At 45.3% G+C, this 71467-nt stretch overlaps 2 protein-coding genes and 1 pseudogene across 5 annotated transcripts in view; all 3 read right to left on the reverse strand.

Moving 5' to 3' along the window:
- Positions 1-2807: 2807 nt before the first annotated feature.
- Positions 2808-42658, reverse strand: Cndp1 (carnosine dipeptidase 1 (metallopeptidase M20 family)). Of its 2 annotated transcripts, XR_386374.3 has the most exons (13): positions 42326-42658; positions 32625-32779; positions 30239-30388; positions 28471-28633; positions 26976-27064; positions 24310-24510; positions 21220-21304; positions 14576-14736; positions 11940-12104; positions 10578-10719; positions 5175-5322; positions 3803-4108; positions 2808-2903 (listed from the first exon to the last, which is right to left on the reverse strand). XR_386374.3 is itself a non-coding variant. In NM_177450.4 (12 exons), the coding sequence occupies exons 2-12, from the start codon at positions 32700-32702 to the stop codon at positions 4012-4014; spliced, it is 1479 nt and encodes a 492-aa protein (NP_803233.2). In that variant the 5' UTR covers positions 32703-32779; positions 42326-42519; the 3' UTR covers positions 2933-4011. The 2 variants fall into 2 exon arrangements, 1 of the variants encoding a protein (NP_803233.2); NM_177450.4 differs by lacking the exon at positions 2808-2903 and having other exon boundaries at positions 2933-4108; positions 42326-42519.
- Gm7289 (predicted gene 7289) lies at positions 51350-52268 on the reverse strand (annotated as a pseudogene).
- The window catches only part of Cndp2 (CNDP dipeptidase 2 (metallopeptidase M20 family)), an 18238-nt gene continuing 6659 nt past the window's right edge, over positions 59889-71467 (reverse strand). For 2 of the 3 annotated variants that reach the window (NM_023149.3, NM_001289531.1), the window contains 9 exons: positions 71132-71294; positions 69743-69831; positions 67401-67601; positions 64498-64582; positions 63177-63337; positions 62221-62385; positions 61355-61496; positions 60962-61109; positions 59889-60524 (listed from right to left, as the gene is read on the reverse strand). In NM_023149.3, the coding sequence (NP_075638.2) occupies positions 60455-60524; positions 60962-61109; positions 61355-61496; positions 62221-62385; positions 63177-63337; positions 64498-64582; positions 67401-67601; positions 69743-69831; positions 71132-71294 (1224 nt within the window). In that variant the 3' untranslated portion in view covers positions 59889-60454. The remainder of the gene's footprint in view (positions 60525-60961; positions 61110-61354; positions 61497-62220; positions 62386-63176; positions 63338-64497; positions 64583-67400; positions 67602-69742; positions 69832-71131; positions 71295-71467) is intronic. The other variant, XM_030250570.1, reaches the window with a different exon arrangement.

The following is a 71467-nucleotide window of genomic DNA, read 5'->3' on the forward strand; positions in this document are numbered from 1 at the left end:
AGAAGAGTGTTATTCAGTTTCCACGTGAATGTTGGCTTTCCATTATTTATGTTGTTATTGAAGATCAGTCTTAGGCCATGGTGGTCTGATAGGATACATGGGACAATTTCAATATTTTTGTATCTATTGAGGCCTGTTTTGTGACCAATTATATGGTCAATTTTGGAGAAGGTCCCGTGAGGTGCTGAGAAGAAGGTATATCCTTTTGTTTTAGGATAAAATGTTCTGTAGATATCTGTCAGGTCCATTTGTTTCATAACTTCTGTTAGTTTCACTGTGCCCCTGTTTAGTTTCTGTTTCCACGATCTGTCCTTTGAAGAAAGTGGTGTGTTGAAGTCTCCCACTATTATTGTGTGAGGTGCAATGTATGCTTTGAGCTTTACTAAAGTGTCTCTAATGAATGTGGCTGCCCTTGCATTTGGTGCGTAGATATTCAGAATTGAGAGTTCCTCTTGGAGGATTTTACCTTTGATGAGTATGAAGTGTCCCTCCTTGTCTTTTTTGATAACTTTGGGTTGGAAGTCGATTTTATCCGATATTAAAATGGCTACTCCAGCTTGTTTCTTCAGTCCATTTGCTTGGAAAATTGTTTTCCAGCCTTTCACTCTGAGGTAGTGTCTGTCTTTTTCCCTGAGATGGGTTTCCTGTAAGCAGCAGAATGTTGGGTCCTGTTTGTGTAGCCAGTCTGTTAGTCTATGTCTTTTTATTGGGGAATTGAGTCCATTGATATTAAGAGATATTAAGGAAAAGTAATTGTTGCTCCCTTTTATTTTTGTTGTTAGAGTTGGCATTCTGTTCTTGTGGCTGTCTTCTTTTTGGTTTGTTGAATGATTACTTTCTTGGTTGTTCTAGGGCGTGATTTCCGTCCTTGTATTGCTTCTTTTCTGTTATTATCCTTTGAAGGGCTGGATTCGTGGAAAGATATTGTGTGAACTTGGTTTTGTCGTGGAATACTTTGGTTTCTCCATCTATGGTAATTGAGAGTTTGGCCGGGTATAGTAGCCTGGGCTGGCATTTGTGTTCTCTTAGTGTCTGTATAACATCTGTCCAGGCTCTTCTGGCTTTCATAGTCTCTGGTGAAGAGTCTGGTGTAATTCTGATAGGCCTTCCTTTATATGTTACTTGACCTTTCTCCCTTACTGCTTTTAATATTCTATCTTTATTTAGTGCATTTGTTGTTCTGATTATTATGTGTCGGGAGGAATTTCTTTTCTGGTCCAGTCTATTTGGAGTTCTGTATGCTTCTTGTATGATCATGGGCATCTCTTTTTTTATGTTTGGGAAGTTTTCTTCTATTATTTTGTTGAAGATATTAGCTGGCCCTTTAAGTTGAAAATCTTCATTCTCATCAATTCCTATTATCCGTAGGTTTGGTCTTCTCATTGTGTCCTGGATTACCTGGATGTTTTGAGTTAGGATCCTTTTGCATTTTGTATTTTCTTTGACTGTTGTGTCGATGTTCTCTATGGAATCTTCTGCACCTGAGATTCTCTCTTCCATTTCTTGTATTCTGTTGCTGATGCTCGCATCTATGGTTCCAGATCTCTTTCCTAGGGTTTCTATCTCCAGCGTTGCCTCGCTTTGGGTTTTCTTTATTGTGTCTACTTCCCCTTTTAGTTCTAGTATGGTTTTGTTCATTTCCATCACCTGTTTGGCTGTGTTTTCCTGCTTTTCTTTAAGAGCCTGTAACTCTTTAGCAGTGCTCTCCTGTAAATCTTTAAGTGACTTATGAAAGTCCTTCTTGATGTCCTCTATCATCATCATGAGAAATGTTTTTAAATCTGGGTCTAGATTTTCGGTTGTGTTGGGGTGCCCAGGACTAGGTGGGGTGGGAGTGCTGCGTTCTGATGATGGTGAGTGGTCTTGATTTCTGTTAGTAGGATTCTTACGTTTGCCTTTCGCCATCTGGTAATCTCTGAAGCTAGCTGTTTTAGTTGTCACTGTTAAGAGCTTGTTCTTCAGGTGACTCTGTTAGCCTCTATGAGCAGACCTGGAGGGTAGCACTCTCCTTAGTTTCAGTGGGCAGAGTATTCTCTGCAGGCAAGCTCTCTTCTTGCAAGGCAGGTACCCAGATATCTGGTGTTCGAACCAGACTCCTGGCAGAAGTTGTGTTCCACTCACTAGAGGTCTTAGGATCACGTGTGGAATCCTGTGTGGGCCCTTGCGGGTGTCAGGCGACTCAGCTGGCAAGGTAGCCGGGGCTTGAGTGGAGTGGAAGGGGTTTGTGCCCCAGATCAAGCCCGGGTAGCCTGCTTCCCTATGTACCGCAGTCTCAAGTTCCACGCGATTGGATTGGGGTAGGCGCTGTGTTCCACTCACCAGAGGTCTTAGGGTCCCGTGGGGAGTCCCGTGTGGGCCCTTGCGGGTGTTGGGCAAGACTCTGCTGTCAAGGTAGCCCGGGGCTCGAGTCTCGAGTCGAGCGGAAGGGACTTGTGCCCCAGATCAGGCCCGGGTAGCCTGCTTCCCTATGTACCGCAGTCTCAAGTTCCGCGCGATTGGATTGGGGCAGGCACTGTGATCCACTCACCAGAGGTCTTAGGGTCCCGTGGGGAGTCCCGTGTGGACCCTTGCGGGTGTTGGGCAAGACTCTGCTGGCAAGGTAGCCCGGGGCTCGAGTCTCGAGTCGAGCGGAAGGGACTTGTGCCCCAGATCAGGCCCGGGTAGCCTGCTTCCCTATGTACCGCAGTCTCGAGTTCCGCGCGATTGGATTGGGGCAGGCACTGTGATCCACTCACCAGAGGTCTTAGGGTCCCGTGGGGAGTCCCATGTGGACCCTTGCGGGTGTTGGGCAAGACTCTGCTGGCAAGGTAGCCCGGGGCTCGAGTCTCGAGTCGAGCGGAAGGGACTTGTCAGCCAGCCGCTTTTAATGAGAGACGCAGATCTGAAAAGTGACACTCCGACAGCTAGCAGATGGAAGAAAGATGAAGGAAAACAAGTTATGGAATGTTTTTATTTGGAACCATAAGAGAAGCATTTAAAATAAACCTTCAAAGTCTTTTCTATTAGCATGATTTGAGTAACCAATTTATAAGAATTGGATTATTTATATACACTTGACTGTAAAAAACAAAATACCTCTTTGTAATGTTCACACCATCAAGCTCAATCAAGCCAAACAAGATAGTTAACTAAAATGATTAATGGATGCAGATTTAGCTGAGAGCTTTAAATCAAGAATGTCTTGCTGATGTCAGGGTTGATTAGCTCTCCATCTGATGCTGGCGCTGTTAAAAGCCTTAAGCAATTCAGATAAACTCATTGAGCAAAATTCCAAAGGGGTGAGAGAAATTCCATGAGGGTGCATTTTTTCTGGTAGAGTGGCGGGTGCACAAGTTTGCAGGAAGGGGGCTTTCCTGATGGGGTGGAAGAATGAGAGTCAGAGGGGCTGAGCAGGTGGCATCGATCACGGCAAAGCTGAAGATGTTTGGAATTAAAGAAAAAAATCATCTTTGCACAAGGATTCCAAATGGTGTGAGGCTATGAATATTGATCATTTAGCTTCAGAGTGTTCAGGAATCCGGGGGGGGGGTGTGTGTCGGGGAACAAATGAAGGAGAGGCAAGAAGTTATTACAGAGACATGCCCTAGTAACTCTTCTAAAAGTGAATCCACAAGGAAATCACTGTAGCCGGTTGTTGAAGCCACACTTCCATTATTAAGAGAACAGAGGTGAAGATGACTCGGGTCCTGAGACCCTGGGTCCGATGATTGGGAACCACAGTTCTTGGGACTGGAAAGTGAACTGGAGTGTTAAGCCAATGGAATTGAAAGTGAGAATCTAATTGACTAAAGAGACACCCCACCTGTATTAGAAGGTTACCCCAGCCTGTTGCAGTAGATTCAGGAACTAACGGTCTCGGTAGCTGTGACTTGTGGAAGTTAAGTGACGGAGGGACTGTTAAAACATCTCCAATATCTGTCTGTGCCTTCGAAACCTTTCATTTTCCATATTTCCTGAATTTTCCCAACTCCTGCTTTGTCCAGCGTCTGAGGTGGGAGTGCTGCCCGTGGATCAGTAGACACTGGAAGGCATCTGGTGTCCTGAATGCTGTTTTGACAACTCCAGGAAAAAGGCAGCGAATAATTTCGACCCCTGTATGTAGTTCCACCTAACAAAAAGTAAGAACAAGGAAACACATTTCCATTCACATGAAGAAGGAAAAGCACACAACCATGTCCACAGAAAAACTGTACCTGCTATAAATCTTATCAATCTAAAGTACTTAGCATGCTTCTGAGAGTCCTAGAATCAAAGTCATGCACAGAAGAAAAATGGCATCATCATCATCATCATCATTATTATTATTATTATTATTATTATTATTGTTATATTATTATCATTATTAAGACGATGATATCCAGATGTGGTATCCAATGACAAATCCCAGCATTTGGGAAACAGAGGTAAAAGGATCATTGCAAGCTCAAAGCCAGCCTGGTCTGCATAGATATTTCCAGGTCAGGTATAGGGTGAGATTCTGTCTCAGAAAATAGAGAGGAAGGAAAAGAAAAAGGAAGAGGAGGGGGAAGAGGAAGAGGAAGAAGAAGGAAGAGAGAAACAAGAAGGAGAAGGAAGAGAGGCCAATTAATCCTGGACTCAGCCCCCCAAATCTCCATCACATTTGTTACCCCCCTGCCTTTGCCTCTTTGGGTGACAGGATTCCTGCCTTTCCTTTCTCACCTTTGACATGGCAGGGATTGAAGACTCAAACATTTCTGTTTATTCCTCCTTAGGAGTTTTATATAATCCAAATCCATACATTGAAGCCCTCACTCACCATGGGACAACATTGGACAGAGGGTCTTCCAATGAGAAGATAATTACAAATAAGCGATCTTTGGGGATGTCTCATAATCCCATGGGCTTGATGAACTTATAGGGGAAGAAGAACTGGAGGCCCTCACTTGCCTCTTGCAGGACCATCCCTTCCTCTTCTTCTTCCTCCTCCTCCTCCTCCATTCCTCTCTCTCCACCTCAGCTCGAGTCCTGCCACACAGGACACACAAGGACGGCAGTGGTCTGAAAATAGGCTTAACCTGGTGTTCCCAACCTAAGGAACTGTGGGGAGCTAAGCCTCCGGCTTTAAGACACCAGGTCTGTTATTGTCCAGTCTCACACAAGGTTAGCGAACAGGCCCACGTGGAGCTCCCCCCGCCCTCACAGGGTCCGCTCACCTGTTGATCTTCTCATTCTGAGAGTGCTCTCCATCGTCCACAGCTCCCAGTGGGAGCATCATCACACTCTTTTGTGTGATAGCCTGGAATATTTTGGCAATTGGAATGGTTGACCCATCCCGGATCATGTCAGGATTAACTCCAAACACTAAAACACAGGCAAAAAAGGGCACTAGAATAAATCATGACAAGACTACGAGTATAGTACTGTGTGCTTTTCTTTATTTCTTTGAGGTCTTGTTAAGTAGCCCAAGCTGGCATGCAATTCACTATATAGCCCAGACTTCTGTCAAACTCAAAGTCCCCTGCTTCCCAGGTGCTGGACTTGTATGTGGTCACACTTGGCTTAAAATTTTAATTTTGAAGCAAGGTAAAAAATTTTTAGAAATTGCAAACGTAGCCCACACAGCATTTCTGTATAGCACCAACTCTGCTTTCTTTATATAAACATCTTATGTAACTATTGTACAACAACCAAGAGTCAGAAAGTAACAGTAGAATATTTTATATTTTTCTTTTTCCTTTTCCTTTTCCTTTTGTGTTTCTTTGTTTGATTGATTTTTTGTTTTTGTTTGTTTGTTTGTTTGTTTTGGGGTTTTTTTCTTTTTTTTCTCTTGTTTTGGATAGGCACCAAAATTACATTTATTTTAAAATCACTTTATATCCTGATCTCTGTCCCTCCCCCAACCCTCTTCCCTCCTCCTCTAAGAGAACGGAGACATCCCCCCCACCCCCCAGGTATCCTCCACCCTTGCACATCAAGTCTCTGTAGGGCTTGGTGCTTCTTCCCCCACTGAGGCCAGACAAGACAACAGAGTTGGTGAAATGGACCCCATAGACAGGCAATAGCTTTAGGGACAGCCCCTCCCACCCCCCAGTTGTACAGGACCCACCCGAAAGCTGAGCAGCATATCTGCTACATATGTGAGGGCAGAGGGGGTAGGGTGGCTAGGTCCAACCCATCTGTGGTCTTTGATTAGTGGTTCAGTCTCTGAAGGCCCTCAAGGGTCCAGGTTAGTTGACTCTGTTGATCTTCCTGTGGAGTTCCTATCTCCTTTGGGGCCCTCATTTCTTCCCCCAACTCTTCTATAAGAGTTCACAAGCTCCATCCTATGTTTGGCTGTGGATCTCTGCATCTGTCTAAGTCAACTGCTCGGTGAAGCCTCTTAGAGGACAGCCATGGTCTCATGGACGGCTCATGAGTCCAAGCATAACAGAGTATCATTAATAGTGTCAGGGATTTGTACTTGCCCATGGGATGGGTCTCTGGTTAGGCCGGTCATTGCTTGCATTCCTTGTAGGCAGGACAAATTTTGAACCCAAAATTTTGTGGGTGGGTTGATGTCCCTATTACTTCACTGGGTTTCCTGCTTGGCTATAGGAGGTAGCTTCTTCAGGTTCCATATTCCCACTGCTGTGAATCTCAGCTAAGGTCACCCCTATAGGTTCTTTGGAGCCTCTCCTATCCTAGGTCTCTGGAATATCCTCAAGACACTCCCCACCCCCGGGCATCTACAGATTTCCATTCATTTTATGGCCATCTACCTGAGATGGGGTTTCTTTATGTAGCCTTGGATGTCCTGGAATGAGCTCTATAGACCACCTGGTTAATCCTTGAACTCACAGAGATCTGACTGCCTCTGCCTCAAGAATGCTGGGATTAAAGGCATGCACTAGCACTCCCTGGCTTAACAGTGGTACTATTTATCTACTAATGTTGTAAGACTTTTCCTGGTCAGGGGTGAACAAACATTTGCTCATTCTAACCCAAGGCACCAACACACCAGGAGGTGGGGTGGGGTAATCCTACCCAAGTCTAATTTGGTGCCCCAGTGACTTCAATTGGTGTTAGGTGCAAGAGCATGGACAACAAATGTCCCCTTACACCAGGAATTGTTAACCATTGCATCTATTTGTGGAGAAGTGTGGCCTCTTACCTCCACTGTGAAGGTTTCCTTGTGACCTGCCTTGTGCCACCTTTCCTTCTTTCACAAAGAAACATTAGTCTCCCTAATACTGCAAGGATCTTCTGCTAATAATTATAGTTGACTTTAAGGGAGGAACTATTGTGTCGGGCATGGAGGACAAAGTTTCCCAACAAATAACTGTACTCCAGAGTTAGCTAACATTTCATTCATCTTTCTTCCTCCCTATTCCTGGATCTGACAGAACCCCACCAGCCTTGTGTTGTTACAAGTTCCCTCAGTGTTCTCTCATCTTTCATGCCCTTGTCCCTTTTACAGGGTATCAATCAGCTGCTTTACAAGATGTACCTCAGTTTGATGAAGTATCCTGCTTTCCCATAACTGGAAGATGTTATGCACGTTTTGACAAGATTCAAAATGATATGCTTACATCTTATTGTTCTAGTTTCATTTCTGTGGTGATAATATTCCTGACAAAGACATCTTAGGGCAGACAGGATTATATCATCTCACAATTCCAGACTACAGACCATCACTGCGGGGGAAGTCAAGGCAGGAATTTCAAACAGATGGTTGTGTCCCATCCATGGTCAAGAGGTGGGATAAGTGTATGCACGCATGCTTGCTTGCTTGTTCAGGGCCGCTGCATATGGAGTGGTGCTACCCAAGGTGGATTGAGTCTTCTCATATCAATGAGCTTCATCAACACAATCCCCCATACTCATTCCCAAAGAGCAACCCAACCTAGGCAATTCTGTATTGAGACTTCTTGTCCAGGTGATTCTCGGTTGCATGAAGTTGACATGATTAAAGTTAATTGTCAGAATCATGAATTAAATATTATGGAAGTGGAGTTTTGTTGTCATCATCCTATGGTGATATATATAAATTTAGCTGTCTTTACCTATCAACTTAGTGTCATTATCTTTTTTTCTAGTTTTCAAGGTACCTCATGAAGTACTTTCAGCTGCTGCCCTTGGCACTAGATAGAGATTAACTCAACCTCTAGCTCTGAGAAAAAGTTGCCAGTGGAGAAGCAGAAATGGCAAATAAAGAAATGAAACAAAGCAGGCCACCTCCTCTTTTAAAAATTAGATCTATTTACTTATTTTATTTTATGTGCATGTGTGTCGTATCTGTTCCTCTGTGTGCATACGACAAACATGTCTTGTCCCTACAAAGTTCAGAAGAAGGTGTTGGATCCTCTGGACCTGGAGTTACTGATGGCTGTGAACCATCTTGTGGGTGTGGGGAATTGAACCTGGGTAGCTGCAAGAGCAAAAAGTGTTATAAACCACTGAGCCATCTCAGCAGCCCCATGTCCCCTCTCCTTACTCACAAAGGCAAGTGAGAATGTGGATAGAAGCCTTGTTGTTAGAGCAGATTTGCTCTCAGCGGCTAACACAGTGCTCTTTAGCAAATGTCTCTATAAACCTTCATTTCCCCTGCTACCTAAAGACTGTTGTGAGGACCACAGGAAGTACCAGCTAAGAAGCCCTCTGTGCACACAATACTGTGCCCTGTGTGGTGGTTAATTTTGGCCACTTGCCAGAGGCCAAAGAGTGTCCTATGCATTCCAGCCAAAGTGTTTCATAACTCTACATGGTATCTTCCTGTGCTGTTTCAAATGTGTCATTTCTCACTGGCATTCCAATTTGCCTTCCTGACTCTTCCGCTTTGACATATCACTAGTGAAATATCTGTTAACAATAGGATCGGCAGGAATGACACTATAGGAGAGCATGGCTCTAAATCTTGGATTCATTCTGTGTTTTTTCAGGTCTGTGTCCCTCAATCCCAGCAGAGAGTTTATGCTTCAAAAAGGTCTGGGCAAGGCTGGAGGGATGGCTCGGTGGGTAAAATACTTACTGCCCTTTCCAGAAGATCTTGGTTTATAATAATCACAAGATCTCACAGCTATCCATAACAGCAGCTCCAGGGGATCCAATTTCCTCTTTTGACCTCCAGTTGTTGCACATATGCAGATACAGGCAAAACACTCATAACACATAAAACAAAATAACTCTAAAGATTAATAGAAAAGGTCTGGGCTTCTCTATTTTGCTCAGTCCACAATGTTGGAGGTCTCAGTTCATCTTCCATATATGCAGGAATCTGTCTAGTAAGGTATTATTGCCATGGAAACAGAGACAGGCTATTCCAACTGAATGGACTTGTTAGTGTGGCAGAGAACAAGCTTCCTTCTTCTATATCCTTAGTATAGATTTCCAGTAGAAGGTCTAGCCCAGGATAAAGGTGGATCTTCCCACCTCAGATATGCCCAGACATTTGGGTTTTAATTAATTTCAGATAAAATCAACAACCAAGAATCGCCATCAAGCCCTTTTGTGGGAATGCCATATTTATGGTCACATGAACTAAGCAGTCCAGCTACAGACTCCGAATGTGATGAACTGTAACCAGAGCAGAAATTAGGGTATCAAACCTAAGTAAGGGTGTGTCCATGACTGTAAGTTATTAGAGAAAGTTGTATTCATTCAAAGCACAACAAAGATGGTGGATATCTCACTTTCTCACTGTCTATATCTCTGTCTGTCTGCCTCTGTTTATCTGTCTCTGTTTCCCTGTCTCTCTCTGAGTCTCTCTCTCTCTCTCTCTCTCTCTCTCTCTCTCTCTCTCTCTCTCTCACACACACACACACACACACACACACACACACTACATCAAGCAGTGCTCTCAGGAGACAACCACCTTCACATGGTTGGGTCTCATTTTGATCCCTGCTTCATACTGCCCAGAGGCCATTACAGCGTGTTTCCTTCTATGACCAAGATGAGATGCTCAGAGGGACAATCCTCCCACTAGACTACAGCTTCTCCATTTATAATCCCTAAGTGTCTCCCATGATATTTTTTATGTGTCGGCCAACATGTCTGTAAGTTTTCCTTCGGGAGAGTATTAAGTTTTCCTAATCTATCATTTTGCCTAAATCTTTGAATATGAACCCTGGCTTCACTGTTTAGTAGCTAAGTGCTCGTGATTGTTAATTGTCATTGTTAGCTTGCTTGATTGGATTTAGAATCACCTGGAAGCTCTGTGCCCATCTGGCAGTGTCTCCAAAGAGAACTAATTTGTAGGGAGAAGAGCTACCCTGAATGTGGAAGATAGCAGTCCATGGGTTGGGGCAATGAACTGGACAAAATGGAGGACCAAATGGAATAACCCCTGTGAAGTCCAGTAGTTCTCCAGGAATCTTCCAGGCCTTCTGCATCACGTTAGCACCCAGCCTCACCGAGCAAGCAGCTGTCTCACAATGTAATGCAGCCATTATTGCAATACCCAGACTGTCCCAGGAAAAGCAGTCAGATCAACTCCCTTTAAACACATACTCGTTCTATTGCTTCTGTCCTGCTAGAAAACTGTAACGAATGCACCACAGATAGAAGACAGCTGATATATGAGTTATAAAAGTGTCTTGTCCCCACTGCAAATGGGTGAATCAAAGCATAAGTCCCACCTGTTTTGATGGTTCTCTGTGCTGCAAGGTACTGAGTATCATTGACGTTTGCAGTCCATGGGTGGAGTCCTAGGACCATAGAAACGGCCATCTTGTTGAAACTATTCCTTTTAGAGAAGACAGCTTCGAGATGCTGAGTTACCTAGACGGTGACACAGTCGATAGTATTTGTTCATGCAGAGTGTATAGGGTTCTACCCAGAAACCTGTGAAAACCCTGACCTGATGAGTTGAGCATTGTGAGCCCTTAGTTACGCCACTGGGTGTGTGACAGTGAACAGGATCTTCCAAGGGCTTTACCCAGAGTGGGGAAATGGGCTCTAATTACCCATCAACCTATGTACCTCATCCATAGAGACAGCTCAGTGATGTTTGCTGCAAATTATGAAACACAGCAAAACACAGTTCCTTAGTCGCAACGTCTTTGGTTTTCTGATCTAGTAGCACTCTAATGAACATTTGGGGAACACTGCACATCCTGGGAAATTCTGCAAAGTGGAAGCCATTCCAAGCTAAACAGTGAGGGAGGCATTTCAACAATCTGCTCAACTCCTTCCCAGCGGCTGATGAGGGACTCCCCCCAGGAGACTCCAGCCTCCAGATGACTCTGCTTTCGTTCATCCCTTCAGCTAGAATTCATCAACCCCAGGGTGCTGGGGATATAGCCACAAATGAGACAAGGAAGGGCCTGCCCTTGTAGAATGTGTATTATAAGATAAAACAGCAGTGCTTCCAGAAGGAAGGAAAGCAGCAGGAGGGGAGCGCAGATGGAAGAGGGATGGAGACTTTTAGAAGTCGATTAGAGCCCAAGACCAAGACAGAGGACTGACAAGGCCGGAGACCACTCCCTGTGCTCCCTTATTCAAGAGTCTACACCCGTTAAAACACCTGGAGGTAAATTAATAATGGGCTGGTAATGTAGATGGATCACTCCTTGTGGATAGATAGCGCTTTCCTTACAATGGCTTTTTCAACACGCTGATTTCAAACATCATGAGTAAGAAATGCTTGGGCCTGAGAGTTTCTGGCTCCAGCCAAGCGTAGTCATCTGCCCACTCCATCTATGTGTAAAACCAATCTTCCTTTTATAGCTACTGTCTAATTTTTAAAAATCTCCCATCACCGCACCTCCAAATGGCTAGTTCTCTGACCTCTGTAATTGCATGTGTAATTGAGAGAAGAGGTTTGCACCAAGTAAGACTAATGGGGGCGGGGGGTCTCTGGACATTTGTTCCATTCTTTGTAGTGGAAAAAAAAAAAAAGAAAGAAACTTTAGTGATAACCACAGAACTGCTTAGTTTGCCATAGCGTATGGGACCCAGAAATGGTACTTTTGGGCCTAATGACAACCGGCACTTCTTACCTGTTTCTCCACCACAGACGGAGACATGGTAGGGACTAGACGGATTGAAAATTTCCCTAGGACTCGGCCGGGAATGACTGTTTTAGTTCCAGGCTCATCAAAGGCACCCTCGATGCCATGGATGGAGAGAGACGGATACCTCCACAGGTGCATCAGAAGTTCCTCCTAAACCATTCGAAGAACAACGTGTGACCCAAGCTCAGCTGAGGGCTGGGACTGCAGCCCAGTCAGGCAGAGTGCTTGCCTAGCACACACAAAGCTCAGTGTAGTCCCCAACACCACATCATCTGGGCCTGGGGGAAGATGACTTTGCTCCCAGCATTCGAGGTCACCCTTGGCTCCTTAGTGAGTATGAGACCAGCTTCAGCTGGAAGAGATCATACTTCAAAATCAGAAAGCAAGTCAGCTGTGGTTGCATACGCCTTTAACCCCAGCACAGAAACAGGAAGAGCTCTGTAAATTCAAGGCCAGCCTAGTCTACATAGTGAGTATCAGGCCAACCAGGGAAATACAATGAGTCTCAAAATAGCTAGACGATAAAGAGAGATAAGGAGAGGGAGAGAGAAGATATGATTAGGGGTATAGCTCAAGAGTAGAGTACTTGCTTAGCATGCACAGAGCCAGAAAGAACTTCTCCCTGTCAGGGGAGCTGGTTCAAAAATTGAATCCAGGGGGCTGGAGAGATGGCTCAGCGGTTAAAAGTGCTAACTGTTCTTCCAGAGGCCCAGAGTTCAATTCCCAGCAACCACATGGTGACTCACAACCATCTGAGATGAGATCTGATGCCCTCTTCTGGTGTGTCTGATGACAGCTACAATGTACTCATTTAAATAAATAAATAAACCTTTAAAAAAATTTGAATCTGGGATCAGTGAGATGACTCAGTGGGTACAAGCACTTTCCAGAAAGCCTGACAACCTGAATCTAAGGAAAAAAGTCATTTGTGGAAGCACGCATCTGTAATCCTAACACTCCTTCCATAGGAATAGAGGAAGGAGAGAACCAACTCCTGAATGTTATCCTCTGGCTCCATATGTGTCATACAAACACACCATACATTAATAACAACAACAGTAATAATAATAATAATAATAATAATAATAATAATAATGGAAAATAATTTTAAAAGAAACTGGATCCAATTATAAATTTCTAACCAGTGGTATGCACTAATAGAGAATGTACTAAATTTTATCCCTCAGAGCGCCTTAAATAAATCTTCAGAGTTTGAGCCAATTTCATTCTTGTGTAGTTTCACAAATTTAGTCTGTGAGAAGACATACACTCTCACAGAAAACACTAGCACTTACAATCAGCATAATTTGCCCTCTCTGGGCAGTTCCTAGGGAATCAACCACAGCTACCAACATCTGAGTGGGAAACTATGCTTCTAAGATTTAATTTTGCTAGTGTGTGTGTGTGTGTGTGTGTGTGTGTGTGTGTGTGTGTGTGAATTGTATGAGTGTGTGTATGTGCGTATGGGTGTGTGTGTGGTGCAGGTGTAGGGAGTTCTGTGCATATGAATGTAGTACAGGGCCCAAGGAGGGAAGAACAGGATGTCAGATCTTTTAGAACTAGAGTTACAGGTAGCCATGAGCCAACCAACATTAGAGCTGCAATCTGAACTCAGGTCCTCTGCAAGATCAATGCATGCTCTTGAGCTGGACAGATGGCTCAGTGGTTAAGAGCACTGACTGCTCTTTCTAGAGGTCCTGAGTTCAATTCCTAGCAACCACATGGTGGCTCACAACCATCTGTAATAGGATCCAATTTCCTCTTCTGGTATGTCTGAAGACAGCTACTCTGTACTCATATACATAAAATAAATAAATAAATAAATAAATCTTAAAAGAGAGAGAGAGAGAGCACTGACTGCTCTTCCAGAGGTCCTGAGTTCAAATCCCAGCAACCACCTGGTGGCCCACAACCATCTATAATAGGGATCTGATGCCCTCTTCTGGTGTGTCTGAAGACAGCAACAGTGTACCCACATACATGAAATAAATAAATAAATAAATAAATTCTAAAAAGAAAAAGAAAAAAAAACATGCCCTTAACTATTAAGTCATATCTCTTTAGCCCTCGGCAGGCAAAATATTCTTTAAGAAAGAAAAAGAAAAAAGAAAAAAAAAAGGAGAAAGCAAATGAACAGGAATTTTGAATTCTTTAGGGATTTCTGCTCCGAGTTTTAAGTATCTTTACAGCCCTTGGAAGGGGATGTTGTGGCTTGCCCATCAGCCCTGAAGGGTCTTGGTAATGCCTGAGAAGGTGAACGATTACACGTGTTGGAGCTGATGTCTCAGACAGTGACTCCTAATTTTTGAACATTCAGAAAGTTCAGCTCCCTGACAGAAAGTGGAATGGGATTTAAATTAATAAACTGCTGTGAAGAGACAGTGCTGCCGAATGAGTCATTATTCATGGTTAGATGCCGACTCCTGTACCAACTGCTCCCTAGGACAACGGATCCAGACCAGAGGAAAGTGGCCGTGAATGTCAAAACTAGCCTGCAATTTAACCTTTGCCTGTGGACTAAGATGCACAGACCCACACTGTGTGGTGCTGATTAGACACTTGGGAAACATGATTTGGGAGCAGCATCCTCATTTGGATCATGTGTGTAGTTATAGTTATACCTTGGTATCAAACAGAAATTTCTCAACTTGGTTGATGTTCTGGTATTCTTCTAGGTCCATATCAATGTTTTTATACATTGTCTTTTCTCCCTCTGTAATAGGTGCCATTTGATCATAGATTCCAGGAATTAGGATGTGGCCTGATGAATCCACCAGGCTACCTACAGAAGAGATGCAGAGATTACAAATGTGCCAATGCTGTGGTCCCAGAGCCAGGCCAAATTAAGACACCACCCTCCAGGTGGCAAAAGTACCCCCATGTCAGCTTCTGTCCCCTGGCCAGAACCAGTGGCAACAATTCCATTTAACCAAGAGGTTGTAGTACCAAGAAGGAACTGGTTACAAGGCGGACTCAGCCCGAGTCAGACTGCTCTGGTGGCTACCTTGCCAAGGGCAGAGCTGCATATTGAATACTGTTGTGCTTCCAGTCCTGGGTTACACCATCCCTTCATTAACCCAGGGAAGAGTACTGTGTGCTAAGTAATATGCTGTGGGTCATGAAAAAGAACACTGGGCTACAAAGAGAAGGTTTTTGCTTTTATCTCAACTGTGCCAAGTCAGCTGGAAGATGCAGGGCAGTTTCAGCTTCCTTGTTGTAACACAAGAAGGAAGGCCTAAGAATCCTAAATTCATTCAAAAATCCCTTGCCAAGATGGACCACAGGCTAGTCACAGTGCAGTTGGCAATGGCATACATTCCAGTATTCCAAACTTAGAGTAGCCACTAGCTGGGGATGAAGTGGCTTCTTCCTTTCCTCCTCCTCCTCTCCCTCCTCCCCCTCCCCCTCCCCTCCTCCTCCTCCTCTTCCTCCTCCTCTCCCCCTCCTCCTCCTCCTCTTCCTCTTCCTCCTCCTCCTCCTTCTTCTTCTTCCTCTCTCTCTCTCTCTCTCTCTCTCTCTCTCTCTCTCTCGCTTAGTTTGGTTTAGTTTGGTTTGGTTTGGTTTGGTTTGGTTTGAGTTTCCTCCCCACTGCTACCTTCTTAAGACTCAGAACACTGGCCCCTACACTTTCTCTTCCTTCTGGGTGTTGCAAATGGTGGGTGTCTATGGAGAAAGAACTTGGGATGACTGGTGTTTTAGTATTTAATAAACCAAATTCTGTTACCAAAACTTTATTTTCTGTAGGAAAAGGTGATGTTTTAAAAGATAGGATAGTTTAAATAGGATGGCTATTCAAACCACCACACAGCCCATCTCCAATGCAAGCTGACTAGTAAAAATGCTGAGTTAAAGAGCTCTGGGCACAAGAGACTGACAACAGATGTCAGTCTTTGGTATCCATATACATGTTCACGCACACACACACACACACACACACATACCCCTCACACAAATCAGAATATACATATGTACATATACCCCACATATATATGTATTAGGTAGATAGATAGATAGATAGATAGATAGATAGATAGATAGATAGAGGGATGGATGGATGGATAGATGGGTAAGTGGAGAGACAGACAAACAGATAGAGGGATGGATAGATGGATGAATGGATGTCAGACAGATGGACAGACAAATGGACAGGCAGATGCTGAAGGATTGAACCTGGCTAGTACCAATTTGTAATGTATTTTTACCAAAAACATAAAAACATCACCAATAATACAATCATAAAATCTTCCTTGAGCACGCACCTCTTTGTGTTTCCTCACAGTCTCAAATGCAAAGACAGGCGGGGAAATGTGTGACATGGGCCCTGTTATAACTCCAGCCAGATAAAAAAGCCAAGGAGTCAAGCAGTACGTATCAAGAAGATCTCTGATGAGGAATGATGACTCAGGAGGAGGGGACACAGGCAGCCAACGAGACCACATGGCCAGGTAGGGTAGCTGATCCAAGGAGATTGTGTGCAAGATGGATGCTAACTTGGCACTCAAGTTTATAGAACTTGGCAGGACTTTTGTTATTTTGGTACTTTTGACAAGTAGATCTGAGTACTCTAGGCATCAAAGGCAGACTAACTCAAAGAACCAGGATGCTGGACTTCATTCTTGATGAAGATGATGGTTACCCAGATGTCCTCAGTGGACTATGCTGGGGTTTGAGCATAACTAGATTTCTTGACACACACTGGATTTTAGAATTGTAATATTTGTTCTGCACTGCCATCTTCCCCACTACAGACTGAGAGAAATGCCTGTGAGCATAGATGTTGACTGAGGAAAGATGCTTTGCCCATCTTTTCCTCCCTTGTAGTTCACCCACAGTGAAATCTGATTAAGGAGATCATAGAGGTGCCCCCCCCCCCAGGGACCGTGGAATGTTCACATCTGCTAGTTAGAAGTAATCTTCCATTAGGGAAACTATATCCTTATTCACCACTGATACACTTGCTCCATTTAGAGGTCACCCCTCCCTTCCTTCTCACTTTCCATGGATATCATGATCCTGAGACCATAAAGTCACTTTGGAAAGCACACGGAAGAGAAAGGAGCTGTCTTGGAAGCATCATCGTTGCTCCCAGGAGAATTTTGACATTCTAAATGATATTAGATACTAGGTATCTATGATGCCTTTGACAACCAGGCATGGTGGCTCACACCTCCCTCAATCTCAGTACTTGGAAGGGGAAGGCAAGATGATTCAATATCTCATGGTCAATCCTGTCTCAAAAGATGAGAAAAACAGGGCTAGGGCTAGGGCTAGGGTTCAGTTGATACAGTGCTTCCCCAGCATTTCTGAAGCCCTGGGCTGCATCTCTAGTACTGCATGAGCCACGCGTGGCAGTGCATGTCCATCAACCCAGCTCTCAGGCAGGAGTATCAAGAGTTCAAAGCCATCTTTGATTTCATACTGAGTTTAAGGCCAACCTAAGCTACAAGGGACCCTGTCTGAACCATACCAAACAAAAACAAACAAAGGCAGTAGAAAGAAGAAAAACCGCTTTGGGGTCAATGGCCTTTCCACTGTCCTCATGGTCTTTAAAAATTGCACAGTAGAAAAACTGAAAAGGAGAAACTGCTGGTTGCTGGAGATTAATCTGTGAGCACAGTATTCCATTCTTCCCGCTCTCTGCCTACCCAACCTATGACTTTTTGAGGCAGGGAACTTATTTGATTCTATATTGTTCCCCATCTGGGGTTAGCATAGGCTTTACCCACTTGGTGTCCGGTGAGCATTTGTTACTGTTGCTCATCGTGATGCTCACCAGCATCCTGCCCCATGATGATGGCAGAGGATGATGAAGGCCAGAGACTTGCATTAAACCAGGATGGCTCTGGATTCTCAGCCTCTGGTGAATATGTGTTCATTACTGGTCAGTCATTGGGGAAGGACATAAGACAACCAGCTCCCCCAAGACATTGTGACCTGATGTAACCCTAAGCCAGTGCACTGGATTTAGTCTCCTGCTGAGGTTTCTCCACCACAGCCCAGCACAGCACAGCACAGCACAGCCCAGCCCAGCCCAGCCCAGCACAGCACAGCCCAGCACAGCCCAGCACAGCACAGCCCAGCCCAGCCCAGCCCAGCACAGCCCAGCCCAGCACAGCACAGCCCAGCCCAGCCCAGCCCAGCACAGCACAGCACAGCCCAGCCCAGCCCAGCCCAGCACAGCACAGCCCAGCCCAGCCCAGCACAGCCCAGCACAGCACAGCACAGCACAGCACAGCACAGCACAGCATGCCAGCAAGCAAAATTCCCCTTAGTTTAACTGACATTAGCAATCGACTTTGTATCCCCTTGATTCTGTGCAAAGCACTCAGAAAGCAGGCGTATGGAGAGCAAATCCAGAAGGTAAGTTATCGTGGACTGTTTGGGTTGCACCAAAAGCAGACAGAAGAATAACCTTTGGTTTTATTCCACTTAGGAGCTTTTCCTTGGCAAAGCAACACATATATATGAAGTTAAGTGTAACTCCGTGCCTGGCTTAAAGCTACAAGTCTAACATTCTAACGAGATGTTAGACTTCCCCTCAGGCTTCACATCTGAGGGAAAGCTTGAGATACATTGCTTGGGATTTAGCAATATGGAGGAATAGGATTTATTCTCAGCACCTTGGAGCTAAGACAGGAGGATTGTTATAAATTTTAGGCCAGCCTGGACTACAGTGTAACACTATGAAAAATAAATAAATATTTGATGATGATAAAAGGAAAGAGGAATTAATCTGGCAAAATGATTAACTATCCTTGCTCCAAAATATTAAGTTGCTTATCTGAATTCTTTAAAGGTAAAAATATTATTGTATTCTTGCTGAAGTTGTCAAACATGAGATATTGCCTATGTATATTACTGTCTTAGAAAAAATTAAAAATACATAGATAATAGGTATGTAGCCAGCTAAATAATGGATATATATAGATAAATAGATAGACATAGATTATAGATAGATAGATTGATTGATTGATAGATGATACATAGATAGGTAATTAAGATGTAGGTTGATTTCACTGTTTAATTTTAATTTGGGGTCATGATGGAGGAAATGCTATAAATAAAGATATTGATGAAGAACTTGATTAGACCCTCTAGCAGTTTGTCCATGCAAGCTGCTTATATTCTGTCTGGTACTAAGTAGGCCAGGGTAGGGGTTGACATGTAGGTTTTGGACAATTTATCTGTCCCAAAGGAAAAAGTTTGCATAGAGAACACAATCCCAGATGTAGCAAACTGAGGTATTGTGCAACTTGTGAACCTTGAAATCAAATCCATCAAGTGTGGCTACACCCCCGTGAAGATCCCCCACGAGGTCTGTGGAAGAGGCTTCTACAAGCAAGGCCCCTCAAGGGACTCTACTTAGGCAGCATTAGTGCTGACAAGAGCTACCAGATAGATCAAGCCTGAGAAAGTTGGATCTCTGAGAACACCTCTCTTTGCACAGGCTAGTCAGCCTTGCAGGAGGTCAGGAGCAGAGGTTTGGTGAACTTCAGTCGACAAACACAGTGGCATCTCTGTGCCAGTCAACCTTGGAAAGTGATGCCAAGTAGCATCCAGATATTTGGCACTATCATCTCTGGAGTCCTTGGTAAGATAAGAGCTGTTTTTCCTGGCCAGAGCAGACCATTGATCATCTCTGGATACTCCATACACATCCTACCATATCCTCAAAATAACACTTACGTGCTGGCTAGTTTTATGTCAACTTGACACAGCTGTGATCATCTGAGAGGAGGTATTCCCAATTAAGACAATGCCTAAATAAATCAAGCTACAGGCAAGCCTGTGGGGCATCTCCTTAATTGGTGATTGATGTGGGAGGGTCCATTCCATGGTGGGTGGGGCCACCCCTGGTCTGATGGTCCTGGCTGCTATAAGAAAACAGGCTAAGCAAGCCATGAAGAGCAAGCCCGTAAGCAACACCCTTCTATGGCCTATGCAACAGCTCCTGCTTCCAGTGTCCTGCCCTGTTTGAGTTTCTGTCCTGACTTCCTTCAACAATGAACAGTGATGTGGAAGCATAAGTCAAACAAACCCTTCCCTTCCCCCAGTTGCTATTGGTCATGGTTTTTCATGACACCAATAGTTAAGACTTATAGGTGAACATATAATGATGCCTACTTCCAACTGGGAAAACTCAAAACGAAATAATTGAGGTAACTCACTGAATTCCATGCAGCTGACCTGTGACAGTGCATGGCCACAGCTAGCTACTCCCACCAAGAACATACTTGATCCCTGGGTTCCGAGGGCTGGACTGTCATGGGTTCCACTTATGGCACAGAGGCTGCTGGGATAGGGCCTCACTCACAACATCACGTAACTCTGTTCTGAGTTGTTGTCATTTATCTGCAGTCAGAAAGTCCTCCTTTGCCTATGAAGATGGCATCTGTACTTCAACTGGCTTGGGGCTGTCATTTCTGTCCTCTTGCTCTAGAAGCACTGGAGGGAGTCAGGGGTGGCGCCTATAACTTCTTCAGGTCTCTATATCCCCTTATATTTGTGTATGGCCAGATATATTATAATACCCAATAAAAGGAGGTTTGGGGGCTGCAGAGATGGACCGGGCAGTAAGTGCTTGCCACGGAAGCATGGGGACTCGCATTTGATACCTTAGACCCATGTAAAAAAAATATGGACACTGTGCCAGGGAAAATGGCACACACCTTTAATTTAAAAAATCAAGAAGCTCAGGCAGACAGATCTCTATGAGTCTAAGATCAGTCTGGTCTCCATAGCAAGCTTCAGGCTAGCTAAGGCTGAAGCATGAAACCCTGTCTCAAAAGATAAAATTCTGGGCACAGTGACAAATTCAGCTCTGGGGATGCAGACATAAAAGTCTCTTGTAGCCTAGTCAGATTAGCCTACTTGGTAAGCTCTGCATTCTAATATCTCAATAATAAAAAGGACAACACCTGAGAAATGAGGAATCATGCCCAAGATTGACCTCTGGCCTCCACATGCATGCCCACATACATGCAATGTGCACACTGGTGAACCTGCACATATATACATGTATACAGAATGCACAACTTTTAAAAATAAATAAGTAAATAGAAAATAAATCAGAGCAGACTTATCAGTTCATGAAAAGAAATAACACACAGCGCGGGCTCATAACAAGCCTAGAAAGCACAAGGGAGGGAAGAAAAGATTAAGCATTAAGCATATAGTTTTACTATTACTATAAAGTTTTCCAGAGATGATCCAGAAACCAAGGAGAACAAAACAGAATTCTCTTTTGTGCAGAACGCATTACTACCTAGAAGAGCAACCAAGTCAGCCATTGGTTCGTTGAGGATGCCACCAAAGGTTCCTGAGTGGAAATCTTGATCTCTACACTTCACCTGTAAAGTAGATCGAAGAGAATAAATTTACCCACGCTGTGGTTCCTTTGTGCACGGTGGAAGGTATGCCTAGTGCTGTCCTTCAGGACTCAGGGGAGCAACCTCCAGACCTGACCTCACATCCTATGTTTCCCAGTCACATGACTTGGGGCTCTTTATTCCCCAGCTACTCTACCAGCACAGTTCTATCTAAGATGACCAAACCATCCTTGGGTGAAATACTGCTGTTCATATCGCTGGATGGCCCTTAGCTTTGTCTCATGCTCTTTAGGTCACGTCTTAGGAGGAGAATGCTTCCTCCTTGATTTCTGGGAAGTCTTTCTCTTTTTGCTCACAGTGGTTTCTTTCTCTTTTCAGTTGTACTCAATTCTTTGATACCTCCTTTAATAACTCTCTCTCTCTCTCTCTCTCTCTCTCTCTCTCTCTCTCTCTCTCTCTCTCTCCCTGTCTGAGTGAGTGTTTTTGGTATGGTGACTGTATGGGTGTGTATGTACCTATGTGCAAGGGTGTGTATTGTGTACAGAGAATTGTGTCAGAGAAGAATGTCATCAGGTGTCTCCCTTTACGCTCTCCACTTTAGTCCCTGGAGGTAGGATCTCTCACTGAACCCGAAGTTCACTGATTTGCCTATGGCAGCTGGCCAATCCCCCAGTGCTAGAGTTATAGACACCCATGGTCATATCCAGCTTTACACGGATAATGGCTAATTCAGACCCTGATGCGTGCACAGCAAGTACTCTTACCCAGAGTCATTTCCTTAGTTTTCCTCTCATGATTCTCTTCTGACTATCTCCCCTACAGCTTCCTCCATGACTGATTTTGTCTCAGAAGCTTGGAGTAGCTCACAGTGTCATTTACCACCTCCTACCTCTCAGTTGTCTTCCTCATAGCTCTGAACCTTTTGTCTAAACCCAGACCTAAAACTGCAGTTGGTCCGAGTGAACGCTCTTCCAGTTTCTGAAGACCTGGAGCGGAACTCAGCGTCTACAGTTACTTCATTCCAGCTTGAGCACATCCCCATTGGTTACCACGTAAGCCTTAAGTATGTCTCTGGTCCCTTTTCTCTTGCCATGCCTGCCCAGCAGTCTTTCCCTGCTCTCACACACCCTTTGTGGAAGGCAAGTCTCCCGTTTGGTCACTTCAGAGTGAAGGTTCACTTTATTAGCCACTCAGACTAACTAAATTGTGCTGGGTTGACAGCCTCACATCTGAAATCCTGAGTGACCTGTCCTGCTACTTCTCTGACCATTCTTGGTCCTCATTAGGATGTCCAGTTCTTTGGTTTTGTTTTCCTCCATTTGTGCTCATGACTGCCAGTGTTCTGTGGTCTCCGTAGGGATACATTTTCACTACTCTACATCACAACTAACAGTCTCATCGAGCTCTCGAACACAGAGCACAGTCATCCATCTACATGGACACACACAACGCCAAACCTTTAAGCCATGTGCTCTATGTTGGGTCTCTTATTCACAGCTATGCCCATGGCCATCATTTTGCTCTGTGTAAATCATTTTCCTGCCCAGCAGGGGGCGGTCGACAGCAAAACACACTGCTCCACCATCTTCACTCTTTGTCTACCTGACACTTTTCTCAAGAGAGGCTAATTCCTTCCCTTGGCAAAGATTTTATCTCTCACCACCTCCTCGGTGCCTCTGTTCTTCCTTTCCCCTGCCTCGGGAAGGTTTTCTGGCATCCGATCTGTGCTCCTTCCAGCCATGACCCCGTTGCTTCTTCTCACATTAGCTTTGTTGACAAACATTTCTACCGGGCATCTCAGCTTCTGCTTCCTGTTTTCCCAGCATTCTCACCTCATCCCTCTAGTCCCTGGGTCTCTTCACAGTGAATTCCCTGTAAGCTGAGGCTGACTTACTCACTCCTATGCCCCAGGATTCACATCAGCACATTTAACAAAGAGAACATGCTGTTTTCTTCTTCTCCCTTTCTTTTTTCCTCTCCTCTTCTTCCCTCTCCTCTTCTTCTGCCTTCTCCATCTTCCCCCTCTCTCTTCTCTGTCCCTCTTTCACTCTGGGATGGAACCAGAGGTCTCATGCACACTAGAAAACCAAACGCTTTTTCATGAACTATATCCACAAGCCTTGCCTTTTCAATTATAAAAATGCATATTGTCATTTAAAAAAATCATAAAGATGCAAGATATTTATATCTGGTCCAAACCCTTTTCATTTGTTTTGTTTGTTTCGATACAGAGTCTCACTATGTATTCCTGGGTCTCCTGGAACTCCCTTTGTAGACCAGGCTGGCCTTGACCCCACAGAGATCTATCTTCCTGCCTCTCCTCTCCTCCTGAGTCCTGGGGTAAAGGTCTGTGCTACCACGCCTAGCCAGTCCATAAGTCTCAACCGTCATTTAACTCTCATAAGTGCCTACGTTTGGATATTTCCATCATGTCCACTAAAGTCTGTTATGTGAGAAAACTAAAGTGGCTAACTAATGATGCACCCAAGAGGGACTTTATACTATAAACTGTACGCTCTATCACTGGTTGCCTGTATTGCTTGGGTAAGGGAATTGTACTAACTTTTGAGATAGGAAACTAAAGCTCAGATGTAAAGGCATCTACCCAAGGCTGTGTGTCACAGAATGGCCTTGGATGCCATCAGCCTTCTATTGCCTCTTGACCGTAGCACTATGGTCCTCTGCCACCAAGGCCTGCAGGCACACAACAGGGAATGTTACAACAGGCTAGCCTAGCTTCTGACTAGGTAGTCATCTTGGTAGGTATTACTCCTGCCTTCAGATCCTATAGCCACAGATCTGAGAGAAACCTCTAGGACTCTAGAGTAAATACACTCAAGCAAAAACACTCAAGCATATTCACTCTAAGATTTCAGGGGTTTGTGAGCCACACCCTCAAGCCCCAAGTGACCTCCCAGGCCATGAGCCCCAAGGGAGAATGTCCTGACTTTTTCTTCAAGGTCCTCCGTAATTCCCCTATCCTGTCCAGAGCTCCTGTCTCCCTCCACAGGCAGAGCCTGTGGTACCTCCACCGTGAAGTAGCAGTTCCCCCGGGTTCCATAAGTGAGTGCAGGTTTCCTCTGGCTGAGCCACAGGTTGTCTGAAATCACAATGTAGTCCACACTGGAGAAGAAGTGGTCCTTTTCTCTCATGACGAGTTCCTCCAGGGCGATGGAACCGGCTTCTTCCATTCCCTCCAGGATGAGTTTGATGTTCACGGGAAGATCCTGGATTAACAACAGAGCAAAGAGATTGTAGGTCTTATGGATAAGTGCATACCTGATACAGACACATGAAGTAATCATCCATACTCAACGTGTGGATTGCGTACCATCCCAGCAGCTCTGTTTACAGCAGCAGAGAAGAAGGAAAGTTAAGGCCAGCAGGTAGATTCCACGTGGAGCTTTGATTTAATGCTAGGACAGAATTTGGTACAGAGACCCCAAAGATGGCAGCATCCATTCTGCACAGCTTGACTGATTCAAAAGGTCGGCGTGGCAGGATGGAACAGGAAGGGACAGGGCAGAGGCATCCTTTCCCATAAAAGAAAGGAACTCTGTGTGTGTGTGTGTGTGTGTGTATGTGTGTGTGTGATATGTGTGTATACAGGTGTGTCAGGTGTGTGCACATGCATGTGGAGGCCAGGGATCTATGTATAATGTATTCTTCAGTTATTCTCCACCTTAATTTCAATTTCTTCTCTTCTCTTCTCTTCTCTTCTCTTCTCTTCTCTTCTCTTCTCTTCTCTTCTCTTCTCTTCTCTTCTCTTCTCTTCTCTTCTCTTCCCTTCCCTTCCCTTCCCTTCCCTTCCCTTCCCTTCCCTCCCCTCCCCTCCCCTCCCCTCCCCTCCCCTCCCCTCCCCTCCCCTCCCCTCCCCTCCCCTCCCCTCCCCTCCCCTCTTCTCCTTTCCTTTTCTTTTCTTTTCTTTTCTTTTTTGGTCTTTTTTTCAAGACAGGATTTCTCTGTATAGCCCTGGCTGTCCTGGAACTCACTTTGTAGACCAGGCTGGCTTCGAACTCAGAAATCTGCCTGCCTCTGCCTCCCGAGTGCTGGGATTAAAGGCATGTACCACCAGGCCTGCCTTCCACCTTAATTTCTAAGACAAGTTTTCTCACTGAGTCCAGAGCTCACCGGTTTGGCTATACTGGCTGACCAGAGTGTTGGAAGATCTTCCTGGTCCTGAAACACTGGGACTACAGGTACAGACATCTGGCTTTTTACTTGGGTCCTTTGGATTTGAATTTGAGACTTCAAGCTTGCATGACTTTACCACCTTCTCCATCTCCCCAGTTCACCTAAAGAGTGTTTTTGAACAAAGGTTCGATTACAAACTGCTCTTTGGTTCCCATAATTCTGAGCATGGTAAAGGAGAATTCTTTCCTTTGAAAGATGGCTAGGCCTCAGGATAAGTTTTCTTTCAAGAATGTTACTTTTCAAATGTGTTCAATCTGCTTTGGAGTTACTCAAAGTCTTTGATCTTTCAGCAAAATGGGTTTTAGGGTTTTTCTATCCCGGACATGGGATGCTGCCTTTAAAGTTTTGATCCCTTTGTCTGATTAATTTGTGTATCTTTGAGAGCCAAGGTGAGAAATTAGGAGGGGTTTTTCTCCCAGATCACAGAGAAGCTTCAGAGAACTCTCACAATTACATGCTGAGACTTGACATGGTACTAGGGAGTGTGTCAGGCTCCTCCTGGGTTTTGTCATAGGCTGTGTGTGTGTGCCTGCATTATAGGCATGCATGCACATGTGTGTGCAGATTCACTCAACCATGCATGCTTTTGTGGAGAACAGAGGTGAATATCAAATCTTTTGTTTTCAAGATTTATTTATTTATTTATTTATTTATTTTATGTATGTGAGTATACTGTAGCTGTACAGATGGTTGTGAGCCTTCATGTGGTTGTTGGGAATTGAATTTTAGGACCTCTGCTTCCTCCGGTTAGCACCTCTCACTCCGTCCCTGCTTGCTCTGGCCCCAGCTAAGATTTGAACTCAGGACCTTCTTAACCACTGAGCCATCTTGCCAGCTCTGAACATCAAATCTTTCCATCAACTGCTCTCCATATTATTTTTGTTTTTGAAAGAGTCTCTCACTGAACTGTTTATCAAGTCTGTCTGGTCAGCAAGCTCCCAGGAGCTACCTGTCTCCAGGACCCTGGCACTGGAATTATAGAAATATGTCAACTCATTCAGCATTTTACAGTGGGTGCTAGGGATCTGAACTGCAAGTCCTGGATTGAAGTAGCCACTGAACCATCTCCCCAGCATTGGATTCTGCTTGTGTGTGTGTGTGTGTGTGTGTGTGTGTGTGTGTGTGTGTGTGTTATGGTTGAGGGGGCATGCACATGCCCCAGCACACATGTAAAAGATGTAGTTTCCTCCTTCCACTTTGTAGGTCTTAGGGATAAAAATCAGGCTTGGTAGCCCTTACTTGCCCTTACTTGCCCTTAGTCGCTGAGCTCCGTGTTCTGTTTTGGGTGTGGCTGATGTTGCAGGCTGGAATCCAAGCTTCCAGGATGATTGCCCCCCCCCCCCCCGGCTTTATATTCTGAGTAAGTTCCCCAGGTCTTACTTTTCTTTCTAAAACAGTTGTGGCATGATACACACTCAAGATTGTTGTGGAAAAGTGAGTACACACTGCGGTGCTCCGAGAACTCCGTCACCTCTCTCAAGCACAGCCGGCCACCTACCTGCTGCAGAGCTCTGAAGGTGCTCACGGCATTGATCCAAGCCAAGACGGGGCCCTTGTTGTCTGTTGCTCCCCGTCCATACAGTTTCCCTTTTAAAACGGAAGGAGGAAAATTTCAATATGGTACAGGGATGTCTGCTATAGGAACTCAAATTCTGAGATAAAAAAAAAAAAAACAAAAAAAACAATCCGCACCTGTGTTAGAAATTTCTACAAAGTCAAGTGACTGAACTTTGTGTTTATGGTTAGTTAAAATACTGCAGACCAAAGCCAAACATTTTGGGATCTTTTTAGTCCTCTTGGGACTCATTTGTTTCCCACCCCTGTATCTGACCTGAACATCCTTATGAACCTCAAAGCTTGGAGAATGTGTGTTGAGGAGACTCCAAGCTTCACCAGTCCACAAGAAAATCATGTCATCAGATAACATCTGAAACCTATGCAGATTCTTTCCCCTGACTTAGGTGGCCCACCTATGTGTGGTCTCTGGCAATGCATCTGTCAGAAGTGATGACTTTCTTTGTTCTCAAACAACCTCTTCTACAGTAGAGCATGTTCTTTTGAGAACTGTGAATCTGCTATCCTGGGCCATGGTCATTCATATTTGGCTCCAGAATAAACTGTCCTCTAAAAAGATTTTTATTTTATTTTATTTTATTTTACTTTATATGTGTAGTTGTTGTTTTGCTAGCTTGAGACATTGTCTAAAAAAATACCCAGCAAAATAAACAAAAGAAATTTAAGGCATAAATTCTTATATACAAATAGGATCCTCAACAGTCATACACGACAAGCTAGTTTAAGCACACATGACTAGTCTTAGAAGAACTCAGCTGTTTTGTTCAAGTTCCTTGATATTCCTAAGAGTTTGCTGTTCAACAGTACCCAACATAGTCTCTTGCGCTGAGATCTGTCTACTGGAAGAATAATGAAATAGAGATGTGTGTCTATCTCTATTGGCTCTTCTTCTTCCTTTCTTTACAAAATACAAATTCGCCATGCTAAAAAATTTGTGATCTATCTATCTATCTATCTATCTATCTATCTATCTATCTATCTATCCATCCATCCATCCATCTATCTATCTATCTATCTATCTATCTATCTATCTATCTATCTATCTATCTATTTGTCTGTGTCTGTGTGTGTGTGTGTGTGTGTGTGTGTGTGTGTGTGTGTGTGTGTGTTATCAAATATAGGACCTGGAGTATGTAGGTCAGTCACTTTACTAATGATCAATATCTTTGGTCTTTTCCCAATTTTATTTGGGGATATGGTCTCAATCAGTTGCCCAGGATGGTCTCAAATTCACTTTGAAGCACAGGTTTGGCTTGAAACTATGATTCTTTCTCCAGCCTCCTGAGTATCTGGGTATAGTCCTGAACCACCAGACCTAGCTCTGCTCATTTGTAACCATAGCTAAAAGCCATGAGTCTTTGATCGGTGTCAAGCCTTGACTACAGACGTGTTCCACCTAGGGACCAGATGATACTGACCATCCACCTCTGTCAGTGTGTAGGGGTCCGTGAGCCACCCGTCGTCCTTCTGAGCTGGCTGCACGTCCAGGTGCCCATAGAAGCATACAGTTGGCTTCTCGGGATCACTTCCCAGCTCAGCCAATAGGATAGGAGGTATGGGGAGACTCTGACCATCAGGCATCTGTGGATCACAACATTAGAGCAAGCAAGCAAAACTCAAAGAGAACGTACTCTCTCTTCTTCTAGAACATTCAAAACAGACTCCTGTCTACTCTATCCTTGAGTCCCTGTAAAGCGTATATCAGGTTTTCTGAGCATACTTTCTCCATCTCTCAAGATGGAGAAAGATTTTATCTATCTATCTATCTATCTATCTATCTATCTATCTATCTATCTATCTATCTATGATGAGTACACTGTAGCTGTCTTCAGACACACCAGAAGAGGACATCATATCCCATTACAGATAGTTGTGAGCCACCATGTGGTTGCTGGGACTTGAACTCAGGACCTCTGGAAGAGCATTCAGTGCTCTTAACCACTGAGCCATCTCTCCAGCCCCCATGATGCATGCCTTTATTCCTAGGTCTAAAGAACCAAAGCAGGCAGATCTCTTTGCCTTTGTACCAGCCTGGTCTACAGAGTGAGGTCTAGACCAGCCAAGGCTACATGGTGAGAGTCTGTCCCAAATAAATAAATAAGTAAATAAGTAAATAAATAAATAAATAAATCCACAAAACAAAAATGTATACCATGATATCCTTCAAATAACTAGCGTCGTTGGAATATAAATTATTGTATTCCATTATAAAAATTGGAATTATGATAATCAGTAATTATTCGATATACAATGCCAAATTGTATAAAGTTGTTTGGAAATATTCTTCAAGAACTCAGATCTCAAATGGCTTAAAGCAGCAGATCTTTCAAATCCGGGAAATCTAACCTTGATGATTGTAAAGTTCTCGGTGCTAAAGGAGGAGACATTGGGTGCTTTAATGCAGATGTGCCATGGAAGAATGGCAGACAGTTCAACGGTTCTGTGCTGTTTTCATATCAACTTGACACAAGTTAGAGTTATGTAAAAGGAGGGAGTCTGAATTGAGAAAATGCCTCTACAAGATCCAGATATGGGGCATTTTCTTAGCTAGTGATTGGTTGGGGAGGACCCATCCCATTGTAAGTGAGGCCTAGTTGTCTTGGGTGCTATAAGAAAGCAGGCTGAGCAAGCCCTGAATGTGAGCCAGTAAGTAGCACCCCTCCATGGCTTCTGCATCAGCTCCTGCCTCCAGGATTCAGCCCTGCTTGAGTTCCTGTCCTGACTTAGTTCAATGATGAACAGTGATGTGGAAGTGTAAGCCACAAAAGCCTTTTTCTTCCCAAGCTGCTTTTTGGTCATGGTGTTTCTTGGCAGCAATGGAAACCCTAACTAGGAAGGTTCCAGGGAAAGAGCACACTCTTCAAACAGTCCTTTCAGGGACCCTCCTGTGCACGCAAGAAGAGGCAAGGCGAAAGTGCTCAGAGAACGAGAGGGGCGGGTCTTCCAATAACAAACTGACCCACACTCATGGCCTTCACTTTCTTCTTCACCTGCCCCCAGTCCTGCTATGACCAGAAGCCCACAGCACAGTCTCATTTTAGACTAGATGGAACATTTCATTCTTATGGGCAACCTGGACTCTGTGGGGATTGCAGTGAGGGTCTGAGTAAGTGCTTCTCTTGACACCACCTCAGGATGATGGTTGTAGACATGGAGTTTCCCGAGCTGGAAGGAGACCCCTGGTACCTGCTGAGAACCCAAGTCTATGGACTCCACCCCAGCTCCCAGGTTCCGGAGTTTGTCTGCAGCCAAGGCCATCATCTGGAAGAGCTTCTGTCTGAGACGAGGCACAGGCTGCACAGAATCACTCTCAATGGCCACCCACTCCTTCAGTGTCTGTGAGGAAACACAATGAGGGGGTTATCAGGTAGGGTACAAGAGCCCTTGTCCAGTTGTGCAGGGGCTGGTGGGAGCCAAGCCCCTCAATGCTCTTCAGCTCTTGGGATCCTTCAGATCAGTTTAAAAACTCAGGGATGCTAAACAGCAAGTGTTGGAGTGAAGCAATATCTCAGCTGTGAAGATTTACAAGTGTGCGAACCCTAACTCAGTTCCTCAGAGGTGGCTTTGTAAAACGTTAGCTGGACAGTGTGGTGCACGCCTGTAATCCTAGAACAGGTAAGGCAAAGATCCTGGAGGCTCAATGGCTATCCAGCTGAGGCTGTTTGGTAAGTTAGTAAGACCCTGGTTTCAAAACAAACAAACAAACAAACAAACAAACAAAAAACATCAACAAAAACAAAAAATAGCAAAGTGGACAGCCCCTGAGGAAATCACAAAATGTTGATCATTGTCTTACACATAGACACACACACAAACACACACACACAAACACACACACACACACACACACACACTCACACACACACACTCACACTTGATGGATGAGCTTAGGGTTTAATCAAAAACCTGGAGACCAGAGCATCTGATACTAAAGATGAGGTAGGATAGGTTGAGAGAATGCAGTCAGCCTTTTCCTACATGTTTGATCCTCCAGGCAGCATGGCCAGGATGTGAACTCATCAATGTATGAGTTTAGTCCTCCAACCCACCTCAGCCCGGAGCATTACAAGACTTTGAGAACTCCTTAGTAAGGTTACTCGCCAGTGGAATAATTCATAATCATCACTCATGGTCCAGAGTTGGAACCTGAATTGCTTAAGCAAAAAAAAAAAAAAAAAAATTGGGGGGTGGAGTGGGGGGTACTATGTAAACCAGAATGACTGAGAGCTTGTGAGAATCCTTTGATCTCTGCCTCCCAGGTGCTGGGATCACAGGTGTGCACCCACATGCCCTGCAGAACACCACCGTTGTTAATGGGAAAACAGAACATGGTGTCAGTTTAGGACAGCTGATTTTGACTCTGCTGTTTACTTGTTTGATTTCTCTTCCCTGGTTATAACATTTACATTTTTTATCATAGGAGAATTTATTTAGGGAATGTTAGGTTTCCCATTTTTCACCCAGATTGTGTAGAGCAGGAGCTGCTGACACTAACCACCACCCCACCCCCACCTTCCTGGGAGAGAATGACAAGTTTGAGGAAGCTGGAAGAGAGGATATTCTGATAGAAAGACCACACCCACCCTCAGCTCCCACGAGACACCACATCTCAATTAACTCTGGAATTTCTGTTTGAATTCCAGAAATCTAGGAGGTCTTTCTGTCAGGTGACCGTTGCAGAACGGGAATGAGGACCTGGAGGCCACACTTAGGAACATTGACCTGGGGAGTCCATGTTGTGCCTTTGCTTGAAGCACAAAGGCTTTGTCTCTGTTTGCATGACAATATTCTTAATATTGGCTGATGGATGCAACCATGGACTAACATGGTATTGGGGGCATAGAACACGAAGTCTAGTGAGACTCAAAGGAGGCACTAGATGCATGAAATTGGTGTGGGAAGTCAAGCACAGTGGTCTACACCTACAGTTCTAGCACCTGAGAGGCAGAGGCAGCAGGATCAGGAATCCAAGGTTATTCTCCACCAGGTGTTGAGGTCAGAATAGCCTGGGCTACATGTGACCCTGTGGGTAAGCTGTGGTCATGGGCCTAGGTGCCAACAGAAGGGACAAGAGCCCATCCAAGGGGAATGGGGGGAAGGGAAGTTGTCCAGTGAGACATAGGACCTGCACCTACTACATCTCTCCTACTGCTCCCCTCCTCTTTTTGCTCCCCAGGACTCTTTCTCTTCATCTTCTCCTGTCCTCATCTCCCCCACGTGTCCACCCCCACATCCTGCTGGCACTGAAGTGGAGCTGATTCTCCTGCTCCATCTAGGTATCTCTGGCAACTAAGAAATTTTGTCAGTAGGCTCCTTGATGGGCTAGAGTAATCATAATCTCCACAGAGGTGCTGTGAATACCAGCCAGGGATGGAGAGTGTCTTTCTAGAGCTCAGCACTAAGGGATCTCTGCCACAAATCTAATGAGCCCTGATATTTTTATTCCAGTAAGAATTTATCACCATTTTGAGTGGAATCATATCTCCAGGCACAACATTCCACATCTCCCAGTAAATAGCTGCCACCAGGTTCTGAAAGGAATAGGCGGGGCCTCACGTGTGACTTCTCCTACCTGCACGAACTCATCCTGGTGGAGGTCTATGTAGTGGAAGAGCTTCTCCAACAGCCCAGAGTGTGCCGAAGAGAACATTGCCTGCTCCAGCTGTAGTGCCGAGAGAGACGAAGCCTGTGATTGGCCCACAGCAGCAGTGCCGAGAGAGACGAAGCCTGTGGGTTGGCAACAATGAGACTAAATGCCAGCATTGGGCTTCTGACCTTTCAAATGCTTTCATAATATTGCTACCCAATCTAGAATAAGCATCTCATCAAATTTCCAAGGGATGGGAAATCACAGTCACTGAGGGACAACAGCAGTCTTGGCTAGAGTTTCATTTCCTCATGAACACTGGCAGAATATGTGAATGTGAACATTAGGAGAAAAAGGAACACTGAATTAATGCTTAGATTATTTAGATTAGTTTAGAAAATTTTTTGCATCATTTATTAAATGCTTTCTGAGAATGTAAACTTAAAGCGATTAAGCTGCTTTCGATATGTTCTTGGATTCAGTTTACAAGCATTTTATTTAAAATGTGTCTATGTTTATCTGAAAAAAGAAATTGCTACCCAAAGCTGCCGCTCCACATGACTTGGATTAAAATAACCAGAGGGTGGAACCAGAAGTGCTCCTCACACCATTCCTCATAAGCTTCCTTTTCAAAGCGAATGGATTTTTAAATACTGTTAAAGATTACATTAAATTTAATTAATTAGTTTTTTATGGGCATGGGTGTTTTCACTACATGTCTGGCTGTGTACCATGTCCATGCCTAGTGCTCATGAAGGAGCACTTTAGACGCTATGGGACTAGAGTACAAATGGTTATGAGCTGCCTGTGGGTGCTGGGGATTGAACCTGGGTCCTGTGAAAGAGCAACCAGTGCTCTTAACTACTGAGCCATTCCTCCTCCTCTCCCTCCTCCTCTTCCTCTTTCTTCTTTTCTTATTCTTGTTTTGAGGACTCCATACATGAATACTTCATCTACATCACTCTCCCCTCCCTACTTGCCCTCCATCTCCTCCTACATCCCCCTACTCTTCTGCTCTGCTCTTCTCTTCTCTGCTCTTCTCTTCTCTTCTCTTCTCTTCTCTTCTCTTCTCTTCTCTTCTCTTCTCTTCTCTTCTCTTCTCTTCTCTTCTCTTCTCTTCCCTTCCCTTCCCTTCCCTTCCCTTCCCTTCCCTTCCCTTCCCCTTCCTTCCTTCCTTCCTTCCTTCCTTCCTTTCTTTCTTTCTTTCTTTCTTTCTTTCTTTCTTTCTTTCTTTTTTTCTTTCTGTTTTGTTGTTTGTTTGTTTGTTTGTTTGTTTGAGTCAGGTTTCTCTGTGTAGTCCTGGCTGTCTTGGACCTCACTCTGTAGACCAGGTTGTCCTGAAACTCAGAGATTCACCTGCTTCTGCCTCCCATATTCCCAAATGCTGAGATTAAAGGTGTGAGCCACTACCAATGAACAAAGGCACATGCTGCATTTATTTATTTATTTATTGGCTAAGGTTTCTCTGTATAGTCCTGCTTCTCTTGGAAGTCATTCTGTAGACCAGGCTGTTCTCGAACTCAGAGATCTGCCTGTCTCACCCTCCCTCTTCTTATATGTCTTGGTGACTTTTATATTGCTGAGACAAAACACAATGAACAAGACAACTTATAAAGGAAAACATTTAATTTGGGGGCTCACAGCTCTAGAGGATTAGAGCTTATGACATCATGGCAGGAAGCATGCCAATAGGCAGGCAAGCATGGCACTGGACAGTGGCTGAGAGCTCATATCTGATCCACAAGCAGGAGGCAGAGAGGGAAGGAGAGGGGGGAGAGAGGGGAAGGGAGAGGGTAGGGGGAAGGGAAGGGGAGGGAGAGGGCAGCAGGAGGGGGAGGGAGAAAGAGAGAAGGGAAGGAGGGAAAGGGGAGGAGGAGGGGGAGGGAGAGAGGAGGAGGGAAAGGGAGGGAGGGAGAGAGGAGGAGGGAAAGGGAGGGAGGGAGAGAGGAGGGAGAGGAAGAGGGAGAGGGAGGGAGGGAGAGAGAGCTAACTGAGAGTGGCATGGGATTTGAAACTGTAAAGCACCCCCATGACACCTCCTCCAACAGGCCTAATCCTTCCCAAACAGTTCCACCAAATCAGTGTTTCTCAACCTGTGGGTCGCAACCCCTTGCACATTGTTCACCTAAGACCATGGGGAAAACACAAATATACATTATGTTTTATAATAGAAGCAAAATTGCAGTTAGAAGTAGCAACAAAAATATGTTTATGGTATGGGGGTCTCCACCACATGGGAAACTGCATCCAAGGGTCTCAGCATCAGGAGGTTGACGACCACTGCGACAACTGTTTCCAAACACATGATCTTATGGAAGCTATTCTCATTCAAACACAGGTAACCCGCTGAGTTTGTTTACTATTGCTAATATGTACACACATCTAGGGCTGACCACATGGGGTTGGACAACCCATCTAGTAGCTTGTTCCTGGAGGAAACTGATTCTCCCACTCTTAGCAACCACTTGTGCCAGGGCCCAGCTTTAACACGAGTTGGGGGTTGTCAAGATCTAAGGATACCTGGTAGGAGAATAAGAAAACACATCAATTGAGCAAACTGACAGGATTGTTCTTTCCATCTCTCCTTTAATGTTTTCTAAGGGCTACATTGTAGATATATCTAAGGTTTGGGTATAGGGGCTGCATTGCAGATGTTTCTAAGACTTGGGTATGGTTACATTGTAGATGTATCTAAAGCTTGGGTATGGTTACATTGTAGATGTATCTAAGGCTTGGGTATGGTTACATTGTAGATGTATCTAAGGCTTGGGTATGGTTACATTGTAGATGTATCTAAGGCTTGGGTATGGTTACATTGTAGATATATCTAAGGCTTGGGTATGGTTACATTGTAGATGTATCTAAGGCTTGGGTATGGTTACATTGTAGATGTATCTAAGGGTACAGGGTTACATTGTAGATGTATCTAAGGCTTGGGTATGGTTACATTGTAGATGTATCTAAGGCTTGGGTATGGTTACATTGTAGATATATCTAAGGCTTGGGTATGGTTACATTGTAGATGTATCAAAGGCTTGGGTATGGTTACATTGTAGATGTATCTAAGGCTTGGGTATGGTTACATTGTAGATGTATCTAAGGCTTGGGTATGGTTACATTGTAGATGTATCTAAGGGTACAGGCTTACATTGTAGATGTATCTAAGGCTTGGCTATAACGTTACATTGTAGATGTATGTAAGGCTTAGGTATAGGGTTGCATTGTAGATGTATCAGCTTGGGCTTGGCACCCTGCAGTCACTTGTTATCTGCATTTTGACTGGCTGTGGACTTCTGTAACAGTCTTCAGCTGTAGCAAAAAGAAGCTTCTTGGGGGCTGGAAAGATGATCAGCAGTTAAGAGCATTGTTTTATCTTACAGAGGACCTGGGTTCGGTTTCCAGCACTCACAGGGCAGCTCACAACTGTCTGTAACTCCAGTTCTAAGGGATCCGAAACCCTCACACAGACATAGGTGCAGGCTAAACACCAAGGCACGTTAAACAACAACAACAACAACAACAACAAAACAACAACAACAACAACAACAAAACAATTTAGAAGAGAAGCCACGTATCTGTGGGTATGCGAATATTTGGAATGCAGTTTGTAATCACGGTTGTTTAGGGAAGTGACAACAGTAAATTCTCTTCTAGGGTCTATGACCTCTTTAGCCACAGGCAGCCGGCTAGGCTAACGTTGCCAGGTATGAGTTCTTCCCATCAAGCAGGCCATAAGGCTGATCACACAGCTGTTAATTACTCTAGAGGTGTGAGCATCCTTTTTGCACCATCAAGGATATCATGAAGGTCTAGCTTCACAGACTCCACACCTGGGTAGGATGACTGATCTCTCCTCTCCCTTGGCAGCTTGCATGGCACCTTCTGATACCAATGGTTTTTAATGAGACCTCAAAGGCTTCAAAACCATCTTGTACACCCAGCGGAGACATGGATGCTAGTGGTAATTATGGCAGTCAATGAGTTTGTCTTTAAGCCAGGAAACTCAAGTTATTCCTGCAATACAATCTAACCCCTGGTTTATCTCCCATAAACGAAGCCAGTTCTGAAAGAAAAGTGTGTGTGTGTGTGGGGGGGGGGAGCTTTGCTGGTGAAAGAGGGGAGCACCAGGGGAAACCTAGCAGACGTGCATGGAAAAACCTCATAATGCCTGAATTCTGTGCAGAATGGTGGGGTTTCCTCCCCAGCTCCTACAACTGGAGTGTCCTAAAACACAAAGAGAAGAAACTTAGAAGTTTCCCTGTTATAGGTAACACTGAGAAGCAGCCATAGCCAGGGAATATCCTCTGTTTCTGGTCTGTGTCTTTTAGCCAGTCTCTTACTCTGTGCTATGACATACTCTTTCTTTCCCCTCCCTGGTCTCTAAAGAGGTCCTGTGCACAAGCCACTGTCCCCCATCTTCTTCCTAGTCCTCTAATATGTCATTCCCACTCTCAGGCCACTCCTGGGGAATGACTCTACCCTGATCTTGGATACCTTTAGGGAAAAATTCCCTCCTTGGCCTGGACATGATCCTCAGTCAATTTGACTGAATCTGCACCTGGGTGACACATTTAGAACCTGTCTATAACATAATACAATACAATACAATACAATACAATACAATACAATACAATATGACAAATTAGCAAGGGTGCCAAGATATTGCTACTGAGGAAAAAGCAAACCCACAACTCAGTGTTTCATGTGAGTAAAGTGGCCAAGAATCAAAGTTGGATAGCGAGCACTGGTGCAGGGGTGGAGAAACTGGATCCTTCATATGCTGATGGTAAAAACTGCTGGGCCAGCAAGATTGCTCATCAAGCAAAGGCCCTTTTCACGGAGGCTGACAACCTGAGTTCAAGTCCCTAGACCCAAACAGTGGGAAAAAAACAACCCATTTCCAATACACACACACACACACACACACACACACACACACACACACACACTGTACAGCACCTGCCCTGTCCTGTTTCCAGTAAATAAATAAACATAAAAACAAATAGTAAAATTATACAACTCTTTGAAAAAAAAATAGTCTGGTCTGATGTGGTGGTATATGCCTTTGATCCCAGCACTCTCAGAAGCAGAAGCAGGCTGAGGCAGAGGCAGATCTCTGTGAGTTCAAGGCCAGCCTTGTCTACATAGTAAGTCCCAAGACAGCCAGAGCTACATAACAGAGAGATTCTGTCTCCAACAAACAAACAAACAAACAAACAAACAAACAAACAAACAAAGGAAACAAAACTAAAAAAGAACCCTAAAGGCAAAGCAGTTTGACTGTTGTGCACATAATTAAACATGTTTCTGTATGACCCAACAATTCTACTCTGAGTCATATACTCAAGAGAAATAGAATGTTTACACACACACACACACACACACACACACACACACACACACACACCTTGAAAAAATGGTTACAACACTGTTCCTTATAGTAGCCAAAAGGCAGAACCAGACCAAGAAGCCATCATCAGATGACTGGATAAACAAAGGCTGTGTGTCCCTGCAATGAAATATTATTTGGCTGATGAAAATGATAAGATACCTGGTCATAAAAGGTGTTGGTGGGGTTAGGGATAGTTTTGGAAGTGATCAGTTGCCTTGACAATATAGTGCTGACATAAGCCAGACATAAGGACTACTTATTGAATGCTTCCCTTTATGTAAAAGACCAGAATAGATCAATACATGGAGCCAGGAGCCAGGGAGTAGTTACTAGGGTGAAGGAGACTGTCATTGTTAATGAGGAAGAAGTTTCCTTTCAGTGAGAATGTTCTAAAATGGACTGTGGTAATGGTGATTCAACCCTGTGAATATACTAAAAAACAAACAAACAACCCACAGCAACAACAAAACCCCCCAAAACACAATACACAAATAGTAGAACTGAGTGCTTTACCTGGCTAAATTGTAAGCCATGTGCATTAAGATACAGATGTAAAGTACCTGTCATCCATGTACCACTCACTTGACTATTACTGAGTATGAGAAATGTGTAAGCAGAGAGGTTGAGCCTTGTTGTTGATGGAATCAGCTTTGGCCAGCAGGTGGCACTACTGGCCTGTTCCTGACTCAAGCAACAATCCAGACACAGCCAGTTCAGCTAAGTCCTAATGCCAAGGGGTAAATGAAATGAACCCTGTGGGAAACAACCTGATGCTGTTATCTTTTCCTTTCAGCTCTGGGGGCTCAACGAGGGCCGTGTACAAATGTTATAACATCAAGTTACATCTCCAATCTCAGACAGAAAGGTTCTTGGCAAGCCGTTGTCTAGATTAACATTTGAACTTATTCCTTATCCAGTCATTACTAAGAAGGTTTTAATTAAAATGTTTTTATTAATTCTTTGAGAATTTATGAAATTTAATCATGTTCATTCCTAGCCCTTCTCCTAATGCCTCCCAAATACACCTCACCTTCTCCAGTTGCGTGTCTTTTTTTTTTTTTTTTTGTAAGTAACCCATCCAGTCAACCTGTGTTGTTCATGTACTCCTAGGTATGGGATCATGCACTTGAACATGGTAGACTACCAGGGGCCACACACTTAAAGAAAAATGCCTCTTCTTCAGAACCCAGCAACTATCCATGTGCCTCAGGTAGGATGGGGGCTCAGGAACCCATTTCCCTCAAAAAAAAAAAAAAAGTAGGGGAGGTTATTTTTCAAAAGAAAAGAGATTGGACATGGTGGCACACACCTTTAATCCCAGCACTTCAGAGGCAGAGGCAGGTGGATCTCTGTGACTTTGAGGCCAACCTGGTCTACAGCATAAGTTCCAGGACGTCCAGGGCTTCATAGTTAGACCCTGTTTTAAAATACAGAAGAAGGAGAAAGAGAAGGAGGAGGAGGAAAAGGAAAAAGTGGAGGAAGAAGAGGAGAAGGAGGAGAGTTTGAGGGGAAAGAAAAAGACCACAGGAAGAGAAGGAAATTGCTCTCAAATCTTTAGGTACAAGGACTGAGATTTCATAGTTTCATGAAGCCACCAGGGACCAAGGTCTGTCCTTGGGGGTTAACTAGAAGTGGCGGTCCTGAGAGTAAGGCAGATAAAGGAGCTTGCTGGCACACTCTTTACTTCTGTGCCCATTTTGGGTCCCTTTCTCTTCTGCTTACAGAGTTGGACAGAACTTGCTGCTAAGCATTTGGTCCAGGTCACCAAGGTAGACTTTGGGCAGTGGGGGCCTACTTTCCTTGTCCTGAATGGGATCCCAGGTGTGATCCCTTGGTTGTCTCCTCTTGTTCCCTGATCTCTGGTGTGTGTGTGTCTGTGTGTGTCTCTCTATGTGTGTTTGTGTGTCTGTGTGTGTTTGTATGGGGCATTGGGCTATACACAGGCAGTCTGGTTTCCAGTCGAGCTGAGATGTTGAACCCTGGGACCCGGTGGTGATAACTCACCTACATGGGATGGAAGGAGTTCTTTCATGTCTCCTGGAACTCTGGCTCCTGTTGAAGTTACCACCCCCTCAGCTCCCACAAGAGAAGTATGGCTAGCAGTCAAGTAGGCAATGTCCCAAGCTTCTGACCTTCAGGCTAAACTCCTCCCCAGTTTCCTAGCAACAGCAAAGACCATAAGAAGGGTTGCTTGGCCCCACCTTGCTCTCTTACTCCTCACTCTCTCTCTCCTCTCTCTTTGTCTTCTCCTCTCCTCTCTCCTCTCTCTTGCTCTCTCTCCCTCTTATTCTCTAGCCTTTCATCTCTCTCTCCCTTTCCCCTTTGTCTCCTCTTGGCCATGGCCAGTCTCTCTCTCTCTCTCTCTCTCTCTCTCTCTCTCTCTCTCTCTCTCTTTTCTACCTTCTCTCTTTCCCTCTGCCTTTCTATAATAAAGCTCTAAAACCATAGACAGTCTCTGCTCCTCAAGGCCACTGTGCAGACTCTCCCCTGTGTGGCAACCTCTCTCTCTATGCCCTCTCTCCCATAACCCCGGGGCTACAGGGTGTTGCCCCAGGCCCCCAGTCGGGGGCTGCCCCTTATCCACCACCCACCACCCCCCATCGAGTGGGGTCAGACAGAGGCTTAGATGTCCACCTGGGGCCCGAGTGCGTCTGGCAGTCCTCCCGAGTCCGTCTGCCCAGAGCTTAGGAGGAACTCAGGCCAGGAGCGGGCTATCCTCCCTTCCCCCTCTTTCCCCAGCCCCCTTTTAGTTCCCACATGTTTGTGTCTGTGTGTGTCTGTGTGCATCTATATCTCTCTCTCTCTCTCTGTGTGTGTGTGTGTGTGTGTGTGTGTGTGTGTGTGTGTGTGTGTATTATAGTCATTCTGTGTCTCGAGCCATTCTACTCTTGGCTTCTGTGTTTGCACAAAGAGCTGAGCAACAGGAAGGGAGACTGGACATGTGAGGGTTCTGGAGCAGAGGCTTGGCTCGGTGCTTCTTCAGATGACTGGGTTCCTGCTTACTAGTGCTGGTTGCAGTGTGTGTGGAACAAAGGTTCCCAGTGCCCCAGTCTTAGCTTCAGATACTAAATTCCTCCTAGGGCATCCTCAGCCCTGCCATGCTGCCCACCTTCCCTAAGGAGCAGATCCTCAAAATCTTCTTAGCTTTTCCACATGGCAAAGTCACAAATACTACAAGTTTCTATACCATCTGGTACTGTAGTCCAATCAGCCAATATGACTCAGAATGCGTTTTCTTCAATGAAAGATGGAAGCCTACACACTTCCGAAAGGCGATGCTGACAAAGGGGCCCAGTTTGGAGGATTGTAATCAGGCTTCTGTGACGCTGAGTGGAGTCATAAGGCATGCATATCATTAGACAGCTGCTGCTCAGACTTCCTACCCGGTATCACATCATATGGTATGACATCATATGGTATGACATCATATGGTATGACATCATATGGTATGACATCATATCATCCTTCCCCTCTTCTTGCTCCAGGCTAGTCAGCATGCATGCTCAGCTGACCCTGAACCTCCTTGACCAGAGCCACCTTCATCAATGACAATCCACTTGCGACACAAATAGCTGAGACCAGGGAGCTAGAACCATACCTGCTACCCCACTAGTTGCCCTTGACAATGAAGGGTCTACAGAGGAGATGGTGGTGCTGCTGTCTCTGCAATGATGCTCATTATCTCCTGCCCCTCCCCCTCCCATAACACCATTCCCTCATTTCTTTTAATATAAACAGAAAATCAGGGCATGTAATGTTAGAATCCAAATCAGACGACTGCTCAGGCCACAATGCCTGTGGCAGCCCCTCCCCTACAGACAGGCACCCTATTGGTCTGTGAAGCCTGAGCTAATTCCAAACTTCCAGGTGCCAGGATTTTTTTTTACCAGGGGAAGTGAGTTGACATCCAAAGGCTATTGGGGGCCATATATCCTGTTGTCCAGCTTGCTCCCTGCTACCTGCTGGGGAATCAGGCAACCTGGCTGCAGGCTATGGTGCAAAGTTGTCTCCCTTTCTCACAGAGCTGTAGGAATGGACTCCAACTCTGCTATAAGGACTTAATTCTCCTCAGAGCCTTCGCCATCATCGATCTATGGTGCTGAGGCCGGAACTATACCCAGACTCCCCACTACTGCTGTCTATCTGTTCATGGCATTAATAACTTTTCTAGGAAACTTCTTTTTCCAACAGTCCTGCTTATTGTCTTTCTTAAACCTGCCCCTGAGACCCTTCAGTTTCCCATTTGCCAGAAGTTATCTACTACACCAATTTAAGCACCAACGATTTTACTTACCAAGTCTCACGCCGTCCTAATGTTCTTGTGTGGTGAAGGCTGCTCTGTCCTGTTTCTGCTTCAATGAATTTATTATGACAGGGGGGAAAATTGTGTTTTATTAACTTGGTTTTTCACGGTGACTGGTTTAAAACAAAATACAAAGGAAGAAAACAAAACTCTCAGGTTTTTCCTGGTTGTGTTAATCCCAGACCAGCAGAACAGGGTCCAAGGATCCCTGAAGAGAGGAGTGGCAGGGACCCAGGGGGCAGTTAAGGCGGGGCCTCCTTCAAGGAGCCGCCCTCCCTCAAGATGAAGGCAGCAGTTGTGAGGAGCAAAGCTCCTCTGGAATGCACAGGCAGGCAGGTATGATCAAACATCCCTATGAGCTAACAGTGTGACCCTGGGACTTGTGAACTCTTACAAATGGTTAGACTCTGACCCTGAAAGGCCAAGCTCTAGAAAGACAGCAGATGAATAGAATTTACTACTTAGTAAGGTAGTGAGACCTCTATACACTCAGATATAGACACACACATAACAGTCCATGAGAAAACAGTATCCCACCTCTTACTGCTTAAAAAACAATCCCCAGCTACTCAGCTCCCCGGGTATGATTTTTTCTCCTAGCCTTGCCTATCTGCTGAACCACAATGTACAGTATAGTACTGTTACCAGAGTGCATTCCCTCTCTATTCTGACCTCCTGCCCCTTCCCTTGATAAGTGTGTCACTGTCACCCATGCATGGCAAAGCCACAAGAACTAGATTTCTGTTCCATCATCTACTGTGGTCTCATCAGTAGGTTTGACCTGAAAGCTTTGGCTAAGGCCAAGTTTGACTTAAATTCATTCCCATTGCCAAAGGCAAGGCCCACACATTGCCGACTGATGTAGGATACTAACAAAGGAGAGCCAGCTAGGAGAACCCTAAGTAACCTCCTAAGAATGAAGTGAAGCTACAATGAGGCAGAACTCACCAGAAGCCGAGTGTGCCAGAGGTCCCTTGTAGTTTCAGGTCAGCTGGCACAGATCACTGAAGACCAGTGGCAATTGTATCTACCATGCTCCACCATTACTGGCACGAGAGGAGACATCACCTGGCATTTGTGACCAGTGCTGGAGCATTGGTTGTAACCACCACTTGTGGCTCTATTTGGTGCCTTTCGAGTCTGCAAGCAGAAGAGGATCTCTTTCTTGATCTAACACAAAGTTAGAAATAAACGGGATTTAAAGATCCCTTCAATCTATATTACTCTAAAATCCTCGGGGATGGAGGGGGGGGGGGTGTTGGATGAGGGCAGTGTCCCATATGCTTAAAGGGAAACTAGGATTAACACCATCAGTAACAGCTTGGTATGACATGGCCTCCTCAAGCTCTGCATGTCTCTAACTTGCCAGTGGGACTTAAGAGTGAGAATGTGTGCATACTGAGCATGCCTTTGATTCAGGCAAAACCCTTAAACACTTAAAATAAGTCTTACTAAAACATAAAACAGACCTCACAAAAAAGTTTGGACTAATCAAATACTGTAGACTACGATTGACACATGCCTTTAAAATCCAAGACCTTTATTTCAAACTCCTATAAGAAGACACACTCCCATTATACAGTGCCTTGAGAGGTCAAGTTTGCCCAGAGCTGAAGAAATCTTGTTTCAACCCAGTACCAGGACTACCCTTACTCGAGAAAACCCTTTCATCTTTTTGTAAATATAAACAAAGGAATGGCCTTTGGAGTCTGGTATGGATATTCTATGAAATCAACTTGACAACATTTGGAATGAACTACAATCCAGAACCTATAAAGATCTTGTGAAAGGAAAAAAAAAAAAAAAAAAAAAAAAGCTTAGGTCCAGGTATAGAGGTATACTCCTTTAATTCTGGCACTTAGGAGACAGAGGCATGCAGATCTCTGAGTTCATGGTCAGTCTACAGAGCAAGTTCTAGGACAGCTAAGCAGTTTCAAGAAAATATTAAGCAATCAATAAAATCATTTAAAACAGAAAGCTGTTGATATAATAGAACAAGAGGGGCATATTCCAGCCCCAGCAAGTAGAAGGACTTGGCAGCTTCGGCCATGTAGCTCTGGGATTAGAGTCAGGAATAGAAGGAGTTACTGGAACAGTTGATGTTGATGTTGTGTTTTGTTCATGAGCCCCAGAAGACCATCTAGGAGCCAATTCTAATGCAATTGCATTTGGGTCTCTTTATTACAAACCTGAGTTTGGGCCTATACTCACTGCTAGCCCTGATGCAACAGGACAGTTTGGTGAATTAGCCTCAAACCCTCATCGGAGCAAGTTTTTATATGAAATGAAAGCAAGTGAGGGGGTGTTCAGCCTGGCAAGCATCTAGTAGAATGACTATTGTAACCCAACACGTGGGTTCTCTGAAGCAAGACCATGAACAATTACAAACAGTCTGTACGTACATCGGAAACAATCAGACTTATCTTGATTGGCTGCAGCTAGGAAGTAGCTAGAGAGTAACTCTTGAGTATAGACCAAGGACAAGGCATGGGGTCCTTCCTGGTACTTGGGTACAACTTGGGCTCAGCTGTGGGCCAAGTTCTCAGGCTTTTTGTTTTGTTTTGTTTTCTTTCTCTCTTTCTTTCTTTTTTCTATGATGGAGTCTGGTCCCAAAATGGAGTAGGTTTGGCCTTTCACTGGTTAGTGGGAGCAAAGAAATTAGTGGTGATTAAGAAGAGACCAGCATCACTATGGTGAAATATTCTGGGCAGTGTTTTCTAAGAGTACAAAGAAGTCGTGTTATGAAGATAGTCAAGGCTGTACCTAATGCTGTTAGCTGGACTTGGTAATGTATAAGAGTCTCCCAAGTGGTATTGGTTTGAAGGCTTAACGGGGTGATAGAGAGCAGGCCAGCCTTGACACTGTGAGAGGCCATGGAAGGTCACTGGTGAAGGTGCAGCCTCAGTTGCAGTTGACATCCCACGACTGAAGGGGTCATGCAAAGAAGATGAGGCTTGGCACCATGAAGAGAGCCAATGAGAGGCTCTTGGTGAAGTCTAGTTGCAGCAGAAAATCCCAATGTATTGGAGATGCCAATATCATGGGATGACCACTAAGCACAGAAGCAGCAGTGGAATAGAGTTAACCAGATCTCAGAGTGCTACAGAGGGTAGACCTGGAGAAGTGACCTAAGCCCTTTGGAGGAGCCCAGAAGATCATGTGTGTATACCAGACATTGGAACAAGAAACTGTGAGGTTGAAGTTACTTTAGAACCCCTTCCTGACTGGTTTTGGATCAAGATGTAGAACTCTCTTGGCTCCTTCAGCAAAGTTTGCCTGCAGACTACCTTATTATATCCCATCATGATGATAATGAACTAAACCTCTGAAACTTTAAGTCAGACTCAATTAAATATTTACTTTTACGAGTTGCCTTGGTCATAGTTTCTCATCACAGCTTTGAAACCCTAATTAAGACAGAGTCTTAACTCACAGTCATAGGGCCAGAGACAAGTTGCCTTCTCCTCTGGCCTCTCAGACCCTGTAACTACAGACTGACCTACATGTAGGCCATCAGTGGCAGCAGCTATATTGTCAGCCACTGTACTGTCAACGAAAGGGAGCAAAGATCTAACCTTTGCAGGCTCCTTGATGACTAGTGCCCCAACCAAGTCAGGTCAAAGGGTTAACAATGGTTGACTGACCCTAGACTCCTCAAGTATGACGCCACAGTATTCGAGAAGTGTGATCTGAGCCTTACTACCAACAGTTCCCTCAAACCCAAGTCATGATGGGGAAAAGGCAGAGGTTGTTCCCTGATAGATGGTGCACTGGCTGGCACTTTGTCAACTTGACACAAGCTAGAGTCATCTGAGAAGAGGGAACCTCAACTAAGAAAATGCCTCTGTAACATTGATTAATTAAGCTTGTAGGGCATTTTCTGGGTTAATGATTGATGTGTGTGTGTGTGGGGGGTGCCCAACTCATGGTGGATGGCTCTATTCATGATTAGGTGGTCCAGGGTGTATAAAAAAACAAATTGAGGAATCCAGAAGGAGCAAGCCAGTAATCAGCATTTCTCCAGTCTCCTGCATCGACTTACATTCGCAATGGTCTTCAACTCTAAGATGAAACAGACTGTTCTTCCCAAGTTGATTTTGCTCATGATTCTTTATCACAGAAATAGAGACTAAAAACAGTGCTCAAGCTTATGAATTGTTTGCTCTTCATCAACCTCTAACAGACGAAGAAGAAGAAGAAGAAGAAGAAGAAGAAGAAGAAGAAGAAGGAGGAGGAGGAGGAGGAGGAGGAGGAGGAGGAGGAGGAGGAGGAAGAGGAGGAGGAGGAGGAGGAGGAGGAGGGGAGGGGGAGGGGGATAAGAAGAAGAAGAAGAGAAGAAGAAGAAGGAGGAGGAGGAGGAGGAGGAGGAGGAGAAAGAAGAAGAAGAAGAACAAGAAGAAGAGAAGAAGAAGAAGAAGAAGAAGAAGAAGAAGAAGAAGAAGAAGAAGAAGAAGAAGAAGAAGAAGAAGAGAAGAAGAAGAAGAGAAGAAGAAGAAGAAGAAGAAGAAGAAGAAGAAGAAGAAGAAGAAGAAGAAGAAGAAGAAGAAGAAGAAGAGAAGAAGAAGAAGAGAAGAAGAAGAAGAGAAGAAGAAGAAGAAGAAGAAGAAGAAGAAGAAGAAGAAGAAGAAGAAGAAGAAGAAGAGAAGAAGAAGAGAAAAAGGAAGAAGAAGAGAAGAAGAAGAGGAAAAAGAAGAAGGAGAAGAAGAAGAAGAAGAGGAGGAGGAGGAGGAGGAGGAGGAGGAGGAGGAGAAGAAGAAGAAGAAGAAGAAGAAGAAGAAGAAGAAGAAGAAGAAGAAGAAGAAGAAGAAGAAGAAGAAGAAGAAGAAGAAGAGTCACCTACACAAACTCTAATTATGTCTTTGGAGTCAGTATATATATTTAGAAAACTATTGGCAGGCCAGGTGGTGGTACCCCATGCCTTAAATCCCAGCACCTGCCTGCCAATAGTTTCTTATGAATCATTTATGTCTTCTTCCAGGGGCACTGCTTCTAAGCTTCCTCAGGAAAGCCCTGAGCATGTTACCCATCACAATTTTAGGGAGATATTCTCACCTGGCCCTACTTGAAAGTCTTCCTTACACCTTTGAGGTTGTGTCTTTTCTTTATAACTTTAAGATTGTGACTCAAACACCAGAGATCTTATGAGACACTTTTGGAATATCTACCCCAGGTCCTTACTTAGGAGCAAGAAAATCAGAATGAAGTAGACTTTAAAAGGTAAACAAGATAGATTTGGCAAAAGATCATATTACAACCCCCTTCCTACTGTATGCTCAGGTGAGTATGTGGCATATAAGATTGGGGGCTGCCTATGGTATGATCCTCAAGGAAAATAATGTAGCAAAAAAGTTGGATTGCCTGGAGTTATCTCTGCCCTACATGGGGGCTTATGCTGATGGACGTAGAATGATATGGAAGATGGTAAAAGACTGAAGTATTAAGATCTCTCCTTCTTTCTTAGAAAAGTCAGCTCATGTGGTGTCCTATGATCAAGGAACAAAAGAACGGCTAGACACATAAATAAATTCTGCAAAGATATAAAATATATTCTGTTATGTCAGACATTGAATAATAACTGCAGCAGCTTTAGCCTAAAGATTCTTCTTGTGCCTAATAACAATGAACACTCTGACCATTCAAAGTTGATAATTCACCGCTTGGGACGTGGCAACCTGCCCAGGCTGTCTAGGAGATTGTTTTCCTGTCTAGTGCCCTTGAAAACACAAGGTTCTTAAAAGTTGGGTTGTGGGGTTGATGAGGAAAAACAATTGTAAAAAAATAATTCTGTCCTGTCACTGTTTATCAATATCGACTAAACGTATGCCCAAGAAGAAGTTAAAACACACGTCCGGAGACAGAAATGATGTGATCTATATTTTGGAATAACATGAATCTATCTCTGCCCACTGAGTTCTGTCTGTATAAAGAAGTGTGCTGACTGCCAGTCAGGCTGCAAGATCCTCCCATCCCCTCCTCCCCCCCCCCCCCTGCCCGACTCACTCTTCCCTCACCGACTCTTTATCCTCACCAAATTTCCTGGCCATTCCCGGGGCTATCCTCCAGCAGAGGCCATCCCTGGTCTATCAGCCTCCAAACTGTCCTTCATGGCTATAGTGCTCTAGGCTAATTAGTTGAGAATTTGGGAATAGATGACTCCTTTGCTAACTTTATGGACCAGGGGGTTGGAAAATGGAAAGGAGGGAAGACTTCAGTTCTCACAGGCCTGACTATAGTCTGTGGTATGATCTTGTTTAGATATTAGATAACTCCTTGTCTAAGGGGCCCCACCCAGCAGCAGCTCACCTCACCAAATATCCCTCAGTTACAATAATTATTATTATTGGAGACTTCAGAGCATGAACGTCAGCATATGCTAACAGAATTTGAAGAGAAGAATGAAAATGTATGATAAAGAGGAAGGGATTGTGAGAAACAGCCTCTTCTAGCAACGATGGCTAGCCTGCCAATGGCCAGGATTCCGGAAAGCTCACCAATCCTGAAATTTGCTTCTCAGGAACAGATTATGATGCTGAGCTCCAACAACCTGTTGACACAGAAACTAAGTGAACTTCTCACCCGGTGTGCCTGCTCACTCAGGTTGGACTTCTGTGCACTTTAGTTAGGTTCCATGTCTCTTTATGTGACAGTTGGGATAATCTTCTCCAATGATTCTCCCCATGTTGCTGCTTGTATGGCGGTTTTCATGTTTAAACATTTAAAACTACCTGTTTTCCACACACATCTTTTATTTCTTTGCTTGAGTGGTTTGAGACAGGGCTCACTAGGTAGTCCAGGGTGCCCTCAGGCTCACTGTGGAACCTAGGCTGGCTTTGAATTCCTTCTGTAGTTCCCTGAGAGATAGGATTACAGGTGTGTAACCTGCCCATCTGGTATTGATTCACTGTACTTGATGAAGTACTATTAAGTTTTGATTCCTGCATGTGGGTACCATTCCTTCACTGTTCTTTAGGATTTCAGACATATTTGTTTGTGCACTTTGACATATGTGCTGGCTGATTTTGTGTGTCAACTTGACCCACAGAAAGGAGCCTCCCTTGAGGAAATGCCTCCATGATATCCAGCTGTAAGGCATTTTCTCAATTAGTGATCAACGGTGAGAAGGTCCATTGTGGGTGGTGCCATCCCTGGGCTGGTGGTCCTGGGTTCTATAAGAGAGCAGGCTGAGCAAGCCAGGGGAAGCAAGGCAGCAAGAAACATCCCTCCATGGCCTCTGCAGCAGCTCCTGCTTCCTGACCTGCTTGAGTTCCTTTGGTGTGCTGACTTCCTTTGGTGATGAACAGCAGTGTGGACGTGTAAATTGAATGAATCTTTCCTCTCCAACTTGCTTCTTGGTCACGATGTTTGTGTAGGAATAGAAACTCTGATTGAGACAACACACGTGTTCTACTTATTGTGCACAGAAGTGCCACAGTTTTCATCAACTCCTCATGCAATTTTATGCAATATGTCTCCTATTGTTTGGCTTTCCTCTTTTGGTGGCTCAGATGGCAGGCCCTGAGTGTGGCACTCTGAAGGGTTGAGCTGGAGAATAACTCAGAACTTAGTCTCTATGGCCATCCCCCGGCCTCCCTACTCTTGAGATTCCATTCTGGTCCATTTCCTTAAAAATGTAGATAGGGCCATTTGGTGAACTTCCCCGTCTACCCAAGAATGTGCAACTATCTTGAAATCTCCTGACCAAGGGAAAGGACATGGCTGAAAAACAAAGAAGCAGTCTAAGAACCCAGGGGAATTTCACCCCTGGATGTTTTGTGTGCTCCTAGCTCTTTCCTTTCTTCTAAAGAGCACTTATCCAATGCCTTCCCGAGCCCTCACTTTTCCCTTACACACACACACACACACACGCGCGCACACACACACACACACTCAGACACACACACACTCAGACACACACACACTCAGACACACACACTCAGACAAAGTGTGTAGGTGTCAACCTGTTGGCTCTTTCTCTGAATTTCATTTTTTACTGGCTCTGGATACATTAATAATTGTGCTATGTGTTTTCTTTGTCAATCTGCCTTTTTTTTTTTTTTTTTGGAGACAGGGTTTCTCTGTGTAGCCCTACTTGTTTTGGAACTTGCTCTATAGACCAGGCTGGCTTCTAACTCGCAGAGGCCTACCTCTGCCTCCCAAGTGCTAGGATTAAAGGTGCTGCTTGCTTGTCAGTCTGCCTTTTGTGATAGGGTGTCAGCCTCTTATGCTACATTGGGAGCACAGGGTCACTTTTATCTCTGTCCCATATTTGAACACATCAGAATTTTTTTTTCTGGGCTCTGCTCGAGTGGCAGATATTCCATTCTACCTTTCTCTAACTATTCTGTCTAGAAGAACTAGCTTCCTCCTGGTTTAAAGTTTAGGTCCATGGTTCACACTGGCAGCTCAGAGTTCCAAACAATGTAACCTAGAGAGCGGGAACATGCAGTAGAGCCCTAAGCAGGACGTTGTAGCTTATATTCCAGAGGCTAGACAGGCTGAGGTCTGTTTAGTCTGTCTCAGGACAGACAGGAAAAGCCTCGCTCCTTCATCCTGTGGCTTCCCGAGACTCACAGCCCAGACAAGCTGCAGCTTTTGCTACTTGGCAGGAACATGAGTGTGGTTTTTAGTACATTTTTTATTAAAATGTTAAGGCGCCTTCAGGTGTTTTTTTCTTTCTTTCTTTCTTTCTTTCTTTCTTTCTTTCTTTCTTTCTTTCTTTCTTTTTTGATTCATTCAAAACTTTCTTGAGAGCAGCTAAGGATACAAAGGTTAAAACATGGTCAAAGAAATGAGGCATATGCACAAGCGGTAGAGAGGTAAAGTTTTCTGCATCACAAGAGTAAAAGAAAAGTGCTTTAGGAAAAACAAGTTTGCTTCCAGCCTGCAAGGGGAGTGGACGGCCAATCAGGAAAGGGGACTGAGATGTCTGGATTGTTGATGGTACTGAGTTTGTTTCTCCTTCTCCTTTTTCCCCATCTTTGGGCTTAATTTACCAGTAGTGCCCAGGAATGTTCAATGCGCTTTTTCTATACTTGCTTGCATCTTTGCCTTAATGTCTTCTACAGAACTAGGTCCTTTTGGTGTTTTAGGAGTCTTTTCCTGTTTTTTGAAGGACTCTTGACCCTTTGATCTTGGTGTTGACGTTTTTTTTTTCTTTGTCAATCTGCCTTTTTTTTTTCTTTTTTTTTTTTTTTTTTTGAGACAGGGTTTCTCTGTGTAGCCCTACCTGTTCTGGAACTCACTCTATAGACCAGGCTGGCTTCTAACTCGCAGAGATCTGCTTACCTCTGCCTCCCAAGTGCTAGGATTAAAGGTGCTGCTTGCTTTTCCATTTTAGTTTGATTTTTTGCGAATTTTTGGCTGGGGTATCTCATACAGAGTTTTTCACTGGGACCTTTTTTTCAGTTTCCTCTTCATCAAAATCCTCATCTTCTTCATCCTCCTCCTCCTCATCATCCTCTTCATCACGTTTTACTTTTTTCTGTGGATCCTTGTTACCACCTCCAGGAGCAGATCACTTTCCAGACATGCCTAAGAGTTTTTCGTCCTCCCCTTCTTCATCTTCAGACTCTGCATCTTCCTCTACAGCTATTAGGTACTGTCCCCTAATGTGCACAGGCCCTGAACCACTCTTCAACCATAAGACCACAGGTAGTGTAATTTCGAAGCCCCCAAGGGAAACTGTTGGTTGTACAGACATTTTCAAAGTTTCCAGTGTGACTTTAATTGGACTGCCTTCATCGTTCATTGCTTCTGCCTCTGTGATGTGTAATTCATCTTTTGCCCCTGCTCCTAAACTGACCGTTCTTAATGACAACTGGTGCTCATTGTCATCATTATCCACTTTAAAGTGATAGTCTTTGTCAGCCTTTAGTTCACAGCCGAAAAGGTAGTTCTGAGGCCTAAGAGGACTCATGTCCATCGAGTCTTCCATGAGGTGGAGGCACGCACTTTGGTGTGGGAGAAGCAGGACGAAAAACAACTGCCTGCTGTTCCACAGAATAGACACGCAGGACAGAATCATGCCAAGGCAGTTGTTTCATTTTGAAGTGGGGGTTTAAGAGTGGGTGGGAATCTTGATCAGAACTCACAATCTCACTTCTTACAAGGCGATGTCCTTTGACCTGGCCCTGTACTAGGCTCAAACCACATAGAGTGCTGTCTATCTCCCCACGAGAACTTTCCCAAGTACAACAGGTTAGGCCGAAGAGAGGAATGGCTGCTTACCATAAGAGGCATATGTGTTTTACTTAGATGGCTGCTGCCTTTAGGACTAAGAAGGACTTCCCAGTATTTAAAGCCCTCCCACTGGGAATTCAAATTCAAAAAACATGTCACCAGGACCAGGGCCAACTGGTTGACCTGGACATGACTCCTGTGTGATGTTTGGGCCTAAAGTGTAAAGTGCTGAGCTGGGTAAATGCTGCCCCAGACACTCTGTGTGATACAGGACTCTTGCTGGAATAAGCACTCTAACACCAATGAGAGGAGATGTCACTGGTGGACTGAAGCTGAAGCCAGGACAGCTCCTGAAGGGTCTTGGTACCAGGTCTAGTTTGTATTTGCATTTTATATTCTAACACCCAAGGTGTGGCAGGCAAGCTAGCAAGATTTCACAGAAGCCTACAGGGCAGTGAGCAGGTTGTTAAGGGCAATGGCCTATCCTTTCAGCTGTTGCTCCCAGTCTTTCTGTTCCAGGTAGCAAGTGAAGCCATGCTTGGCAAATGGTTGGTAAAAACAATGTATTGAGTAAGTCACTAAATCAGTCAGTAAATCAGTACCTAATAGTTGGTCTTTTCTGCCTTATTCTACCTCATCTGGAGGTGAAACAGAGAGAAACACCTACACTCTGGTCTCTGCCAAAGGCCATTCAGGAGGAATGACAAATGGCTTTAGAACAAATGGCCCACTGGTTAGCATAGTCACGATGGGTGTCACACAGCCCCTAGGACCATGTGTCTTGAGGGCTTCATGCTGTTGTGGAGTTCTGCTCAGCTTGTTGCCTTCACATCCTTCTTAATCTAAGAGCTGTGTGAAAACTCTAACAGCGCTTCTAGCTCCTTGCTGGGCAGTATCTCTGGCATTCACAATAACAATGCTTGATCTCTTCCAGGCATTGCTGCTGGGGCAGATTAATGATTCAATCACCACCCTAGGAAAGGATTTAGAAATACAGATCATCAGCAATGATCACCACCCTTAGAAAGCATTTGGAAAAAGAAAATTGTTAGCGAAGCCAGGTTACAGTGTTTTTTGTTTGTTTGTTTGGGTGTTTTTGGTTTTTTTGTTTTTTTGTTTTTGGTTTTGTTTTTTGCTACTGGCTCTGATGTAGAAAATCTTAGGGAACAATTTGAAATTCAGAAAGGCACAGTCTTAACAGTTAAGCTAGGGACCTTTTAAGGTCAGGGAACAAGAACAATGGCAGCACTGGCTTTTTCTCACTGAAGCTGGATTCATGATGAGTGATTTCTCATATCCATTTTTCCCCACAGCTTCTTGATGTGGTTTAATAAAAATTACCAATGAGTAGATATTTCTGAGGATTTGAAATAGATATGACTGGCTTTTATATAAAACTTTAGATCTGTGATTCTTTTAAGATTCTTATAAGATTACTTTTTAAAGATAAATTATAATTAATCCTTTGTTTGTAACCACAAATTGTTACCTGTCAGTAGGAGAAACTGGCTGAGAAAGCTATCTTGCCTGTTTATATTTTATTAATCTATGACAAGCTGTGAGTTACAAGTGTCCATATTATTATGAATACTTTACCTGCACTATGTAATGTTATTTTTGTAAAGGTATTGAGGAACAAATTGCTTTTTCATAATCACTCACTAGAAGAAAACTAGAACATAATCACCATGTGATTTTATACTGCTTGAAAGATTTTGCTGAGATACATAAGCTATGGTAGAAAAAAAAATAAAATTGTTGGAATTTTGTTCCATTTATCTGTTAAGGCCTAGGTATCAGGTGCCTGGCTAGCCTACCAGTATAAGGAAACTTTCTCATATGTTTCTGCTGTTTCTAGAAAACCTTCTTTTTTTTTTAAATATTTTTTATTATTACGTATTTTCCTCAATTACATTTAGAATGCTATCCCAAAAGTCCCCCATCCCCCCCCCCCACTTCCCTACCCACCCACTCCCATTTTTTGGCCCTGGCATTCCCCTGTACTGGGGCACATAAAGTTTGCAAGTCCAAAGGGCCTCTCTTTCCAGTGATGGCCGACTAGGCCATCTTTTGATACATATGCAGCTAGAGTCAAGAGCTCCGGGGTCTAGAAAACTTTCTAATGTCAAGTTGATTACGTATTGTTATGTTTTGTGCTCTTGGAAACCAATCATGATAGAAGTCAATAGAACTGCTTTATATAGTTACCCACAATAAGCTTAGACCTGAACCCATCACCTAGAAGCACTGCCTGCACCTGTATGCAAGCTTTTATAGTATAAACTGCCCCTGGGGTGGACCCCAACATAAGAGAGACACCTTCACCAATAGAAGAAACTATTTGGAATAAGACTTCCATTTTGAGTCGTGGTTAACCTCTCTGGGAACTGACATCCTACTTGGCAGAAAGAGACATGCACATAGGTGACGGATACCTTGCTTGGCAAGTTAAGGCATGAATGTTAGACAAATCCCATCTGGTAGACAAGTTAAGACATGAATATATTAGACAAGGTAAGTCCCCTGCCACAGCTGAATGGGAGCAGGATAAGGATATATATACATATACATATACATATACATATACATATACATATACATATACATATACATATACATATACATATACATATACATATACATATATATACATACATACATACATACATACATACATACATATATATATATATATATATATATATATATAATGTTCCTAAGGAAATTCTTTTTTTTTTGGGGGGGGGGTGTTTCAAGACAGGGCTTCTCTGTATAGCCCTGGCTGTCCTGGAACTCACTTTGTAGACCAGGCTGTCCTCAAACTCAGAAATCCACCTGCCTCTGTCTCCCGAGTGCTGGAATTAAAGGCGTGTGCGACCACGCCCGGCTCCTAAGGAAATTCTTATCCCTAAATCCTGACTGGTGAAATAACCTGGAACAGATGTTTGCAGATCTCAGGCTTTAAAAGCCCTGCAGGACCTTAACCCAGGGTCACAGTTTAGTTCCTGAATCTGGACAATGGCCCTGGTTGATCAATTCTGGCACATGTACTCAATAAACTACTCCTGTCTGGCTGAAATTGGTGTTTGTATGGTTTGTGACGCGATTCCTGGACCCCAACACGTCAAATCTGTATGTATGTATATGTGTAAACTTTGTGTGGGAGTGTATTGGAACTTTGTTCCATCCATCAAATCTATATGCGTGTATATATTGTAAAACTTGTGTGCGTATGTTGGAGATTGTTCCATCCACCAACTCTGTGTGTGTGTGTGTGTGTGTGTGTGTGTGTGTGTGTGCGTGCGTGCATGTGTGAAATGCTTCAAGCCTGGTTGTTGGAACTTTCTTCTCTCCACCCACCAGGTATATGTGTATATGCATATATGTGCATCTATGTATATCATGCTTATATGTGCATCATGTGTATATATGTATATACGTGTATGTGTGAAATGCTTGTAGCCTGCTTTGCTCCATCCATTTAATGTGTTAATATGTATATGTCTGTCCATCCAGCTGTCTGTCTGTATGTATATACATATGTATATCTGTATTTGTATGTATGAAGTTGCTAGAGCATTGAAAGTGTGTGTCATCCCATGTCAAGATAATGGATCAAAAGCCTATGTCTTCTAGCCTCAAGATCTGGATCACAGGTGTGCCCTCCATTTCTGGATTGTAGATCATTCCAGACATTGGCAAGTTGACAACTGGGAGTAGCCACCACAGTCCACCGGTGACATCTCATCTCTTGTACTCTCGTTGGTGTCAGAACGCTTATTCCAGAAAGATTTTCATATCATTGTCTTAGTCAGGGTTTCTATTGCTGTGATAAAACACATGGCCAAAGGCAACTTGGGGATGAAAGCTGTTTTATCTTATACTACCCAGTAACTGTTCATCACTGAGGGAAGTCAGGGCAGGAACTGAGCAAACATCATGGAGAAGTGTTGCTTCCTGGCTTGTTCATCCTGTTTTCTTTTTGTTATTTTGTCTTTTTTTTTTCTTTTTAAGAGCTGAGGACTGAACCCAGGGCCTTGCGCTTGCCTAGCTCTTCCACAGAGCTAAATCCCCAACCCCAGCCTGCTTTCTTATATCATCTACAATCACCTACCTAGGGGTAGCACCACCCACAATGGGCTAGGCTCTCTCACATCAATCATTAAGAAAATGCCCCACAGGCTTGCCCTCAGGCCAATATGGTGGGTGCATTTTCTCAGTTGAGGGTCCTTCCTTCCCATATAATTCTAGTTTACCTCAAGTTGATGTAAGAACTAAATAGGAGACTTTATTTAACTAACCATTAGGCAGGCTCTCACCATGTAACCTGAGTGGTTTCAAACTCACAAAGATCCACCTATCTCTGCCTTCTGAGTGAGGAGATTAAAGGTGTGCCACAATACCCAGCTACTTTATTATATAAGTGTGTGTGTGCATGTGTGTATGTATATGTGTGTGCATGTGTGTATTTGTGTGTGTGCATGTGTGCGCGTGTGTATGTGTGCAAGAGAGAGAGAGAGAGAGAGAGAGGGAAAGAGAGAGAGAGAGAGAGAGCACATGAGCACATTTGTGAGTGGATGGCTGCAGAGGCCAGAAGAGGGCGTCGGATCTGCTGGAGCTGGGTTACAGGCAATTGTGAGCTGCCTGGTGTGAGTACTAGGAATTGAACTCTGGTCCTCCAGATGAGCAGCAAGTGCTCTTAATTGCAGACCCATTTCTCCTGCCCCATACTCAGAGACCTGTTTTCTCCATGCCATTAGTGGTGGGGAAGTGACTACGCTCTGGAGAACTAAAAGCAAACTAGTCCTGACATGTCTGGGGAAAGAATCCTTCCTGCCCCCCCCCCCCAACCCCTTTTGCCCCTCCCCACAGCCTGCTCCAGCAGGAGGTCGTACAGAGGTGAAGGCCCGTGAGAAGAACCTGACAGAAGAGCTGCACAACAGAAGGATCCTCGGCCCCAGAAACAGAGCAGCCACCATACCAGCCCTGGGGCACCAACTTTTACACAGAACCCAAGCCTGAGCACTCCCTGTGTAGAGCCTTTGAGACTGAGGCTGCAGCAACCTGTCCCGCATCCTAACTAGTGTACAGCCATCTGTCTGCTACCTAAAGCACAGCCCTCTGAACCCTGGGAACTCATGGCATCACTTCGACCCAGATTCCAGAAAGTGACAAGGACAGAAAGAACTTGACTTTCTCTAGGTCGCGAAGAGCCTCCATATTCCTTCAGGTCAGCAGTGTGGTTTATAAAATTGCCTCCTTTTCTTTTCTCTTCTTTTCTTTTCTTTTTTCTTTTCTTTTTTTCAGCAAGAAAAGCCAGTTAATTAAAAGCTTTAGCAAAATTTCTTCTTTTTTCTTTTTTTTAATTTTTTTCCTCATTTACATTTCCAATGCTATCCCAAAAGTCCCCCATACCCTCCCCCCCACTCCCCTACCCACCCACTCCCACTTTTTGGCCCTGGCGTTCCCCTGTACTGGGGCATATAAAGTTTGCAAGTCCAATGGGCCTCTCTTTCCAGTGATGGCCGAGTAGGCCATCTTTTGATACATATGCAGCTAGAGTCAAGAGCTCCGGGGTACTGGTTAGTTCATAATGTTGTTCCACCTATAGGGCTGCAGATCCCTTTAGCTCCTTGGGTGTTTTCTCTAGCTAGGCAAATGGTTGGACCTGGAGGGCATTATCCTGAGTGAGGTAACCCAATCACAAAAGAACTCAAATGATATGTATTCACTGATAAGTGGATATTAGCCCAGAAACTTAGAATACCCAAGATATAAGTTACAATTTGCAAAACACATGAAACTGAAGAACAAAGATCAAAGTGTGGACACTTTGCCTCTTCTTAGAATTGGGAACAAAACACCCATGGAAGGAGTTACAGAGACAAAGTTTGGAGCTGAGACAAAAGGATGGACCATCTAGAGACTGCCATATCCAGGGATCCATCCCATAATCAGCTTCCAAACGCTGACACCATTGCATACACTAGCAAGATTGTGCTGATAGGACCCTGATATAGCAGTCTCTAGTGAGACTACGCCGGTGCCTTCTTTTCTAAAGCACACAAAGTGGCTGTGCATTTCCCAGGGGCCATGTTCCCACTGTGGGGAGACAATGCACACCAGCTGTAAATATTCTTAAGGGTGGAACTGTTTCCACCCACAGCACCATTTTCTCAGGAAACATTGTTGCTGAATGCTGGCCATGTCCTCTCTGCTGAATAAAGCTTTTAACTCCTCACTAGACACAGAGTTCAACTGCTCGGATCCAGAGAGACAGTTCAATGTTTGAGTAACACAGGCATGTAAGGTGATCAATCGCAGACTGTTTTCTTGGTGCACACATCTCTGAAAGGACTAATGGGTCTAAGAACGAGCTGTTAGGAAGGAAGAAGGTGGCCAAATCAGGCTCTTGATATCCTGACTGTGTCCAGGGTGGGAGGACACAGGGGAATGCAGGGGCCTAACCCTTGGAGATGATATCATGATGTCCAGAATCTCTATGTAGCGTGAGAGGGGCTCTAAACTGAATTCGGATTTGGTAGTTCCAGAATGTCTGATATTTTCTCACTGAGCCTAAATTCTTGGAGCCGACACACTCTCCTTAGGGAAACACTTTCAGGATACGGGATGCTGACAGCCCAAGGGCAGGATGCTCACTTTGGTCACTGTATCAGGTGGGGCTTCACTGTAAAGTCATAGAATTTTCTCTGGGAATGAAGGAGCCTAGGGAGATGTTTGTTTTCAGGTATCTCAGGTTTAAGCATTTTAGTACAAATTTCAGTGACCTCACCTGCATCAGCTGAGGTGATACAGTAGGGTTCTCCCCGTGATTTACCTCTGTATTGCTGAATGGGAATTCTTCATAAGGATTCCCACCCAGCCCAGCACTCATTCACTCATCTGAATCAGTAGAGATGGGAGATGGTTATTTCTTCTGCAGTTTTAACTCAGAAGCGATTTTGTTTACCATCTTGAGACAGAGTTTCACATCATACTCCAGGCTGGCATTGACCTCATGGCAATTCTTCTGCCTCAGCTTTCCGATCCTCTACTATCCTAATACTCCCTTTCAGCTACTCCTTGGGTTGTGTGCTCTCAGGCTGGCTTCTACATCTCTGACATTATCCTTCGCCACAAGATGCTCCAAGCTCATCTTTGCTGCCTAAATCCCGGGGCTGCCGCTTTAAGAATTTGATGTGGAGACAGAGGGTGGACATAAGTCTTGTGCTATGAGTTCTGGCCATCACCTTTCAATATGAGGTGACAGGTACCCAAACATTATCCAATACATATATGCATGTGTTCCACAAAGCAAGTTGCACACCAATGAACAACTGTATGTGTATTCCCCAAGAAAGTCAGACCACGGCAGTTCCTCCAGAGGCTCATTGTCACATTTATTAGTAGTAGCTGCAACTGGACTGGTGCTTCCATGGGGACTGTTGGGATAAGTTCAAGGGGACAGCAACAGGAGGGGACACCAGTGATGGTCAGCTAGGGTCTTAAGATGGGATACAGAGCACAGTGACGGGTCACCATGGTGCTGTCACAGCACAAGGAGCTAATGGATGCTCTCATTTCCTTCCTGGATATTCCCTGAGCCTCAGTCCATGGTGGGCAGTACCTCCCACAGACTTGGAGCTTTTGGACTCTGGCTACTTCCTGGAGGTGAAGTCACACTGACCACATCTGAGACACCCTCCTACCCCCAATCATGGCCAGTCAGTTGTCCCCAGTAAGTCTCAGGACTGACCACGTCCAACTGCCTGACACAGCTGACAGGTGACAGCTGGAGGCAATGTCTCCATTCTTGCCTGTCTGCCTGTGACCTGAGAAAGAGATAGGGAAAAGAAACTTCCACTTTCCCGAGAAAGCTGGAAGAGAGAGAGGGCAGATTGTTTCTGGGTAGGAACAGCACTCCGAGGAAACTGAGACTTCTCAGTTCTTCAGCTGAGACACCTCATACAGATATGCAGCCAGCATTTTGGTTCCTTCTATGTAGTTGAGCCTAAGAGAGAGAAGCAAGCAAACTAGCAAACAAACAACCCAGCTATCAGCTGCGGGCTGACGAGTCAGTATCCATGAAGGTGGTGACTCCTCCTCCTGATTTCTCTCTAGGGAGCACCCCTGTTCCAGCTAGCAGTCTGGTCTGACTTTATAATTCAGCCTGATGGTTCTCAAGAAGAGGTTCAGTGTGACACCTCCTCTCCCCACCCCCTCACTACAAACAACCAGTCCAGGCTCTGGTCTAGGGCTTGGTTTCACCCAGTATCCTGGGAGCAAATGGCCATTATTTCTGAAGATATGAACCCCTTTTCCAAACTGCTACTACCGAGGCCTTTCGTCTCCCTCTCATCAGTTCTTACTAGCAAACCCCCATGGAGGAGTGATCCCAGACCCACCACCTGTGTGAGGATGCAACCCAACCCGGGGACCCCATCTCACCTGTTGAGCTTCTCATTCTGCGAGTGGGCACCGTCATCTGCTGACCCCACTGGCAATAGCATGACATTTTTGCCTGTGGCCTCTTGAAAGGTCAAGGTCACAGGAATACTGCCACCTTCTCTGGTCAAGTCAGGCTCAACACCAAACACTGGGGAAACAAAGAGAAATGATGAGTTTTGGGCCCTGGATGCCAGAAAGCCACCACTTAGCAACAATGAGTCCAGACCCTGGGCTCTGGAATGTACTCTTACAGACCTAGGCCCTGGTCTCACCCCACACTCAGCCCTGCTTGGAGCACTGGCAGATACTGCAGACGTTACATGAACAACATGCTACAACAGAGTCCTCAGACACTCTCAGGGCCCCGGTACCCACCTCCAAAGGGTAGCTAACCTGTCTTCAGGGCTCTTCTCCCCGCCTGGTAATGAGGATGGTTGAAGTCAGACACCCAGGGCTTCCCGCCGTGGCCCATGTACACCTTGAACTTGTTGGGGCTCTGCAGTTCAGCAAATTTTTTTGACAAGTAGCTTGAAACCTAAACCGTAAGCAGAAGAGATGCACGGAGGTTCAGATCTGGCATTGGACTCAATGGGAGGAATCTACAGGGTGTCCGGAGGTTGACAATGAGTTGGGCATACTGGGCCTACACAGCATCTAACAGTCTAGACACCCTTGACGCAGACATATCAAATTATGGCGATACTTAAAGACTGAGTTAAAACCATGCTGTCTGACCTGACTTACTCAACAGACAGGATATCTGTACCTGAAAATGCCTGTGTTGACACTGGGATGTGCGCTCTCCCAGGCAAGCTGCTCACTAGATTTAGGGTCACCTAGGAAACATACTTCTGGTCTAACTTCTGGGTAAGTTTAACTGAGGAGTGAAGGCACAGCCTGAATGTGGACAGCCTCTCTGGAGACGAGGTATCAGGGTACTCTTTCCAGAAGCCTCCGAGGTCCCGCGGTGGGATTTTCAGCTAACATGTAGCCACATATGAGCATTTGCTTTACATCTTTGGGGTGAGGTCAGGTCGTATTTCCCATGTCTTGGTAGTCTGAGCCTTAATGCTTGCTCATGTGGCCTGTCTCTGACAAGCTTCTGTACTGTTTATTACAGCAAATGCTGAGGGGAAGAAGCAGGAGGCTCTGCCCAGGTGGTTGTTCTTACTGTTTTAAGTTTAACACCACAGCAGCATACAGCTGCCACGTGTACCCCACAACCCTTACCCGACTCACGCCCCGCATCCCCCACATACTTGCTCGCTAACAACTTCCGGTATCATGTCTGGCACGAGCCTGATGGAGAACTTGCCGACCACCTTTCTGGGGATCACAGTCTTGGCCCCTGAACCGGAGAAGGCCCCTTCGATCCCATGCAGGGAGAGGGACGGGTATCGCCATCTGTGCATCAGGATGTCTTTCTGCGGAAGCCCAGGAGGAGACGTATGAATGAGGACATGGGGACCCCCACCCAGTCGGGCTGGACAAAGCCCATCCAGTGAATGTTCGGGGACTCCTGTCACTGTGCAGCCTTAGCAACCTCAAGAGGTGACAGTGACTATGAGGGGTGGCAGGCTGTGAGCCTCCAGCCCCCAACAGGCTACGGTGTCTCTCTTCCTCTGCTCGCACTTGTCAGACTGAGCAGCAATTCTCACAGGACTCTAAGCAGGTCTGACTTCTCCCCTTCAGCCTTTGCTCAGCTGATGGAGCAACTGTTTATAGTTATTTATTCCCCTGACTCCGAGAAAGTTGAGAAGAAACTCAAGAGCCCAGCCTGGCCCGCTCCTCTCATCCCCTGTCTCTGGGGCCTACAAGAGGCTGGTGCAGGACTCTATTAATGTTGGCTACACAGAGGTGATGGACTGATATCCACTCTCCTGAGGCTGGAAATAAACCAAAATAAAGTTTTCCTCCTAATAATTAAGTCAGGACAAATAGCTTCTGCCTCTGCACCCCGCTTAATCTCCGGGCCTTGTGGGAGCACGTGGCCGGCAAACCCAAACCAATCAAATACCACCCGTGGCTGGAGAGGGGCTGCTCGCTCTACCTAGCTCCCCCGGCTCCGCTCTCAACTGGACCACTCCCTGCTTTTGATGATTCTCGAGCAAAGGCTCCCCTAGGATGAACCTCTGACACTGGCTATCTTTCAGACACTGCCTGACCTCGAAGCCCCAATGGCCTGCAACAGGGTAAGGGGCGGGGCAGGCGGCACCTTGCAGCTGTGCAGAAGGGTCTCAGCCCCCACGTCCTTGGCGAACTCTTCCATATCGAAGTCAATGTGGTCGTAGAGCGCATGCTCCTCATCCGTCACAGGCGCCACGGCATCGTTGATGCCCGGGATGAGGATCTTCCCCTTCTTGTCTACCAGGCAGCCTGAGGGAAGAGGCAGAGGGCGAGATGCTCTATCAGACAGCCTAAGGGAAGAGGCAGAGGGCGGGATGCTCTATCAGACAGCCTGAGAAAGAGGCAGAGGGCGGGATGCTCTATCAGACAGCCCGAGGGAAGAGGCAGAGGGCGGGATGCTCTATCAGACAGCCTGAGGGAAGTGGCAGAGGGCAGGACGCTCGGCTCAGGCAGTGCAATAAGCAGTGTTCCAAGTTGTCCTGACTCTAGGAACTCAGGCACCTAGGCACACCCCCCAGCCATGTGAACAGCAGGAGGCGAGGGGCACTTGGGTCCCCGATGCTAGGGAGTCGGTTAAGTAGCCCCAAGCAGGTGAGCAGGACCACTACTCACTCATTTTCAGAGAGACTGAGGAGCAGGTGGAGTGCTTAAGTTAGCTCCCAGCTGTATACCAAGGCATGAACCTGAAAACCCACACTAGCCAGACTGCATTTCTTTATGGTACACATTGTGTAAGAAACAAGGCCCGCTAAAGCTGACAGGGAAGCTATGAGTGGGACAGTCTCTGACTACAGATGCAATGTCACTTCACCTGTGGGAGCCCTCATCCTAGGATGGGGGTGAGAAGGGAAGTTACAAACTACACTGGGGGGGCGAGGGGGGTTTGGGGGGTGAGAGAGTTCCCCTTAGCTTTATGCTAGAGGGATGTAGGAAGAAGTTGTGGCTCTTACTCTACAGGGCCTGACAAGCAGGGGGACCAAGTTATGGCCTGTTGAAACAGACCAAAGGAAATGTCCTCTGAGATATGTAAAATACCATCTCCAGAAAAAAGAAAGCATGGGGGGCAGGGCAGGGTGGGGTGGGGGGGGTGGGGAGGTCCTAAGGGTCAGGCTGAGCAGGACCTAGGGGCATCCTGCTGGATACTGGAGGGAGGGCAGCTCTAGACATGATGAGGAGGCATGGAATAGATGAAGGAGGGACAGGAAGTGGGCAGAAGCAGAAATGGAACACAGGATCCTTTAAATAGAAAATGCCCAGAGGAAGGGAAGTTAATTAGAAACTTGGCTGAGTAAGCCCATGAAGGATGCTGGAACATACTAGGCACGTGCACAGATAGTTTAGAAAAAGTACCCTGCCCACTTCCCTAAGTGAGAAAGTGCTGACCCCAAGAGCAACGATCCTGAGCTCACCCATCAGTGAAATGAGATCCGTCATGGCCTCGTGCACTGAGCCTCCATATACCCCAGAATGGAGGTCTTTGTCACTGCATTCCACCTGGGCAGAGACAAAGGTCACTTTATTTGGAAGTGGGAGCTTATTTTAATTATATGACATTGCACTGAATAAAGGACACTTGTAAGACTGACAGTTCTCCAGTCCAAATCTGCTCCCTCAAGCATTGAAGCAGGACATTTCCCAATTAAAACATCCAGACACCAGATAGACTCCTGATGTGCAGACCACATGCACACTGGGAATGCTGGCTGCAAGTGCACAGGGGATGCTGGCTGCACGTGCATGGGGAATGCTGGCTGCAGGTGCACTGGGGATGCTGGCTGCAAGTGCAAGGGGAATGCTGGCTGCAGGTGCACTGGGGATGCTGGCTGCAAGTGCAAGGGGAATGCTGGCTGCAGGTGCACTGGGGATGCTGGCTGCAAGTGCAAGGGGAATGCTGGCTGCAGGTGCATGGGGATGCTGGCTGCAGGTGCATGGGGATGCTGGCTGCAGGTGCACTGGGGATGCTGGCTGCAAGTGCAAGGGGAATGCTGGCTGCAGGTGCACTGGGGATGCTGGCTGCAAGTGCAAGGGGAATGCTGGCTGCAGGTGCACTGGGGATGCTGGCTGCAGGTGCATGGGGATGCTGGCTGCAGGTGCACTGGGGATGCTGGCTGCAGGTGCACTGGGGATGCTGGCTGCAAGTGCAAGGGGAATGCTGGCTGCAGGTGCATGGGGAATGCTGGCTGCAGGTGCATGGGGAATGCTGGCTGCAGGTGCACTGGGGATGCTGGCTGCAGGTGCATGGGGAATGCTGGCTGCAGGTGCACTGGGGATGCTGGCTGCAAGTGCAAGGGGAATGAATGCTGGCTGCAGGTGCATGGGGAATGCTGGATGCAGGTGCATGGGGAATGCTGGCTGCAGGTGCACTGGGGATGCTGGCTGCAGGTGCATGGGAAATGCTGGCTGCAGGTGCACTGGGGATGCTGGCTGCAGGTGCATGGGAAATGCTGGCTGCAGGTGCACTGGGGATGCTGGCTGCAGGTGCATGGGGAATGCTGGCTACAGGTGCACTGGGGATGCTGGCTGCAGGTGCATGGGGAATGCTGGCTGCAAGTGCACTGGGAATGCTGACCCCAGAAAGTATGGTGCAGTGTAGCCTCTCTAACACTGAGGAAGGGCAGAATCCTGTCTGGCATAGCCATATCCACTGGGAACAAAAGTCATGAACTCAGCACTGCTGTTTGACACAGTTCCAGCAAAGCTAAACCAAATGCTGCACTCTTTGTCATTCTGTCCCTTACTTTGAGGTTTTGATCTCTGTGTGTTGCATTCTTGGGGACTTCCTGCATTATGATTCACGTTATATCGGAGTCTTTTTAGGAGACTGCCTTGGAGATCATGATAAGGAATTTCTAAATGAGACCACAACTCGGGGAATCTTCTCGGGGTATCGCCCCTAGGCAAACTCAAACAGTCTAATTGGAGCAGGGTCAGCAGAGATAACTGACAAACTCTGACTACAAGAGAATTAGTAAATGATTAAGGCTTCCTTTTACAGAATGCTTCAGCTCTCTGAAAATGTAGTTAAAGATAGAGTCATAGAGGATATACCCCTGGGAGAACAGAGCTCAGTAAATAAGATAGACTAACTACAATAACCTTTTCCTACTTTACAGCATAGATATATACAAATAAAAGGAGTTAGGTGTTAGTATTATAATTAGGTGTGCAGATATTTTCTTTTTGCCTGGAGTGCTTTAAAACTGCAAATACTGTCAGCCCCAAAGCAAGCTGTCATATAATAGATGTGTTTGCTTTGACAGAGGCATTCTTCAGACTCTTTGAATTGGGAGGGAGTTTTAGGGCTAATAATAAAAATAAAATCTGCTCTATTTCTACTTTCTACCTGTGACTGAACTTGTAACCCTGGACATGTAATGAAAAAAAATCAAATACACGTGCAGATAGAAAATGCTATAAACTGTACTTCTTGGATAGTCACTAGTCTGCCTTTGTTGTGTGAAACCTGTGTAAATAAAGAGGCCACCTGATTGCTAGTCAGTCACAGCTGCAAGATTCCCTGTCCACCTCACCTGACTCACCCCTCCCTCCCTGACTCCTCTCCTTTCAGGCCACCCTCTCAATGGCTGGGGCTGACCCCGGCATCTGTCACCTCACAGAGACCCTGCACAAGCTTGCTCGGAGGACGACACCAAGCCTGGAGCATGATGTCATCAACCCAAGGATCAGCTTCAGACCCATCTGAGAACTGACTAGCCTTATAGCCAGGCAAGACAGGTAATCAGTGTGTGCTCGATTGGACCAGCAGCTATAACAGGGAATGCCATGTGCCTCCCTCACAGTACAGCACTGGCATGGCTCTGCCCTATCAGGTGATGAAGACCCCTGGCAGGATCATCCCAGGGGAAAATATCTCTAACAGCAGGCGGCAGATCCATCCCACACTCCTTGCTCATCTGAGGGTCTCCATTCTCTCTAAATAACTCAGCAATGGGATTAGGTCTTATACCCACTGAAGTGTGAACATTTTTAACTTTTACAGGAAGGTTCTTAAGGCTTATTCGTTCATCTCAGAAAAACGAGCATTCACTGTCATCTCATCTGCTCTGATACAATATCAATATTATTAAGATAATACTGTCTTAATTTAAAACTGCCATGAGACTTGACTTCTGATTTCAGAAGTCCATGCCTGGGGTATTAGGATGGATTAAGGAACACAAGAAGGAGCCCGGAAAGCTCTGAGCTTCATGCATGGTTAGCTTCTTGGTATTTGCCCCGGTCAGGGTATGGAAGAACAAAGAGGCCTAGGGGTTAGAGAGACAAGGTGAAGCTCGGGGGACTCAGGTCGTACCTCGATGAAGAAGTAACAGATGCCTCTGAGGCCGTACGTGATACACGGCTTATTCTTCCCCAGCCAGTAATTGTCTGAAATGCACACATAGTCCACATCTTTGAAGAACTTGTCTTTCTGGGCAAAAATGAGCTCATCCAGGCCTTCGGAGCCAGACTCCTCCATGCCTTCCAGGCAGAACCGCAGGTTGACTGGGATCTCCTGTGACAGAGCGTGGTAAGACATGGTTTCCTTACTTTTCTCACAGAAGTGACACATGGCAGACTGTTTTGAAATTTAGTTTCAAATATGAGATCTTCTCCCACTGGCTCCTGGGAGTCCAGGGTCAGAAGGAAAAGCCCTACATGCCTAGGCAAGTCGCTTACAGAGTGAGCCAATGAGTGTAGGGGAAGCCATGAGTCAGGGAAAAGGGCAATGAATCTTAGCCTGGGGAGCACTGACGGCTCTCCCAGACGACAGGGGTTCCCATTCCCTGCTCAAACATGGCTGCTCACGGCTGTCTGTAACTCAACCTCAGACCTCCACGTGCATGCATAACCCTGTGCAAATGAAAGTGCACACATGGAACACTTGCAAACACACACACACACACACACACACACACACACACACACACACACAATAGAGGAATCAGAAGAGAATTTTTTTCTTGAATAACCACTGAGACTTCACTGTTGCTAAGGCTAAACTGAGACCTTTCCTGTACTAGGAAGGCCTTCCACAGCATCCCTCTGCTCACAGAAGCCAAGCTGTCCTGAGATGCCCGGACCTCATCACAGTGCTGGAATCTGGGTCGAGTTCTCTGGAAAATGTTTCAAGAGTTCTTCTAGCTCCGTAGGATGAAGCAGGCCACCAGCTGACGGCCACACACGGGCCAGATCCACGGGTTCAAAGACACTCTGCCTAGCTGTCCCCAGCTCACAGCTGCCCTGAGAGCAATGTTCACTGGACAGACTTCTTCTCCTCTATCCCAAGTGAGTTCTTCCCCGGAACCTCCAGACACAGAGCAACTACAGATGCAACTGCTCAGGGCGCTGCCCTGTGCACCCTTCCCTCCACAGCCTCCCTACCCTGCGTGGGGCCCTGCAGCAGGTGAGGCTGCCTGGTTTCTGTGCCCAGCTTTTGGGTCAGCTGTCAGACAGGCCAAGTGGTTTTTTGTTGTTGTTGTTTTGTTTTTTGTTTTTGTTTTTAAAAAAACAAAACAAACAAACAAAAAAACCTGTTCTTTCCTGTGCAAATGGTCTCCCAGACAAAGAAAACCTAAGCACATCTAATGATCCAGACTTTGACAAAAATAATTATTCTTATTTTACCGTGCCATGAAATAAAATCCATCTGCAAAACCTGCCCAGACTGCATGATCACAATCAGGTTGGAGATAATAAAAAACCCTAGGTGGGAAGCAGGACTAGGGGGTATTTAAGGACTAGGTTCCTAGAAATGCCTCCTTTCTCCTATTTTCAATATTTTACCATGTTTGAACCTTGAGGAAAGAAACTCAAAACAATCTAGTATTTATTTTTTTTAGGAGAATATAAACCACACAGAGAAAAGAATTTGCCTAATATCATAAAGTCTGCAACTTCCTGGCAAAAGACCATACTCACAGGCACAGCAGTCAAAGGCTGGAAATCTGTTTTAGTCAGGGTTGGTGGCCCAGGCCTGTAATACCAGCACTTGAAGGCTGAGCAGGAAGACTGTCAAGAGTTCAAGGTCAGCCTGCATTATATAACAAGACTGTATCCAACAAACACACCTACACTTCACATTTGTGAGCTGGGTGTGGTGGTACACACCTATAATCTCAGCAATGGGGAGATAGAGGCAGATGGATCTCCGTGAATTACCGAGGGATGCAGAGTGAGACACTATCTCAAAATCAACCAGCCAACAAACAATAATAACAAAAATACCAACAAAATAAAATAAACAACAAAAAGCTCCCCAAACATCTATAATAAAATAAAATAAAATAAAATCCACATTTGGTGATAGCGATACAGCTCAATGGCAGAGCAGTTTCCCAGCATGCATGAGGACCTGGGTTTGATCTCAGCGCAGAAAGAAAGGAGAAAAACCAAGACCACATTCTAAGTGTTGACAAGAGCCTTGCTGAGTGTCGATAGCTTGACCTTTGAGCATCTCTAAGACAATTACCTTGACCTTTGAGCATCTGTAAGACAATTAACTGATTAATGATTTCTAGAGCTGGAAACAGCTGGAATCTTCCATCTGTGTCCCCGGTGCTGACTGAGGTGGGGGCTTGCTTTCTCCTCCCTGGTGACCTTTACACTCTACTCACATGATCTGAAGGGCGGACAGATTCTGATATGGGGATGTACCTGACCAGTCTTCTGATAGGCTTCCAGGGCATTCATCCACCCGGCCACTGGCCCCTTATCGTCCGTGGAGCCTCTCCCATACAGCTTGCCTGGAACAACAATCAGCAGATTCAGTTAGAGACAACAAATCGAAAGACCTTGTTTCAAGTAGTCATAATTTCAAGTAGTGATAATGCCTAGGCACAGACACACACAGCTGTCCTGAGCAATGGAGCTTTAACTTTAAAAGCCCAAATCTCCATCCAACCCTACACTAAAATTCAGATTCTTGAAATCCAAAAAGCAGTCATGAGGATCCCTCCTGTTATCTATCCCTTTCATAGCAACTGGTCTAGGACCAGTGTTTACAGAGAATCAGGGCTGAGATTCACCTTGCAATTTCAGGAAGTACATTTCACAGGATAGCTCCTACCTAGCTACACCTTTAAGACCTATATTCCCTCCCCAGCTGTCAGCAAGCATGTGGAAGCACATGCCATCACTACAGAAGCACCACAAACTATACTCCCATCCTGATTTTGACAGTTAATCTGAATCTGCTGGGAGAATGGCATTAGGCTCAAAGAAGCACGGTAGAGGCTCATCTGGGATCACAGCAGAGGCTGGGAAGAGACTAGGGATGGCCCCAGGCAGGAACCGGACAACCCTGTTTCTGGTGTAGGTGGTGGGAAGATGGTGCCACTCAAGGATACGTGAGAGAGGGCTCGAAGGAGAAACAGGAAGATTCCCAGTCCAGACAGCTTGAGTCAGGTGGCCATAAACTACCATGCAGACGTGTGGGTGTGAGACTCAGGAGGAATCCAGTGCCCGTGGAATCAACAGCAATAGGACATACCCAGTTCTGTGAGGAGGCCCAGCATATGGGATGAGGCTTCACAAAGAATGTGTCAAACAAAAATAACTTTCCATACTTCATAGCCATGTCCACACAGCGTTAGGACACGTGTAAAGACAGACTCCACACCCAGTTAGGGGATAGGAGCTCAGACCTGAGGGGCAAGGCTCAAAGCAATAAGGTGCTGTGTCTCAGGGACAGCGGAAGCTGAGCAAGCTCAGGAGGGAGTGAGGAGAGGCTGGCCTTCAGGATAAGCAGCCTCGGGTCACAGTAAATATCCCCGGACAAAGAGTTAGGACTGAAGGGACGCTGGTAAGCTCCCACCGAGGACTTGTTATGAGAAAAGAAAACTTTTCTGAGTTTTCAATAAATGAGGCACAAATGAGAAACTTCCAGAACCCAATTTCTAGATTTTGTTCTTCATGAAACAAACGTGTGCTAGTAAGAGAAAGACCCAGGAGAATATTAGTGGTTTTCCAAATGTAACACCTCCAAAAAGGACTCCTCTGATTTGGAAAGTGAGCCCTTGGGTGGGCAAGCCCTGGTGCCCTCACCTTCCCGCTCCACCAAGGTGAAGGGCTCGCTGTCCCACCCGTCCTCCAGGGCCGCAGGCTGCACGTCCAGGTGCCCGTAAATGCACACGGTTTTCTTCTGGGGGTCGCTGCCTAGCTTGCCCAGCAGAATGGGAGGAAGTGGTATCTCCGAGCCATCTGGGAGCTGAGCGGGAGGGAGCAAGGGAGGGCAGTCTGGTTAATAAACTGGGAATGTCTCGAAGCTGTTCTGAAACCTAGCTGGGATGGTCTTGTCTGTTGTCATCCATCAGCCTGCGTTGTAGGGCTTAAGATTATGTCTTTTAACAGTCCTTAACAAGAATTCACTTTCCAGAAGTC

Source organism: Mus musculus, chromosome 18, assembly GCF_000001635.26.
Source record: "Mus musculus strain C57BL/6J chromosome 18, GRCm38.p6 C57BL/6J".
Classification (NCBI taxonomy): Eukaryota; Metazoa; Chordata; class Mammalia; order Rodentia; family Muridae; genus Mus; species Mus musculus.

Coding starts and splice junctions, on each gene's coding strand:
- Cndp1 (NM_177450.4), bottom strand. CDS start 32,702: ATGTTCTCTTCGGCACACTCTGGGCTGTTGGAGAAGCTCTTCCACTAC. Junction 14,737..21,219: donor TGACTTGGTTGCTCTTCTAG/GTAGTAATGCGT, acceptor TCTCTTCTGTAG/GTAGCCTGGTGGATTCATCA. Junction 4,109..5,174: donor CAGAATGAGAAGATCAACAG/GTGAGCGGACCC, acceptor ACTTTTTGTTAG/GTGGAACTACATACAGGGGT.